Raw genomic sequence first — 72,089 nt, forward strand, 5'->3', positions numbered from 1 at the left:
TCCACATACAAATGACTTAAACATCAAAGGAGTCCTTCTTGTCACGTACAAAGGAAGTGCCGGGACTTTTACTACTACTGAGGGCTGAAAAAATCACTCATTCTCACTGCACTCCCATCACAATGACAGTCATTGTGACTGTAAATACTGAAAGTGTAAATATAGTAACTCCATGAGAAGGATGTTTATAGTTCACCATCTATAGAAGTATAACTTAAACCTTGGTTAACTTGAGCTGTGCTTTGTGATTTTGAATTGATATTGAAGCAATATGCAATGATAAAGTATCTGACTCCTGCACTGTACCCCCCCCCCCCCCCCATTACTGTGGCACAGGGGCTCTTTTGAATAGCCTGTCATTTCCTTCTCGGGGCACTGTTATTCCAGTAGCCTTTGTGAAAAAGCCAAGTGGCCCAGCTACAGACAGGAGGTGGGCTCTTCACAGGCAGCTGAGGTTGTAGAATCAGCAGGGGAGGGAGGCGCACATTACAGGGGGATACAGGCTGAAAACAAACACTGGCCCTAACAGGAAAGGAACTACAAGACCCTGCTGGGATATTAGGGGACTCGTGTGCTTATTTTCATGAATAGGGTAACATGCTACAGTGTGGCATCCTTTATCATGTTTGTTGTCGTGAAGGGTCTGAAGGCATTACTGGCATGCAGAAGTAGTTTATGTAACTCAGTGCATTTGAAGATAATTATTAACACAAACAGTATACCCACTAAACTGGTGTCTGCTTTGACGATAATAAAACCTGATCCCACATTTATGTGTACTTTACTTGAATGTTCAAAGTGATAAAATGAATGGCATAAGATTCACGAACAAGACGGGTTCTGATACACTTGCAATTGGCAGTAAATACAATCACCTTCAGTGCTTATGTGGTGAAACAATGATTCTACTTATATATATTGTGAATTGCTAATAATGTGGTGTTATTAAAACATTGGAGTGATTACAACATATTATTAACCTTAATAATCTGAATACAAATATCTTCCTCATATACATTTCCACATTAATATTAATACTTTACATGCATATTTTCACCATAACAGATGCTATATCATTTTCTTGTAAATGTACTCTTCTACAAATTGTGGTTGTGGGTAAAGACTGCCATCTGCTGGCTGTATGACTGTGGATCTTCATAAGACATTGTTTGACACGTGATTTATTTATTTTTCTATTTATTGATGGGATGTATGTATTTAACAACTTCTTGAAAAGCAATGGTTTTGACACATCTTCTGATGCTTTTATTCCAGTGATGGTAAAGCTGAATTTTCAGCATTATTTCTCCAATCTTTAAAGTCACATGATCCTTCAGAAATCATTGATTTGATGCTCAAAAAAAACCCCCCAAAAATATTTTTTATTATTTTCAATGTTGTAAAAAGTTGTGCTACTTCTTATTTTTGTAGAAACCATTATTTTTTCTTTTGTCAGGATTCTTTGGTGAATATAAAGTTTGAAAGAACAGCATTGATTTGAAATAAAAATCTTTTGTAACATTATAAATGACTATAAATTTTGCACCATTGGCACCAATACAGATCAATTTAATGCACCTTGTTAATAAAAGCATTAATTTCTTACTGACCCCAAACTTTTGAACGGCACTGCCAATATGCTAATATGTACCTGCTGGTAAATGTTTTTTATGAAAAATGGTGTGCGTTTCAGATATGTTACTTTTATATGGAAAGTTTGATTGTATATTTCTGTTTTAGAATTTGTAAAATACATTTAGAATATAAAGGAAAACCGCATTTTGCCCAATTCAAAATAGATGTTTTTAAGGACCCTATAATGGGATCATTCTATGAACACTGAACCAAAAACTGGACTATTGCAAAGATTTTCAACTGTTTTATATTTTGTTTAATATAATTATTTAAGCTGTATTTAAAATGTATATTTTAGCAAGTATGTTCAAAGTATGATTATTCAATTAAATTCAACAATTGAAGATTCAACAAAAAAGATTCAACAGAACGTGAAGCCATATTTTTGGGCCATGACTGCCATCTGCTGGTCATTTTTCTATTCCCATACTACACCAAATTGCTGCCAGTATTCCTAAAAAAACAACACAGTTCCACATTCTGGGACTGCATTTCCTGGACCCTAGTTTTTTTGTGACAGCGCCACAAGCCAATTCTACCCCAACAGCAGAGGCCTGATTTAACTAAATATAAAATAAAATAAATAAGATATTTTTGTTCAATACTGACTGACATACAATAAATTATGAATGCTGTCCCAGAATGGGGACTATGTTTGATTCCCGTTTGATTCATGCAATTATGACTGTTAAAGGGGGGGTTGACTGTTTTTTTTCTTTGCATGATTGTGGTTATCGGGTGCAATATAACATGTATTCCTGGTTTTTCTTTTTTTAAAAAGTCTTATTTTTCATAAACTTCACCTTTATTGTCAGCCGCGCTCTCCTCTGTCCTCGAACAAGCAGTTGACTTCCTGATTCTATGAAACCACTCCCTCAGAAACAGGCAGTGGGCTCAGATTGGTTAGTTTGGCCCAGTGTGTTGTGATTGGCTAAACTGTCACTCACGTTGTCCGGAAGATTAATGCCCATTACCTTTACGGGCGAAACGTGCATGTTATGAGCTCCGGTCCAGATGTAAATATATGTCGAACTACAGTATCAGTTTGAGGCAGAATCAGACCGAGAAAGCCGTGATGAAGAGAGTCAAACAGAACCTCACCACACACGGCTCTTACTAAACGTTTCACAGGGGTTTCACGCGAGATACCTGTCCTAACTGTACATGCAGTGGTGGAAAGAGTACTGAAAAAACATATTCAAGTAAAAGTACCATTACATTCCAAAAAATGTAGTGTGAGTAGAGAAAAAAGTACTTGTCCAAAAAACTACTTGAGTAAGAGTAAAAAAGTAGCTTATTTAAAAGGACTCATGAGTAGTGAGTAGCGAGTAGTGAGGTGCGGATTCTACCCCTTAAAATAAACACTGTGCACTACAATTTATAAATTAAAAAAAATTGCACATACTGTAATTCACATTATATTTTGTTCTTTGTAAGAAAGATTGAAGAATATCTATCATCCATCTTTTTAAAATGCATCAAATCAGCACACTCACATTAAATCATATTATTTGGGGGGGGGAAAGCATTTAAGATTTGGTGAAAAGCCACTGGGCCTGAGCATGCTATTGTTGTACATAAAATATCAATATTCATAACTGTGCAAAGAATTCAAAAACCTTTAGAAACTCATGTGATAGTTCAGCATCACACACCAAGAGATGGGTTAAAGATAGATTAAAAAATACCCAATTTCTCTCCAAAACGGTACCAATGTTAGTGTTTTGATAAATGAGAATCACTAATCAGATTACCTCAACTAATGCACTGAAAAAGGCTAAGATAGTGAGCTAACACTAATTACACACTTTAATTCCATGCTATTAAATATGTTACAATTTAAACGTAAATGCACATTGTTCTAGAAGGGTGGCATCATCCCTTACATTTTACACGGCTACATTTACTCACAGTGTGCTGACAATATATTTTGAAAGGAAAATTGTGCATTAAATAGGGAAGTTATATCTTTTACAAAATAAACTTTTACAAAACAAACAAACAAACAAACAAACAAACACACTTTGTCTCTTTGTCTTTGAAGTCTCGACGAAGCTGTTTTATCAGCAGCATCCACAAAAAAAAAAAAAAAAAAAAAAAGTTCAACATGAAAAATGTTTATGCCCAAGTGCACTTGCCAAATGAAGACGGATGGGTCAATCAAAAAACGCTGTTTATTAACGAGCGGTGCTAATTTCTTATTAAGAAATGCAGTTCAAGTTAACGACATGGTGCACTGATTCTGAATCTGGCGGCATGGCGAGCGCGAGACGAGGCAGTGCACAGATCGTGACGCGCGTCTCAAATGGGAGCGGGAAGTCACCGCATTATGAACTCGTCACCCTCAACCTCAGACCAAATGTTAGGCCCTGTAGACAGGCCAGCCTATATAAATATCATATTAAGCAGAAATGTGAAATGTACCTTAGCATATTAGAGGAAGACGCTGATATGAGGTGCTACTGGATGAATGCACTTCAGTTCCACAGCAGTCACGAGTAACAGCATGAATAGGCGGTTAAAGTTTTCTATGCTTAATTTGATTTGATGACAGTCACGAGACCAATTACTCGATCCAATCACGTTGGATAAAAATAAAATAAAATTAAAACAAGCATGTAACGAGTAACGACCACAAACAGAAGGAAAATAGCGGAGAAAAAATAGCTAAGCTGCCGATAGCCAACATCACTTAAAATGTACTCAAGTAAAAGTAAAATTACACAATTTTAAAATTAGACTAAAAAAAGTACAATTTCCGAAAAAAAACTACTTAATTACAGTAACGTGAGTATTCGTTACTCCCTGTGTAAATGTGCATCAGATACCTGGCTGTGTGTTTACAGGGGTTTCACGTCATACCTGTCCTAACTGTACATGTGCATCAGATACCTGTGTGTGTTTACAGGGGTTTCACGTCAGATACCTGTCCTAACTGTACATCTGCATCAGATACCTGTGTGTGTGTTTACAGGGGTTTCACGTCAGATACCTGTCCTAACTGTACATGTGCATCAGATACCTGTGTGTGTTTACAGGGGTTTCACGTCAGATACCTGTCCTAACTGTACATCTGCATCAGATACCTGTGTGTGTGTTTACAGGGGTTTCACGTCAGATACCTGTCCTAACTGTACATGTGCATCAGATACCTGTGTGTGTTTACAGGGGTTTCACGTCAGATACCTGTCCTAACTGTACATCTGCATCAGATACCTGTGTGTGTGTTTACAGGGGTTTCACGTCAGATACCTGTCCTAACTGTACATCTGCATCAGATACCTGTGTGTGTGTTTACAGGGGTTTCACGTCAGATACCTGTCCTAACTGTACATCTGCATCAGATACCTGTGTGAGTTTACAGGGGTTTCATGTCAGATACCTGTCCTAACTGTACATGTGCATCAGATACCTGTGTGTGTGTTTACAGGGGTTTCACGCAAGATACCTGTCCTAACTGTACATGTGCATCAGATACCTGTGTGAGTTTACAGGGGTTTCATGTCAGATACCTGTCCTAACTGTACATGTGCATCAGATACCTGTGTGAGTTTACAGGGGTTTCATGTCAGATACCTGTCCTAACTGTACATGTGCATCAGATACCTGTGTGTGTGTTTACAGGGGTTTCACGCAAGATACCTGTCCTAACTGTACATGTGCATCAGATACCTGTGTGAGTTTACAGGGGTTTCATGTCAGATACCTGTCCTAACTGTACATGTGCATCAGATACCTGTGTGTGTTTACAGGGGTTTCACGTCAGATACCTGTCCTAACTGTACATCTGCATCAGATACCTGTGTGTGTGTTTACAGGGGTTTCACGTCAGATACCTGTCCTAACTGTACATCTGCATCAGATACCTGTGTGTGTGTTTACAGGGGTTTCACGTCAGATACCTGTCCTAACTGTACATCTGCATCAGATACCTGTGTGAGTTTACAGGGGTTTCACGTCAGATACCTGTCCTAACTGTACATCTGCATCAGATACCTGTGTGTGTGTTTACAGGGGTTTCACGTCAGATACCTGTCCTAACTGTACATCTGCATCAGATACCTGTGTGAGTTTACAGGGGTTTCACGTCAGATACCTGTCCTAACTGTACATGTGCATCAGATACCTGTGTGAGTTTACAGGGGTTTCATGTCAGATACCTGTCCTAACTGTACATGTGCATCAGATACCTGTGTGTGTGTTTACAGGGGTTTCACGCAAGATACCTGTCCTAACTGTACATGTGCATCAGATACCTGTGTGAGTTTACAGGGGTTTCATGTCAGATACCTGTCCTAACTGTACATGTGCATCAGATACCTGTGTGAGTTTACAGGGGTTTCATGTCAGATACCTGTCCTAACTGTACATCTGCATCAGATACCTGTGTGTGTTTACAGGGGTTTCATGTCAGATACCTGTCCTAACTGTACATGTGCATCAGATACCTGTGTGTGTGTTTACAGGGGTTTCACGCAAGATACCTGTCCTAACTGTACATGTGCATCAGATACCTGTGTGAGTTTACAGGGGTTTCATGTCAGATACCTGTCCTAACTGTACATGTGCATCAGATACCTGTGTGTGTGTTTACAGGGGTTTCATGTCAGATACCTGTCCTAACTGTACATGTGCATCAGATACCTGTGTGAGTTTACAGGGGTTTCATGTCAGATACCTGTCCTAACTGTACATCTGCATCAGATACCTGTGTGTGTTTACAGGGGTTTCACGTCAGATACCTGTCCTAACTGTACATCTTTATCAGATACCTGTGTGTGTTTACAGGGGTTTCACGTCAGATACCTGTCCTAACTGTACATGTGCATCAGATACCTGTGTGTGTGTTTACAGGGGTTTCATGTCAGATACCTGTCCTAACTGTACATCTGCATCAGATACCTGTGTGTGTGTGTTTACAGGGGTTTCATGTCAGATACCTGTCCTAACTGTACATGTGCATCAGATACCTGTGTGAGTTTACAGGGGTTTCATGTCAGATACCTGTCCTAACTGTACATCTGCATCAGATACCTGTGTGTGTTTACAGGGGTTTCACGTCAGATACCTGTCCTAACTGTACATCTGCATCAGATACCTGTGTGAGTTTACAGGGGTTTCATGTCAGATACCTGTCCTAACTGTACATGTGCATCAGATACCTGTGTGTGTTTACAGGGGTTTCATGTCAGATACCTGTCCTAACTGTACATGTGCATCAGATACCTGTGTGTGTGTTTACAGGGGTTTCACGCAAGATACCTGTCCTAACTGTACATGTGCATCAGATACCTGTGTGAGTTTACAGGGGTTTCATGTCAGATACCTGTCCTAACTGTACATGTGCATCAGATACCTGTGTGAGTTTACAGGGGTTTCATGTCAGATACCTGTCCTAACTGTACATGTGCATCAGATTCCTGTGTGTGTGTTTACAGGGGTTTCATGTCAGATACCTGTCCTAACTGTACATGTGCATCAGATTCCTGTGTGAGTTTACAGGGGTTTCACGTCAGATACCCGTCCTAACTGTACATGTGCATCAGATACCTGTGTGTGTTTACAGGGGTTTCACGTCAGATACCTGTCCTAACTGTACATCTGCATCAGATACCTGTGTGAGTTTACAGGGGTTTCATGTCAGATACCTGTCCTAACTGTACATGTGCATCAGATACCTGTGTGTGTTTACAGGGGTTTCATGTCAGATACCTGTCCTAACTGTACATGTGCATCAGATACCTGTGTGTGTGTTTACAGGGGTTTCACGCAAGATACCTGTCCTAACTGTACATGTGCATCAGATACCTGTGTGAGTTTACAGGGGTTTCATGTCAGATACCTGTCCTAACTGTACATGTGCATCAGATACCTGTGTGTGTGTTTACAGGGGTTTCATGTCAGATACCTGTCCTAACTGTACATGTGCATCAGATTCCTGTGTGAGTTTACAGGGGTTTCACGTCAGATACCTGTCCTAACTGTACATGTGCATCAGATTCCTGTGTGAGTTTACAGGGGTTTCACGTCAGATACCCGTCCTAACTGTACATGTGCATCAGATACCTGTGTGTGTGTTTACAGGGGTTTCATGTCAGATACCTGTCCTAACTGTACATGTGCATCAGATACCTGTGTGAGTTTACAGGGGTTTCATGTCAGATACCTGTCCTAACTGTACATGTGCATCAGATACCTGTGTGTGTGTTTACAGGGGTTTCATGTCAGATACCTGTCCTAACTGTACATGTGCATCAGATTCCTGTGTGAGTTTACAGGGGTTTCACGTCAGATACCTGTCCTAACTGTACATGTGCATCAGATACCTGTGTGTGTGTTTACAGGGGTTTCACGTCAGATACCCGTCCTAACTGTACATGTGCATCAGATACCTGTGTGTGTTTACAGGGGTTTCACGTCAGATACCTGTCCTAACTGTACATGTGCATCAGATACCTGTGTGTGTTTACAGGGGTTTCACGTCAGATACCTGTCCTAACTGTACATGTGCATCAGATACCTGTGTGTGTTTACAGGGGTTTCACGTCAGATACCTGTCCTAACTGTACATGTGCATCAGATACCTGTGTGTGTGTTTACAGGGGTTTCACGTCAGATACCCGTCCTAACTGTACATGTGCATCAGATACCTGTGTGAGTTTACAGGGGTTTCACGTCAGATACCCGTCCTAACTGTACATGTGCATCAGATACCTGTGTGTGTGTTTACAGGGGTTTCACGTCAGATACCTGTCCTAACTGTACATGTGCATCAGATACCTGTGTGTGTGTTTACAGGGGTTTCACGTCAGATACCCGTCCTAACTGTACATGTGCATCAGATACCTGTGTGAGTTTACAGGGGTTTCACGTCAGATACCCGTCCTAACTGTACATGTGCATCAGATACCTGTGTGTGTGTTTACAGGGGTTTCACGTCAGATACCCGTCCTAACTGTACATGTGCATCAGATACCTGTGTGTGTGTTTACAGGGGTTTCACGTCAGATACCTGTCCTAACTGTACATGTGCATCAGATACCTGTGTGTGTGTTTACAGGGGTTTCACGTCAGATACCCGTCCTAACTGTACATGTGCATCAGATACCTGTGTGAGTTTACAGGGGTTTCACGTCAGATACCCGTCCTAACTGTACATGTGCATCAGATACCTGTGTGAGTTTACAGGGGTTTCACGTCAGATACCCGTCCTAACTGTACATCTGCATCAGATACCTGTGTGTGTGTTTACAGGGGTTTCATGTCAGATACCTGTCCTAACTGTACATGTGCATCAGATACCTGTGTGTGTGTTTACAGGGGTTTCATGTCAGATACCTGTCCTAACTGTACATGTGCATCAGATACCTGTGTGTGTGTTTACAGGGGTTTCATGTCAGATACCTGTCCTAACTGTACATCTGCATCAGATACCTGTGTGTGTTTACAGGGGTTTCACGTCAGATACCCGTCCTAACTGTACATGTGCATCAGATACCTGTGTGTGTGTTTACAGGGGTTTCACGTCAGATACCTGTCCTAACTGTACATCTGCATCAGATACCTTTGTGTGTTTACAGGGGTTTCACGTCAGATACCTGTCCTAACTGTACATCTGCATCAGATACCTGTGTGTGTTTACAGGGGTTTCACGTCAGATACCTGTCCTAACTGTACATGTGCATCAGATACCTGTGTGAGTTTACAGGGGTTTCACGTCAGATACCTGTCCTAACTGTACATGTGCATCAGATACCTGTGTGTGTGTTTACAGGGGTTTCACGTCAGATACCTGTCCTAACTGTACATCTGCATCAGATACCTTTGTGTGTTTACAGGGGTTTCACGTCAGATACCTGTCCTAACTGTACATCTGCATCAGATACCTGTGTGTGTTTACAGGGGTTTCACGTCAGATACCTGTCCTAACTGTACATCTGCATCAGATACCTGTGTGTGTTTACAGGGGTTTCACGTCAGATACCTGTCCTAACTGTACATGTGCATCAGATACCTGTGTGTGTGTTTACAGGGGTTTCACGTCAGATACCTGTCCTAACTGTACATGTGCATCAGATACCTGTGTGTGTGTTTACAGGGGTTTCACGTCAGATACCTGTCCTAACTGTACATGTGCATCAGATACCTGTGTGAGTTTACAGGGGTTTCACGCGAGATACCTGTCCTAACTGTACATGTGCATCAGATACCTGTGTGTGTTTACAGGGGTTTCATGTCAGATACCTGTCCTAACTGTACATCTGCATCAGATACCTGTGTGAGTTTACAGGGGTTTCACGTCAGATACCTGTCCTAACTGTACATCTGCATCAGATTCCTGTGTGTGTGTTTACAGGGGTTTCATGTCAGATACCTGTCCTAACTGTACATGTGCAGCAGATACCTGTGTGTGTGTTTACAGGGGTTTCACGTCAGATACCCGTCCTAACTGTACATGTGCATCAGATACCTGTGTGTGTTTACAGGGGTTTCACGTCAGATACCTGTCCTAACTGTACATGTGCATCAGATACCTGTGTGTGTGTTTACAGGGGTTTCATGTCAGATACCTGTCCTAACTGTACATCTGCATCAGATACCTGTGTGTGTTTACAGGGGTTTCATGTCAGATACCTGTCCTAACTGTACATGTGCATCAGATACCTGTGTGTGTGTTTACAGGGGTTTCATGTCAGATACCTGTCCTAACTGTACATCTGCATCAGATACCTGTGTGTGTGTTTACAGGGGTTTCACGTCAGATACCTGTCCTAACTGTACATCTGCATCAGATACCTGTGTGTGTGTTTACAGGGGTTTCATGTCAGATACCTGTCCTAACTGTACATCTGCATCAGATACCTGTGTGTGTGTTTACAGGGGTTTAATGTCAGATACCTGTCCTAACTGTACATGTGCAGCAGATAACTGTGTGTGTGTTTACTTTGGTTTCACAAATAGACCTCTAGCAGAGAACGTCTAATGGATTGGCACTGGCTGGTTACTTCGATGTTCTGGACTCGCTGCAGTAACGCGTCTCTGTACATGTGGGGGCGCTCGCGGTCGAGTGCAGAATAAATGGGAGTCAATGGGGTTCACCCCCAGAAATCCACTTTTCTCAGGGTGTAATTTTTTGTCAAGTAATTTGAAAGTTGCATTCAAAAGGGAGGGCTAAGAAAATACACTCAGCTGAAAATTGCATTTTTATGTTCACTTATCTGTTCTAAAAATCAGTTAAAAAATGTGATGACGTCACACAATAGCTGAATGCTAGCGTGTTCCGGCCAACAACAGCCTAACCTGTAAGAAATCAAAAGGACACAAGTCGTTCTATATTATAATCTATACTGAACTTGCGGAATCAACAATAAAATCTATTTTGATTTAAAGACAAAACCCCTGTACACTCTAAAAAATGATGGGTTGTTTTAACCCAATTTTGCGTCAAATATGGACAAACCCAGCCATTGGGTTACGTTTTTAAATCACATTTTTAACCCAATGTTTGAGTTGGTCCATATTTGACCCAAAATTGTGTTAAAACAACCCAGCATTTTTTAGAGTGTACTTTAGTGAATCCCTTTACGGGATTTAGTGAATCCCGTACAAACCGAAGGTCACTAAAGCCCTACATATATCATGCATTGCGCTGATCCTAAAAATAAGTTATAAACATGTGTGGAGAAGCACATTATAACAGAAACAGTCAGACATGACTTTTGATTTTTTTTAATTTTGGAGAAATAAGCTCAATATAATGTAATGTAATATTTAAAAAAAATCTATTTAGCACAGTGCCGGCTGACAGATGATGTAATCAACGGCACCGAGAGACGATCGATTAGTGTCCGAAAGTGGTGTTTCTATTATGCTGGTGAGCTCACTATATAGTGCTGCTATGTAGGTGGTAGGTAGTGGTTTGAGTGGAGATTTCGGACACAGCAGATATCTCTGAACTTTCAGCGCTGCAACTTTGCAGGTACTGTTCATGCACCAACAGGAACATTACACACTATTTAAAATGAAAAAAGTGAAATCGCAATCAACCCCCCCTTTAAGTATGAAAACATAGAACAAAAGAAATCTTAATGTAGTGGAGATACTGTAGTATCTGTAAATCAATGTTTGTCTTAACATATATTCTGCATACATTTACCAGCAATTTATTTATTTTTAAATTAAATAAAAATTGTGCAAAAACTTTGTCATAAAATAAATTACACAATACTAGTTTATAGACCAAATCCTAAAGAGGTCTGGTAAATATATTGAAAATGGCCTAACATAACCAGATCAAAGAAAGAGAGAGAGAGAGAGAGAGAGAGAGAGAGAGAGAGAGAGAGAGAGAGAGAGAGAGAGAGAGAGAGAGAGAGAGAGAGAGAGAGAGAGAGAGAGAGAGCGAGAGAGAGAGAGAGAGCGAGAGAGAGAGAGAGAGAGAGAGAGAGAGAGCGAGAGAGAGAGAGAGAGAGAGAGAGAGAACACTGTATATAAAAGACAACTTATTTTAAGTACTGTGGCCTATTCAACATTAAAGCTTTTTTTTAGTTTGTGCCTGAAAGTTGGTTTGTTGTAGGCCTACCAGCCCACAGTAGGAGCTGAGGAAGTACTGAATGCTGAGTATAAGCTCGTCAGTACTTATAGCACAAACGAAGCCAGCAATGTTACTAACAGTGTGACAGAGGAAATGACAGCTGAAGCTCCAGCTGTAAGGAAAGTTGCCGTGTGCTTCATCATCCAGTCATACTCCTCGTTCAGTTGCTGCCTCTGTAGCTCGGGACCCACCACGCTCCGGATGGTCTCATAGTACGAGTTCAGCCAGTGCAGCTAAAATACAACAACAAAGAATAAGACATATTCTACACTCCAGATATAATTGAAATCAACAATTTATTTTTGTTTATGAAAGTAAAAATAAGGCTTTTTTGATTTTCAGCGAACCCACAACCCCCCTCCCAAGATGTATTTCTAGTGAAGAGAGTCTGTGGGCATTTTTTCAAAGGAAACCAACACTAGAAAACAACATATCTTTAAACACACAAAGCTGTGGTTTTTAACTGGTTCACTACACTACCCAGATTTTGTATTGGAAACAAATGGAAACCAAATAGAACCCAACGCACACATCCCAAAAGTAACAAAATTGATTATGGTGTGAAAGTAAACTTATGAAAGTAAACTAAATTTATATAAAAAATAGGGTTACACTTTATTTTGGTACCGGTTCCTTTTACAGTACAGTACTTACAGTGTACTTACAGTTTACTTACAAAGTACTGGCTAATATAAGGTAAGTACATGGAACAGGGGTAGGTTTAGGGGTAGGTTCAGGGTTAGTAGTTATTACCCAGTAATTGTAGTTACTAAAATAAGTACATAGTATTTACATGGGTAACTGGACTGTAAAAGGAAGCGTTACATTGTACTCACTTAAATAAGTACTGAGTAATAATACTGGTCCCACTTTATATTAAGTGGCTTTAAGTACCATGTACTTACATTGAAATTAATCATTTGATACAATGGAATTATTGTGTACATACATGTTTTTACATTGTACTTATATTTTAAAAATACCAGCATGTAATTACAGATGTAATTAATTTATGTAATTACATCTGTAATTACACAGCTGACCCATCCCTTACACTTAAACCCACCCTTAAACCTACCCATACCACCACACCTGTCCCTAACCTTACCCGTATCACACCTCATAGCAGCAAAAGTGATTTACAATACAACATGAGCACAATAAGTACATTGTACTTATTTTTAAATGTAAGTACATCTAATTAACTGTACTAAAGAGTTTGGCTAAGGTGAGGTTTAGGATTAGATACTTGAAATTACTGTTATTATTATAGTAAGTACATATAGTAACGTCACCTTAAAATAAAGTGTTACCAAAATAGTAATATATACAGAAAGATTAATACTGGTATTATTTCAAATACCTGCTCAGGACTCAGAAGAGATGCATCTATTAATTTTCTGTCATAAGGCACCAATGAGACTGTTTCAAATGTCAGGTAATTACTGCTATGCTAGTAGGGAAAAACAGAGAAAAAAATGCACATATTATTATTATTTCACTTGGGTATAGTTGCACTGAATTTACATAGTCCTGGATTCAAATTAGTTGGATGTACCTTTGTAGTAGCTGGAACAATGACAACAATGTCTTCTATCCGTATACCAAAGTCATTCTCCTTGTAATAACCAGGTTCTAAAGGAGAGTTTACTAATGGTTACTAATGGTTTACTAACGGTTACTAATGTAACCTCGGTTCTCTCTAGAAGAGGGAACGATTACTGTGTAATATCTGACAATAGGGGAAAACCTCTTTTCCACAAGATATTGAAGCCAAAAATTACCCTCAAATTTGAATTATTGTAAAAGGCAGCATGCAGACATAGGCAAGACGGCTCGCATGCCTATTGGCTGTCCTGCAGCAACTATAGCAGCCTATTGAGAGAGGCCCTTTGTGACGTTAGATCCAATGGGGGTGCTTTGCGCCCACTACGTCACGTCCTGCCAATATGGCCTTGGCCTTGGACTATAAATACAGCTCGATGGGTTGATATAATCTGGTTTTGTTCCACAGATTTTGGTGGGACGTGACGTAGTGGGCGTGAAGTGCCCCCATTGGATTTGATGTCACCAAGGGCCTCTCGATATGCAGCTGAAGTTGCCACAAGACAGCCAGTGGGCACGCAATCCATCTTGCCTATGTCTGGATGCTTGCATAACGTGTTTTACATTACTTCAAAATTAAGGATAATTTTTAGCTTCAGTGTCTTGTGGAAAAGAGGTTTTCCCCTAGTATAAGATATTATGCAGTACGAGAGAACCTCTCGTAAGAGAAATTTAAAGGTCCCATTCTTCATGCTTATTTGAAGCTTTATTGTGTTTACAGTGTGCAATATAACATGTGTTCTTGTTTCGCGTGTAAAAAAACACTATATTTTTCACACAATTTACTATCTGTATACGGCTGTTTTCACTGTCCAAAAACGGCCCGATGACTTCCTTGTTCTATGAAGTCCCTCCTTCAGAAAAAAAGTAATGAGTTCTGATTGTGCCAGCAGTTCCTGTGTTGTGATCCGACAGAAGCTTATCGCAGTGCTTATTAGTGCTTCTTCTCCGTGGGAGCACAACAAGACCACGCCCCCTTTTTTGTGTACTCCTCTGGGCGGAGATTAGTAAAAAAAAAAAAACTGTTCTAGTTACGTCATTAAAAAAAGAAAGTAGAGGGATGTAGTCCAAACAGGCCGTTCGCTGTAGGCTTTGAAAGGGGACTTCTGTTAAATAAAATATCTTGGCATTGAACTTTGAGCATTATAATTTTACAGGTATTATTTATGCTCTAACAGCAACATTACACACTAACTAAAGTTTGAAAAATGGAATCGCGAAGAACGGGACCTTTAAGTATCAAACAAAGATCATAATGAGCTGCTTGGATCATTATTCCTCACCAATTGATGTGAACATGCCCTCTTGAAAAGGAATATTATTCGACTGAAAACCCACAGGCCCTATCAGAAAACCAGAGGGAAAAAATACCACTTTTGACCAATTTAATGCATCATTGATGAATAAAAGTATTCATTTATTTATAAAAAAACAACAACAACAACATACTGACCCCAACTTTTAAACAATAGTGCATTTTACTTTTGTTAATATCCCAAATGCATCTACAGTATATAACAAGATTACTGAGTCAAATATATAAACATGTCAGAGAATCAGACTTACATTCATGGACTCCAAAGTAGTTCCCCACACCATGACCAGTGCCATGACCATAATTTAAACCAACTTCCCACAATGCTCTTCGTCCTAGCATCTCCATGTTCACACCTATGGTGGGAATAAAAACACATGAATGGTTCGCACATGCCAGGTTTTGTGGTTGTTACTGTGTGTGAGATGTCTGCTGTGGATAGTTCGCCCTCTTGTGGAAGTATCAAGACATGGTTGCTTGAAGGGAGATTGTGATTGAAGATGAGGAGATCCTCACCTCTAGTTCCAGCAGGGAAGATGGTTCTTGAAATCTCAATATTTCCCATGAGCACCCTTGTGTAGGCCTCCTATCAGAGTAAAAAATTTAGTAGCCTAAATATAAGCATCAAATTATGCTTTGCATCATTTGCATATGCCTGTTCAGTACCTTTTGAAAGTCAGTGGGTTCACCCCAGTGCACAGTACGTGTTATATCAGTGGTACCATCACTGTAACAGAGAATGAGATAGCTGGTTTAGTGCTTGATTTGTTGGTTTAACTTAAATAGTAACTAACCTGGAAACAAAAAAAAATTAAGTTGGTTCAAAGAAAGAGATCCAACTCAAATTTTTAGTTTCAATGAACTCAACATTTTAAGGAAACCAGTTTACTTACTATTTAAGTTAAGCTCACAGTGAGATATGCATCGTGTGCACAAAAACAGAGCTATGCACTTATAGTACTATGAAACTCACAGGTACTGTCCTCCAGAGTCAACAAGATACATCTCATCAACTGTCAGCTTCCTTGCAGCTTCAGTAGATGGACTGTAATACATGAGAATGGTGCAATGATTATAGGTAAATTAATTGAATATAATTATATCAGAGGGCAGGATATGAAATATTTATTACCTATAGTGAGCAAGAGCAGCATTGGGTCCACTTGCAGAAATGGTCTCAAAACTCGGCCCTCTGCTGTTCTTTTGCTTGCTGCCGAAACACAATGAAGGGTTTGTGTTTCTCAGAAAAAAGGAAGTAATTGTTTTGTAATACACCACAAAGAGATTAACACAAGTGATAGCAACTTCTAAATTAATATCTTTTATGTAGGAACAGGTTACTTGTGCAAATGATGTTATGCCTGCAATGAATGTTTACAAAGACAGCTAATATAGAGTGTTACACTCTATTTCTGTAAGTAAATATTCATATTGTTTTCTCCATAAACTAATATTTAGTCATAATACATCTTTCAAGAAATAAGCCCCAAAAGCATTTATAGGATTATATGAAACACTTCAAAAGAGAGAATTACACGTATATCACAATATAAATGAATAAACAATTTACTGTGAAGAACTTTGCTAAAACCATGTGTATATGTAGCTGTATAAATATTTTGAAAAAAAAAAAAAAATTGAAAACACATAGTTTGGTTACACTTTAGATTAGGGTCCAATGCTCAATATTAACTAACTATTAACTATGACTTTTGCCTCAATAAACTCCTAATTATTGCTTACTAATAGTTGCTAGTTGTTAAGTTTAGGTATTGAGTAGGGTTTAAGGGATGTAGAATATAGTCATATAGAATATGGCATTAATATATGCTTTATAAGCACTAGCAAACAACCAATTTCCAAGCAATATGCATGCTAATAAGCAACATGTTAAAATGAGAATTGGACCCTAAACTTAATGTACACACTAAAAACATACTTATAATGAATGATTGCAAGTAGTTTTGTCCATCATTTTCTCCATAGTTGAACTTTTGAACTATTTTCTCAGATTTCTGGAACAACTTGAGGGTATGATGACATCATCTTAATTTTTAGGTGAACTGTTCCTTTAATACCATTTGTTTTATGTGAGAGTGGTATCAGTGATGAGGGTTTAGCTCAGCTGTTCTGTACCTGCGACACTGATCAACAAATTTTGCTGCTGTGAGCTCTGTCTCTGTGCCTTCTGGAACTTTCTTTTCGAGCCACAACAGAAGCTGCATGACTGCGACGGCGTCCCTAACCTGTGGGAAGCCAGAGAGGATGTTCACCCACCGTGGCTGAATGCAGTCACATGAGGTCTGGCTCTAGGCCATAAAACACCAGAACAAAGATGTTTGTCCATGCATGTTATCAGATGCAGTTTTTTTCGATTGAAAAACTCATTATGCTAAATATGTCAATAGACCATTGAATACAGCAAACATCATCAGTAAAAAATATCCCAATATGTTTTATGGAGGTTCTACGATAAGGAGAGATAACACATTGATTGAGTTGAATCAAGCTGCAGTGAATGGAGCCTGTATGGCCTCCGAATGTGTCTATGGCGTGATAAAGTGCCCCTCAATCTAGAAATTATGATAATACAACACAGGTATCAGTAAACAGTCTCCATCAGGATGATAGTCATTTTAGGAGAAGACTGTGTGTAAGGTTCCATTTGTTAACATTAGTTAACTACATTAGTTAACATAAACTATTAAAATACTTCTAAAGCATTTGTTATTCTTAGTTAAAGTTTGTCCATAATTCACCTGCTCATAAAACAAAGACGGGGAAAGGAAAAAGACCAATGACGATAAATAAGTGAAAAGCGAAAAAGAAAGAATTGAGACAGAACCCATTGACTCGTTGTCAAAACTATAACCGCTAACCTGTAGATAAAATGTCACGTACTGTGCATAGGAACAAATTCACTGGCTTGTCATGTTGCTGAAACAATATTGTGGCACAGGAACAGGGAGATGAGAGCGGCGCGAGGCCGGTGGCGTGAGTGATTATGAACGACACATCTCTCACGGAGGGGCGGAGTCAAGTCAAGTATATTTAAATAGCGCTTTTCACAAGATTGCATCAAAGCAGCTTCACAGTATCAATTAAAACATAATAACAATGTTCGTTTCTTAGTGGAAAAACATCCACGTTTGGTAGAGCTGATCAATGGTTTTACTGAATTGGTTAATTAATTTAAATATCCCCATATTCCCCAATATTGCTGATGTTTCATCCCTATAGTGAATATGCCATAACTGGCATCGGTGGCCCTGCTTACTAGCCTTAGTAGGGCTAGTGGGACCTGATGTGCTTTTCAGGATAAGACAACGTTACTGCAGCTTTAATGGAACTGAGCCAACATGAACTAACAATGAACAGTTGTATTTTATAACTAACACTGATACATATTGATACATACTTTAACAAATCTATTGCTCATTGTTAATGATAATTTTAGTAAATGCATGAACTAACGGGACCTTATTGTAAAGTGTTACCGTATCCTCTTACATGAGCCTCTTTGAGAATACGGCGCTCAGTCTCATCTTTCACTGCTTTGGTGGTCAGCACCGGAGAGTAGGTGCTGGTCAATAATTTGTCCTTAAAGAAATAAGAGATAAAAGATAAGTTAATCTGCGGTAAAATATTGTCTTCATCTGTACTGTGTGCGGGACACAAGCTGCATTATGAAATCATAGTTTCAGTCCATCTATCCATAGTATCATCCATCCATCCATTCATCCATTCATCCATATTATTCATTATGCATTATGAAATCATAGTTTCAGTCCATCCATCCATCCATATTATTCATTATGCATTATGAAATCATAGTTTCAGTCCATCCATCCATTGCATCATCCATCCATTCATCCATCCATCCATATTATTTATTATGCATTATGAAATCATAGTTTCAGGCCATCCATCCATAGTATCATCCATCCATCCATCCATCCACAGTATCATCCATTTATCCATCCATCCATCCATCCATCCATCCATTCATCCATCCATCCATCAATCCATCCACCCATCCACCCATCCACCCATCCATCCATCCAACAGCAAATAATGTCTATGATTTTATTTCTTAAGATCTTCGATTTTCCTTACACATCAGGAAGGAGTGACATTAGGCGAAACTGAAATTTTAAACTGTTTGTGTCCTCTGATGTAGTGGTTGGTCACAATATATATATATATATATATATATACTGTATACTGAATATATATATATATATATATATATATATATATATATATATATATAATCTGTTGATAAAAACTTTTTTTTTTTCAGTCAGACTTGGAAGGGCAAAATAATGTGGCTGAAACTGCAGCGTATCAAAAATAGAAACAGCTCCACTGGTTATAGCAATCTAATTTTGTCACACATGCCTGACGTAGATGCATAACTTAACTTTTTCAATAGATGTGAGTACATACTTACATTTATGTATGTGTTTTAGGCTTTTAAATGCCATATGGGAAAAATATACCAGACTACTGTTTAAAACTTCTTGAACAGAAGTGCAGGATAACATTAAAGGCCAAATATTCAGCTAAATATTCTCATATTCAGCCTGCAGATAGTTTGAGCATCCAAGCTGACAAGCACACACCACAGCAGTCTATAATTTGGATCTAGGTCTTACCTCAGGAGTGATGAGCTCATACAGGGCTTGGTTGGTGTACTCTGTACCCACCCACACCCTCACATTGGGTTTCTTTAGATAGGTCTGCAGATAAGTGCGCACAGAGCTGTACTCAATCAGCTGCACACAATAGGCCTGGTAGCACGAAGCATTCAGGTACAGCTTCAACTCATCTGATATACGTTCGATGTGCACAAAGAGCCTGGCAAAGGAGGTTAGTTAGAAACTGCACACCAACCAATTATAGTGCTGTTAATATGAAACAGAGGAACTTGCCATATCTCATCCAATGTCAGCAGAGTGTAAGAATAGAAGAATGGATTAAAAGGGATGTCGTTGCCTCGTAGATTAAACAGCCCTGAAAATAGAGACGCAAACTTAAATGCTTTGCCCTTAAAAGAGTTTTCCAGGAAGATTCAGAGAAAATATCCTGCATTTGGCATTGTGTTGTGCATGGGGGTTCTCACATGCGGTCTCATCCAAAGCTGAAAGCAGCACAGCGGTGGGCTTGTATGGATTGTCGCTCATTTGGGCTCGTATATGATCTACTTTCATTGGCCAGGTCCTCTCTGAACAAAAGAACAAACACAAAAAAGATCGAATGAATCATGAATTGTTTTGAAAATGAATCATTATTTTGAGTCAAATCTTTCCAATGTTTTAATTTATCCACTTCAAAGTTAATTTAGTGATACTGGGTTTAAATAATTAATTCATGAATCAGACTGATTGGGTTCTTACAGAGACCCTAAAAGATGATCTTCCTATTGGGACTAAATTGTCTGATCTGTTTCTCACGCAAAACAGCAAGCTATCATGTAAATTCATGTAAAACGTATTTTAGAATACTTTTTGAAGCTTGAAAGCCTCTTTTATGAGCAAGAGCGACAAGCACCTGTTATTTCTCCTATTATGTCCCACAGAAAAGAAAGTCATGCATGTTTTGATCTACATGAAGTCATTTTTAGGTGAACTATTCCTTCAATCAAGCTTCATTGACTTTCTCTTCGCACCGGATGAGCTAGAATATCCCCTCTGTCACTGCCATAAGTTATATCACTGGTCATTAAAGATTAAATAAGAGCTTTATTGCTGTGTTTGTCATGATCTTATGGTTCTCGGCGCTGTTCGCGTGGTACTTATCAGTCAAGTGATGCTGATAAGACATGCACACACCAATGACACTGTCAGGTAAGCACATGGGGTTGTCAAGAGGCAGAGGAGGGCGATCTGTCCATATTTTATCCACCAGGTTATCAGGAATAGACTTCAGGATCCGGCCCGCTGGAGCCAGGTTGGTGTTGTAGACGCCAAATGTGTCTGCGGTAACAAAGAACAGTGACCAAATGATTCAGGACTGAATTTAATCATCATTTTTGGTACTACATTTTTTATTATAACAAACACTTATCAACATTTTAAGATATTTTATTTAAAAACAGTAAAAACAGAAATATTGTGAAATATTATTGCATTTATATCATATTATATTATTATATATTAGAACTGTTTTTTACTTCACTATATTTTAAAATGCGTCACATGATTCTTCAGAAATCATTCTAATATGCTGATTTGGTGTTCATGTCAGGATTATTTGATGAATAGAAATGTTTTTTTTGGTAACATTATAAAAGTTTAAAGACTTTCACTTGTCACATAATACATCCTTGCTAAATAAAAATATTATTTTCTTAAAAAAATATGTTTAGACTATTTTGATACACTACTTTAAACTGTAAGTAACTTTGCAGCTACATGCTACTAGCTCTCATTAGAGTATTAGTAGGGTTAGTAGAAGAATAAGTGTATAATGTAGAATAAATTGATAACATGTACTCAAAAAGTTATGGTCAGTCAGCCCGTTCTCATCCTTTAGCGTCACATAGAACGCTATATGACAAAACGGCGCTTTACTACGCACATGGCACCCTTTATCGTTAATATTCACGCGAACCCAAGGCATCATAAATCCTTTAGCGTAATATGAGACTACCCTACCCCACACCTAAACCTAACCATCACAGCGCGTGTTATATTAACGATAACGGGTGCCATGTGCGTAGTATAGCGCCATTTTGTCATATAGCGTTCTACATGACGCTAAAGGATGAGAATGCGTTGGGTCAGTAGAATATGTGTTGAGGGACAATCAAAATAAAGTGAGCAGATATCAAGACCGTCTACAAATACTCAAATGACTGCTAGCTGACAAGTTGCAAAGTTACTTAGGATCTAAAGTGGACTACTGAACTAAAGTGTAGTCAAACTTTATTGGGCTTTGATTTAATTTTCATGTTTGTGTTTGCATCTGTGTCTTATTAATTTAGTTTACCCAGCGTATATAAGCCCCAGTGTTTGCTGATGTTTGTCAGTTGTTCCTAGCTTTGTCATTTGTTTTCCGTGGTCTCTATATTGCTCTTAGAACTTCCTCTTTGGCTGCCTTCCTTGCTCTCATTGTTACATTATTTCCATGCATTAAACCAGAATATGAAAAAAAGCAACATTCTAACAGAAAGCATTACTCAATTTAGCATTCCTTATCTTATTTTAAGAAAATGAAGCCATGTTTGCTCACCTACAGAGAAGAGGAATGGGTCAAAGCCCACGTGATCTGCCTCAGGGATCTCCAGGATTAGCCAGTTGGTGATGCTGCCAATGGAGACTGTGATACAGAAGAGTTAGACCAGGAACGTGTTAAACACTCAGGAAAAACTTGCAGTAATTAATATCATAAAATGCTTCAAAACATAGGATATTAATTGTAATATGTGCTAGAAAAGGCATTCATACTTTAACTTCTAAAACTAGTTTAAAATATTAATTTCACTCTCATAATTTGCTCTTCACCATCTCGCTCTAGCTCCCAGTTACAGTCCATTTGTCTCTCTGCTTGAATCCAATAGCGGCTGTCGGTCCACAAAACAGCCTTGTTTTGAGTAATTACTGCTGTGCCTAGAAATTAGAAACAGACTCCTGTAAGTTATAATAATAGAATACAGGAGTGAAACATTTGTTAAGGTCCAAAGTGACAAACTTAATTTGACTGAGAATGATGCATTCGTGATGCAGCAATATTATGATGCTTTGGCGGTGAAACACACCTGCAGAGCCAGTGAAGCCAGACATCCAGGCCATCCTCGCATCTCTGGGGGCGATGTACTCACTCTGCCAATACAATCACAGTCAGTTACTGACACATTGAGAATGAAGAAAATTGAGGTTTAGAAGGAGGGTCAAACATTTATCAGGGCTTAGACCAAAAATGGATATAGTGACAAAAAGAGCCCCATATATTTAAAATGTGGAGGCAAAATTTAGTTTGATATATGTTATCTATTCTGTAGACATGTAGAAGACCTGTAGCTTTCTCATTGTGTTGAATTTATAGCTCATATGTATAGTTCTTATTAGTAATATAGTTTTCGATTCAAAAATAAATTGCATTTCATTATAACTGTTAAAATATTAGAATTTATTTTGACAATGTTTTTGTTTTTAAAATGGTTAAATTCCAAGGCGGCCAACCAATACTGACCCTTAAAGGGTTAGTTCACGCAAAAATGAAAATTCTGTCAGTATTTACTCACCCTCATGTTGTTCCAAACCTCTATGTGCTTATTTGTTCTGCTGAACACAAAGGAAGATATTTGGAAGAATGTTTTAATCAAACAGATCTCATTCCCCATTGACTACCATAGTATGCATTTTTTTCCTACTATGGTAGTCAATGGGGAATGAGATCTGTTTGATTAAAACATTCTTCCAAATATCTTCCTTTGTGTTCAGCAGAACAAATAAACACATAGAGGTTTGGAACAACATGAGGGTGAGTAAATACTGACAGAATTTTAATTTTTGGGTGAATTAACCCTTTAATATGAAAGTTAATTTCTGACACAGGTTAGCAGTTTAGTACCAGATGAGCATCTGTGGCAGTGATGATGTAAGCTGAGATGTTCAAACGCATCATGGACTCTCTCAATTCACGAAGCCTCAGAGTTGTGTTTACAGCTGTTGGTGGCAAATACTGGAACAAAAGGAATGAATCATTTAAATGTATTATTTACTGCATTCATCAAGGAAATGTAAAAAAATGTTCTCCTCAAGAATATTAAACACCACAAATTGAATGCATTTACTCATACAGAGAGACACACACACACACACACACGCACGGTCGCATGCACACACACACTGAGATCAGATTTGGAATGTGCATGACCTAAAAAAAGCTCTTATCAGAGGAGAAGATCTCTCTGAGATGGCAGATTATTTTCTCTTCCCACTTCTCTCTAAACTAAAGACGAGTCCTAGCAGTGGGCTGAATCGGTTGTGCGGATATTTAGTGAAAAAAAACAGAGACCGAGTAAGGATATATGTGCAATAGTGTACCGGAGGAATTGCTGAACAGTTCCTCTCGCTGCCTGGCCCTTCTTCGGCCCGCACCGCATGTCTGCCTCCTGTGATGACACATAAGAAGAAACACATGCAGGACAACAGACTAACTGTTTTGAACTCACTGTAGGCACACATGCTGATCAAAGGGCAGCAACACTGGTTAAACTTATACCTTTATAATTCAAGATGACAATGTTTTCACATGTCAATGTAATTGAAACAGTAAAAGCACACGCAGCATTATAACTCACATAAAATCTCATAAAACAATATAGATAAATATAGAAAACACACCGTATCACCATTCTCCGAAGGAAAGAACATTTAACGCACACTGCCTTAAACAATCATGTGTAAACAGATGTGTTTTGTGGTTGAAATGAGCAAACAAATAACATTTTTTAAGGCTAATGACATGCAAATGTATGCTCATAAATAAACCAACACACATGACACAACAACAGATGGTAATGAAAGCCTTACTCATACAGTGCACGATTGTCACATTCTTGCATAGTTAAAGTCGCCATCACGTACACACATTTATTTTTTTTTACCTCCAAGAACCACAAGACACACAGCCAGTATCCAGCCTGAGGAACTCATTTTAGACCATCTGCTCCAAGCAAGTCCACACAGAGAGTGTGACAGCAAGGCACGAGTGTTTCTGTCTTGTGAGTCCATGCACGTGTGTGTATGTCCTATCTGAAACCACTGCATTATCTCGACTCAGAGCCGTCCTGACCAGAGCCATGTGCAATAGTTAAGGGGGAGGAACTTTGGATGCGACTCTAATCTTTACTACAGTAATAAAAGCATGGTGTCTCTTCTCTCTCTATGCCCTTCTATAATGTGCAGTGCATTTACCCAGGCATGGCAAAGCAATTGCAAGTCACGTATAAATTATAGCCAATGTCTCCTGAAACATTCTGTAGTCTAGAATGAACCCCGCTTCATTGCTTCTGCAATCTCACTCTAAGCTAACAACACCACTCTGACTTTCATTGCCAGGAAGTTTTGCAAGAAAGGTTTTATTGTGTGTCCACTTAAAGGGATAAGTCACCCAAACATAAAAATGATGTTACCATTTACTCACCCCTCATATGTTGTTCAATGTCTTTTTTCTTCAGTGGAACATACTGTAAAAGCAGAAGGTTGCCTGAATGTTCAGACTGCTCTCTTATACAATTAAAGTGAATGGGGATGATTTTGAGCTCAGAAATGTCCTAAACGGACTATAGAAGTAGTTCATACAATTCAAACACTATATTACAAAACTTATGAATACATATGACAGCTTTTTGGAACAGATCCAAATTTAATTATAAACTTCTGCAGTAGATTTAAAATCTCATTTGCACTGCATTCAAACTAATGAGATTCTCAACTTTTTTTTTTACTCAAAGGCCCTCATTGGCCAATACAATATGCAATAATGCTCTTATTTGGAGGGTCCCTTTTGAACATTCTGTTGACTAAGAAACTTTGCAATTCCATGTCTACTAACTCTCATTAGTGTATAGACTGGCTAACTCTTTATTGTTATGCTCCCCCAAAAGACATTCTACCGACTTTACAACTACATGTCAACTAATTCTAACCCAAGCCAACCAGTCTACTAATACTCTACTAACACTTTAATGAGAGTTAGTAGACATGTACAGTAAGTGTGACTTTATCAAAATAAAGTGAATTTCCTTTGAACTTTCTTATGTAACATAATTCTGCTTGTTTTCACTTTTAAATAATTTAACTAATTTAACCAGAGAATTTTTAATATATATAAAATTATTTGAACTAACTTTGTGGTCCCCTTGGAAGTTTGCTGAGAATCACTGTTAGACCTTGTCTTGACATATTTGAATATAGGATGCACAAGAGCTGCAGTGGAAAAGAAGATTTTCTCCAAATAACAACTGAAATTTAGGTCTGTTGCTCACACCAAAGGTATCACATGACTTCAGACAGTTTAGATAACATCCATTCCTCTTTTACTTTCAGTGTAAAGAAAAGAGCAGTGTGAGAATCTACTGATCTCCACAGAACATTCTATAGATTTAGAAGGAAAAATAACTTTCTTTTCAAATCTATTAAACAATAAACTCAGATAAATCAAATAATACTGCATGTCGCTTGATTGTTTTTTTGAAGACAATCATCTACTGTGCCACAGTCAGATCCAGTGAACAGCTGAGAAGATGCATGTCTAGTCGTTTCTCTGCCACTAAACTCATTACTGCATAGCAACAGTGTCATTTGCAGGCAAGGGGGAGATTTACCTCCTCACAGAGATGTTGCAACCTTACGAACAGATTATTAATGCAAAATGTCAACATTTATGTGTTCAGAGTTCCTCCACATGACGCCAAGGTCAACATTATGTCAAAATCGACCTTATTTACTCAAAAATTGACCTTATTCAACTAAACATTGCTGTGTAATTTCAAATGATGAATCTGTATACTTTAAATAATTTAAGTTCATAAACTTTTTACAAAAAAACTATATATATATATATATATATATATATATATATATATATATATATATTCTTTCCAGTGACATCAATAACATCCTCAAATGTTATGACAAACAATAAAACCCAAGGCAGTTACTAATTAACACACACAATCAGAGACGATAAGATAAAATCACAGACTCCACATTTCAGTGCTCCATTATCAGGGCCGTCTTGTGAGTAAATTTACACAAGATTAAAAAGACAGACTCTATTTTGTTACACAACATACACCCAGAGAGCTGTATCCTCATCAAATGTATGTGAGACAAATGAACCAGCAGAGGGCAGGATTGCACCATTAGTTTTTTTTTTTTTTTTTTTTGCTGGCTCTAGCGGTTCCAACTTGATACCTGGTAAATATTATACTGCATAAATGTCATTGCTAATTTCCAATTATGTTGAACCCTAAAACATTGGCTATTTTGAATATTCATGTGTCAAGTTATTTATCTTAAAAACAAGCTTGTTTTGGAAATCTGTATTACAGTGATATGAAAAGGCTACATGGTTGATCAAATTAATCCAAGCAGTAAAAGGCTGGAAATATTACAGAAAATAAAATAAAAAGCAAATAGAACGCTTATAACTAGAAGCTAAGGCCACATGAATTATTCTTCTCATGCTTCTTAGTACTTTTAAAATAAAATTGTGTTGATTTTATTTGCCTGGTTAATACTTTGGTATTGCGGCTTTTTTTCATAAACCCAAACATGCGATTGCACATACTTTCTGCAATATTGTATTCAATTGCACCCTTATTTACAAGCTCGTAAAGTAAACACACGGACAGACTCCTGTAAGTATGCAGATTTGCGTGCTCAAATGCCAGCAAACCTCCCCTGGAACCAGCGGCTGTCTTCATTATTTGCTCAAATGAGCACAGTGCTCAAAGTTATAGATAGATATTAATAAATGGTAGCCCTGGCAACCGCTCCCTGGTAATGTGGAGCAGTACGGGGAGCCACAAGCAATACCTCCACTGACACAAAGCAGCAGAGCTCAGACGGCCTCACACTCACATAGATAGATTACTGATCTCAGTTCAGTCATGAGAGAAGCTCAATGCAGTCACACACTGCATTTATGCACTGTAATCTGAGAGTCAGGAAATAAAGCACAGTCATATGACATGTGTGTCAGGTCCCACACATGTAGGCCTAAGTCTTTTATAATGAAAAAAAATCTATCCTGTTATATTTATAGTGGACTGTTGAGTTATGCTATTACTTTTGATCAGACATAAAATTTCTGTCTGGTGAATAATAAAATAAGCACAAAAATGCCATAGATATGACTCAGATCCCTTCTTCAATGTCAGTCTAAGGACAAGAATACGATACAATGAAAGAACATGAAAAAAACCCCCACAATGCTAACCAGCAAAGCAAAGCAAAACAAAAACAAAAAAATAAACAACACAAAACAATACACAAACATCAACATAAAACAAAAAGCAGTAAAGCAAAACAAGAGAAACAAAACACATCAAGCAGCAAAGCAAAACAAAGAAACAAAACACAAAGCAGCAAAGATAAGCAAAAGAAAGCAAAACATAAAAACAAGGTAAAAAACAAACAAAAAACAATGAAACAAAGCAGCAAAGCAAAACAAAGCCAACCCCCCCCCCCCCCCCCACAAAGCTAAGCAGCAAAACAAAGCAAAACAACGAAACAAAACAAATCAGAACAAATAAAAAACTAACAAGAAAGCAAATATAAGTAAAGCAACAAAAATGAAACAAAATAAAAAACGGTTTAAATCAGGCTGGTCTGTTGGCTGTTTAGGCCATTTTTTGGACTAGAAGATCACTTTGCTGCAAAACTAAACCAACTAAATCAGCAGCCCATTCTCACTCCCAAGGCGTCACCTAACTGACGCCTTGGGAAGCATTTGGACATGCTTCAATATCTGACGCTTTAGGCGCCCTTTAGCGTCAGTTAGATGACGCCCTAGGATCGCGTGTACCCTACCCCCACCCCACACCTAAACCTAACCGCGTCCTCTAACTGACGCTTTCCTTTAGCGTCAGTTAGATGACGCCGTAGGATCGCGTCATGTAAGTGACGCTAAAGGGCGCCTAAAACGTCAAATATTGAAGCATGGTCAAAGGTGACGCCTTGGGGTGAGAATGCGTTGAAATCAGTTAGGACCATTGAAACAATTTGAGCTGGTTTAAACCTTTTTAAAACCAGTTAGAGATCTGAAGGTGGGCTCTTTTGACTTTGTTCAGTAAACCACATAGCAACAGCTCACATCACCCCTACAATGCCCTAGTGACCATTAGAATACCATATTTCCATCAGAAAACGTAAATATCTCTTGACACTACTGCTCTTCACATCGTTTCCCATGATGCTGACCATGCTCCTCAGCTGCTCACTGTAAGGACGCACTCTCGCTCAGTCAATCATTATCTATGGCTATACCCAAATGCCCGGAGGTGCTGGTGCGTAAATCATAGACATCAACACTAGTAGAGACCAAGGACACACAGCATGTGTTTGCCACTTGAAATATGTTATGCCGTGTCAAATGAGAAAGAGAGTAAAGGAATGTGCCTACAGAAACAATGAGAAGTGTGCAGAGGAAATCCTTCAAGAGTAGCACACGTGATGCCTTAGAAGGTTGTGAGCTGGGTCACGTATGGAGTCCGCACCTCAACTTCAGTCCGCGGGGCCGAGGAAACAGAACCCATTGCACTACAGAGCCCCTTCTGTCAACACAGACGATTTTAGGTCCCACAGTCACAGACTGTGAATACAACGATTTCCCTTTAGATTAGATCGATTACTCTGTTTTTGGCACGGACAAGCAGAAATGTTTCGGTCTAAATGCTAATTGCTGCAAACTTTGCTAAGTGTGCCAGATTAAAAGCAGGTGGAAGTTTTGTGAAAGCTTGGAGCATGTTTGAAGTTAGCTTTTAACATCCAATGCCAAACATTGTGAGGAAATATTTCGTCACTGCAAATGAAATGCTTTCTGAAAGTTTTTGTATAATACAACGTAGCATGCAGTATACAGTATTCAAAGCTACAAAACGAAGTAATGACAGTTGAAATCATCATACATGGGCTGCACCAGATTGTGCTGAAAGAAGACAGGATTTTAAAGCCAACACATGGAATGGATCACGAAACCGGATGCGTGTCGTCGGACACAACCACATGGAGTGATCTCATTGACACGTCGAGCGAATGATACATGCTAAGCTATGCTTACTGACATAGAATTCAATTGAGTCACATTTCTGTCCATTAATCCAACTGATATTCCAGGGAGTTCAAGGGCCAAATAAACAAGATAACCTCAGATAGATTGTGATACTTTGAAGTGGATGTGTCGGGGTGGGGCGGGGATGGAGACGGTTCCAGCAGGCCATGGGATCTGTCAGATGCCAGTCAGAGTGACTGATGATTGGGGCTCGTGTTGGATCCCGATGCTGGTCCCTGATCTATGTAATCAGAACCTGAGAAACGGCGGGATTAGACGGGTCAGACAGGGTCAGGGGAGATGGATGCTGAACTTCCCTCTCGGCTGTGCTTAGACACTCAGAGGCGGAGGAGTTTTACATAATCAGCGGGTGGTCTCCGGGGTGCAGGAGTAGAGCTGTTGTACACACACACACACACACACACACACGCTGCTCGCACCAGAGGAAGAGACCCCACTGTGCGTCTACTCCTCAGAATTAATGAAAGTATGAGGAAGTGCTCCAGTTTTGAATAACAGAGAGCGCTGGGCTCAATGCTCCTCAAAAGAAAGATAATACGGAGTCTGTATTCTGTTTAAACAAATGTAGGCACTGTCTACGAATTGGGTATGAAGTAGGGCTTAAAACAAGTAAAACAAAAACAAGTCATCGACATGTGACATAATATGGAAAATGTCTAATTTGAATCAAAATAAATAAATAAAGTCTTTTCTCGTCTTTTTCAAATAATTTTCTATGAGATATGCAATTTTCACAACCCTGTAACCAAAACATGCCTAATACAAGAACATGAAAACATTTTGCGTTTTTTTGCAATTGGGAGAAGATTATGCATAACAGAGTTTCACATTTTGATGTATAGTTAACGGGTTTAATTACTACCTCCCTTTCAATGACCAACAACAAACTCAGAGTTTGTTGTTGGTCATTGAAAGGGAGGTAGTAATTAAACCCGTTAACTATACATCAAAATGTGTGATTTTTTGTTTGTTTGTTGAATACAGAGGAGAAAGTCACCCTATTTCAAAGGTGGACACGCACATTTATGTTTCATAGGTTAATTGTATGTTTATGTGTTTATCTAGTAGCACAAAATATGTTTAAATGTTTAATTAACTTGTTTAAGTAATTTCAACATATTATTTTGACCTGACTAAATTTTAGGTAATCTTATAACATAAAAAAGTTGAAAATAAATACTTAACTTTGACGAGTTAAAGCGATGTAAAAACATATGTTGTCATAACTTATTGATCATATAGATATTTTTTTTTCAGTGTAATGTGTTACTAATATAAGGGGTAACACCAAAGTGTTGGTAGAATGTGTCGACTGTCTTTAATGATTTCAGGTTTGGTGGTTATTTTTATTTACTTTGTAGTAGAAGAGCAATTAATTCTCTTCCTGTGATTGGTCCATCACATTAAATCACAGATGCCCTAATAAAACTTCTCTCCCTTCACTCCCTTATAAATATTTATGTGCGTGAGAGAGAGGGTGAGGGGTGCTGAAAACAAAGTCCAGCCGAGGGTCTTTTGCAGTGGGAGAGGTGAAAGTGAAGTTTCTATTTAAGTCTGTGGTGTTAAATATTTATGGGTCAAGAGTTGCATTTGGTGATACCAGGAAGCACAATGACAAAGAATATCCATCCAGATTCACATGCCAACCCTAAAAGCCCACTGTTCCTTCCACATAGAAAGAGACTAATACAAGTGTGTCAAGAAAACAAAGAACCACGCAACCTTTGTTATGCTGAAACTCTCCCTCAGAAGGCCCTCACGAAGAATGAGAAGCAGCTGGACAATCATGTCATTACACAGTGTTATTTGAAAGCGGGACAAGAGAGAAAAAAAGCAGATACTTGTCTGTACATTGATGAACAGAAATAGCTGGAATGAGAAAATTCTCCTCTCTTTACTGCAGTCATTTATTCAGTCTGGTCTAAATGGGCATAGTTCAAGTAAACAAACGTGCCTCTAGATGGCCGTTTCAAAATCTAGTGAACAGCCTACCTAGACTGTCTGGATGTTAGTCACCCATCTCTCCCCTGTTTTGGCCTAAACTAGATGCTTGGGCCACATGAAAAGTGAGTGTCTTTATGTCTCCGGCACCCAGAGTGACACATTCCGATGCTCTGAGAGAGGAATAGGCGGTGACCTGTCACAGGGTCTGAGTGTTTACCAGGAGGAAACACCACTCATTAGCTTTATGAATGTGGTCACTGTGGTTACCAGGACTTGAGGTGCATCACTGAATATTAACACTGAGGCTAAATGAAACTTTTAAGACACCTTCAAGAACATGTATTATGAGGAACAAGGTCAAGCAGAAGCTATATTTACAAGACTGTTAATGGCTGTAACCTGCTGTGCATTAAGCCAAGGCAGCCCCTCAAATTACTATATACTGTATACTACTGTTCCAAGGTTTGAGGTCAGGATTTTTGTTTTTTGTTTTTTTGTAATTTTTTTTTAGAATGATTTAAAAAGAAGTAAAGTGTCCAGGTTCAGTCACTTCGGCCTGGTTTATTAACACTTGGAAGCTTGCCCACAGTGATTGGCAGACTCTTACTTTTTATGTTCATAATATTGTTAAATTGAAACATTGGCTCCTTATTTAGACGTATAATGTAATTGTTTACACTTACAATTAGGGGCCGGTTTTTAGGAGCAGTATATTGATTTGTTTGGTGTTTATTTATTCTAATTTAAGTATTATATTTAACTTTCCTTAAAAGTTACTTATTGAAAAGTTACTTATTAATAGAACGTCTAAAGTGACTATCGAAATTATGTGTAACTGAAAAAAAAAAACTCAAGAGAAGCTTTAACGTTGACGAAAGCCAGTGCTGATTGATTATCAAGTGGAAGCTCCCAACTGTCTTGTGGTACCCCTTGTTGGTTTTATATGGATTACATAAAACGAGAACATTTTTTTCGAAACAAAATACTTAATTTAATGGTAGACACTTCAAGCTTTCAAAAGATGCGTCTCAAATCCATGTGGCAAGTATTCGCTGAAATGCGTTTCAGACAGAATTTCACAGAGACTAAAAGCACAACCTGTCTATTTTCTTCATTTTACAAAAACACAAAGTTTTACCATTATTGTGAGTGTACACAAATAAAAGTAGAACCAGTTTCAAATGATCTATTACTTGTTTGTGTACGGCAAAAAATTTTGTACTTTAAGTCGATTTAGGTACTAAGTGGAAAAAATCCACCAAAAAGTGCCGGAAAGTTTCTCGCGAAGAAAGATCACAGTGATTCCAGTAATTTTGTAAATTGTTGATTAAGGACTAAATATCTTTGCTGGAGATAGGTCGTAAACATTTGATTTCAGTTCATTTAAAGAGGTCATTTGAGAAAACGTTTGCTGTGATTTGACCAGAAAATTCTGAGAAGCACTGAGCTAGTGGGCTAAACCACATCCCTAACTATATGACAAGTCACTCTCCATAGCCAAACAGACTGGGCTGATATGAAGACTCACCACATCTAACAGATGGCATTATTGGCCAAAGACCTGTGTGACCCTGTTCAAACCACACTGCATCTGCAATCTCCTCCAGACATGGGGGTCACAAGGTCACCAGCGATAAGATGGGAGGAAAGACTAATCTAAATGATATACTCAGACTGTACGCAGCAGACAAAGAACGGACATGCCATCACTTTGAGAGGTACAAGAGCAGTGATTTTGACATCCAAACATAATTGTTCAATGCTTCACACCCTTGCTTGCACTCATTATTTCTCACTAATGACAAACATGTCTGACAGTTAAATTAAACATTTATTTGAAGGCATTGTATTAAAAGGTTTAGGTCAGTTGCAAAAAATAAATCCTTTCAGCACTTTCAAGTGGCATTAATTTCTTGACACTGGATTGGTGGAAAATCACAGCATCTAGTTACACTGAGTCAAAATGAAGGGAAGACGGGATTAATGAAGCAAGATGTGACTCTAAAATATGATACAGGCAAAATTCAAGGCATTTTCCAAACAATGTACCGCACACCAGACTCCATCAGACTTCCCGGAGTCGATATTCTGAGCCTTTTAATGACGTCCGGCAGCCAGACCGGAGCGATTAAGTCAGGTGAGTGCCCGTGCGCCACAGGAAGATATCGACTCGGGGGACTGAAGGAAAACATCCAAACAAGCATGCGAGCAGGTTGGTAAACAGGAAAATATAGGGAGGAAGGGAGGTATGGAGTGCATGCTGGTTTCAGGGACAGGGTCACACTCCAACCGCTACTGTCCTCGCTTCCTATCGGCCGGCTCAAGCTTCCCCTCTCTTTGACATCCTGTCTCTTGGCTCATTTGTGTATGTTTGTTAACTGATGATGTAATTAATTGCCTGCTAATTTGCCATTGGACATTTTCCACTTTCCAATCACAGAGGATGTTGCTATATACTCTCAGCTGGGGAAGTCTGCAATGCTTCATGGTGACCATAATCAGCTCAAACACAACATACACAAAAAATATTATACTCTGCTGCACAAACTATACTCTATTACCTAACCCTACCCTTAAACTTACCAGTCATAAAAAACATCCTGCTTTTTTACATTAAAAAAAAACAAGTTTTTCCTAATGGGGACAAAAAAATTTCACCAAAAGGACAAGGATTTTTAGATATTGCAATCTTTGTGGGAAATATTTTCCCCCATGACGTAGAATTGACCTGAACCATGCACACACATGTCTGGGCCGTATAGAGGTTCACAGCAGGCCAAATGGACTCTACAGCTTGATTAAGGCAGGATATTTTAAAATCCCTCTTCCTTTCCCTAAAGCCTAATCTTGGATAAGTGACTGGATGTTTAAGGGACTAAGCATGTTAGCATGACTAACTACTAAATAAGGTGTCCCTTTGATTCACAATTAACTGGGTTTGATTAACACCCAACACACCATGTGAGGAAGTTTTCACAGTGAAATATCTCTCTTATAGATATAATTCAAATCAATAGTCTGCATTGAACCCAGCACAGCGACAGCACAGTCTGATCCATGTATTCGGAGAACAATAATTAGTTTGAAGAGGGATTTGCTTGCAGCATAACCCGACCTTTGTAAGCTTCGTGAATAATGGCCTGAGACTTATACTAACAGACGGTACATGCAGAAAAAAAATCCACTGCTGAAAGACAAAATGATTTCCCCCCTCTTGAAATTCCATTGAGGGACTTTTGAGACTGTCCCAACGGGCCACAGACTGGACATAATAGAGGTACAAGACCCCAGGACGGCCAGTAAAGATGCAACTGTGAGACTGGCTGATTGCTATTTTATGTGTGTGTGAACTTCACAAAACCAGTAAAAAACATCCATAAAAATTTCACAATATCGTATTATTGTGACATTAAGATATTTTCACTTCTTCTGAATTCAGTTTTACTCATAATAGCTTTGTACATAGACACTAATTATTCAACATGACATCATGACTTTTGCGTAAACATACACGCCACTTTCAAGTCAAGTGGCGTGTTACATACGCATTTTGAGCTATCCGCGTGCGCTTGTATGTACACGCCGTTAAATGTCCGAGCGAAACTAAGCAAAATGTAGATCTACATCTGGAGAGCGATGTTTTTTTTCCTAGGAAGGGGGAAAACTCATAAATCGTATTAACCCCAGTGATGGGTAGGTTTAGGGATGGGGTTGGGGTAGGTCATATCTTTATATATGCAGTAATGTAACGTTAAGTCAATGGCGTTTATAAACATGCTGATAAGCGATTATGCGTGTTGATAGCATGGCAAAAATACAAATACGAATTGGCGTGTCATACATACGCCATTTTATCAGATCAGTCTGAATTATTTTAATGAGCTCAGAGACTTAAAAAATACTTGGTAACACTTTACAATTCTTTATGTTAACATTTGTTAATGCAATAGCTAACATGAAATAACAAGAATAAATGCAAATACCTTTAGATAATGGGGGGATCTTGGGGGATGTTACTTGAAAACTTAATGTAGGCTACACAACTGTTTAATGTTGAAGACTGTCTGTTTCAAAGTACAGCGTTTATTAGAATAATAAATCTTAAAAAAAAATATAAAATACATTTTACATTGTATAAATTACCTTTAAAGTATCATTAACATTAAACATTAAAATGAACCTTTAATAAATGCTTTACTTTATTGTAAAGTGCTACCAACATTTTTGTACAAATACATTACATATAAACAAATACATTTGGTTTTCATATATAAAAATTTTTTATAAAACTGGTGATCCATCATCAACTGAAGTTGAAATCATGATGCAGCTTTTATATTGGGTGATACATCAATATCAAAACACATCCACTGCACTCATTTTGTTGGAAAATTGAGGCCTGTGAGGCAATATCTTACTGACAGACAGGGACACATGGATTTTTGCTGTCCACTGGGACAGAGCGATGAGAGTAAGAAAGAAACAAACAGACAACACGGAGAGAATTCAACAGATAGATGGACACGAAGGCAGAAGGATCGACCTGACATCCTGTCAAACCCTGAGTGAGGATCCCCGTTGACCCAGAGAAAGAAGAAGCACAGCCACTGGCACGCACACACACATTTCTAACACACCACCAGACTGCTAGCTCTGACCCCTCTAACACTTTCTTTCCACTCATCTCACTTCTATTTTTAGGCCATTATATTCCTGGCACTTGTACGCTTCACCTATCAGTTTTCACTTGGTCAATTAACATTTAAAGGCATTAAAAGTGTACTCCCTTCCTCTAGCCTTTAATTCAACAATCTGATAAGCAAACATGCATATGCAATGCCGATTTCAGATTACAATCCTCAAAAACACATTTGAAGCACGTAGTAAAAGGTCATTGGCAGATTGGTAAACACATTCCGTGTGCGGCGTGTTTACTTTCAGGTTTTGTGGCCTTGAGGGCTCCTCAGAACTTGTTAGGTTAAAGTAAACTGTGGTGCAAATGGGCCGTTGCGAGATGGCTGTAGTTCTCCAACTGTGTTTCTTGGAGAGGCTGAAGCATGCTGATTAAAGTTGATTGAACCCCATACAGCTCACACACAGATGCTCATGCAGCATCCATCACATCATGTTTAAATCAGAACAAGTATGTTTATTAGTTTGCATGAGGCCGAGGTATACGTTTTGACCTGCTCTATCATCGTGAGAACATTGTGGTTACTCAGAGGGGAGCAGTTGTCCCGACGTCTCCTGCCACTGAACAAATGGGCAAAGCAGATGACCGGTCAACATACTGTAAGTGTACCTCTGATGTGTGACCATCTCTCTACTAGATGATTCATTATGTCAACCTGCAGTCTCTTAAAGACCAGCAAAACAAGAGAAAAGCAAAACTAAACAAAGCAGAGCTCTAATAAGTCATAGGGATCGTTGGGTGCCGTGTGAATGAAAAAGGAAAAGGAAAGCTCCGACGTGGGAATATAGACACCCACTGAGGGAGCTGGAGCCATCACAGAGAATTTCCTGATTGTACATCTAACCTTTCAGCACCTCCTCCTGTGGCTTGCACGCATAACCAGGGTTGCCAAGTCTGTGTGGAAAAAGCCCAATGATCAACACACAGCTTAAACCATATTTAGCTTTTCGGATCATTTATTATGTAGGCCTACTGCATATTATAGTCAGCAGGGCTTGATATTAACACCTGCCAACCGGCCAAATGAGGGTGGATTTTAGCCGTGGTGTTTAACGCAGTCATCCTAGCCACTTTGGCAGGTTGAATTTTATATATTATACAGTTTTCAATTGTAGTCATTTAAATTGGCATCTGAAGTAAATGCAATGTCACATCAAAAATAAACATTTTTTTATTCAAATTGGTACGGAAATATTGGAAATACTCTCAATAGTCATTTTCCACAGAATAAATGCACGATACCAGCTGCACTTTCTCTCTCTCATCTCTTCGATAGCGAGATACACAAACACGCCTAATTTCATTTGATCAGGATGAATATTGTTGCTGTTACAGAGCTTGAATTTCAGCGTGGGATTGTGCGTATTTTACTCATTCTGGCAGATTTTGTGCTCACACCCAAAGTGCGCACACATAAAGCCACCTCTCAATACTAAATCGAGTTATTTGTCGCTGCTTATTGTGCTTAAACAGTCAAAAACATAGAACATATTGTCAAAATGCCGGTTTTTGAAAAAACATTAAGTTATGTTTTAAGTGAACATAAACAGTATATTGTAATAACTGTATATTGGATCTGTGTGTCGGGTCTTACAGTGACAGCAGTCTAAAATAGCTGCGGCCAAATTATGAGATAATATTAAAAATATCTATATGGTATCGATGTCAAAATTGTGGGCGGTGAAAATGCTGAGTGACTAGTGACTTTGGAAAACCACGAGCAAAAAAGTATGCAAGTATGGAAAATAAGATATATAGAGCGGGTTTTAAACAAATGCATTCTTCACTTTAGCTTAAATTCTGACAGACAGTTTCTATGTAAATTGAGTGTATTGTATTCATTAAACAGTTGGGACTGTGAATCAGAATTTCACTACAGCATGACAAATGCATAAGATCACCTGTCAGTCCATTATGCAAAGCATAAGAATGACATAAGTGAAATGAAGCACAACTGGGCATCATTATTGGACACAGTCCTTCATCATTGCACAGGTTATGAAAAGCACAGCACAATTAAACTAATAATATCAAATTAATTGCAAGTCTTATATACGGTATACGGTATATACGGTATATATACGGTAATAGCAGTGGGATTCACAAGTCTAAGACCAGATTAAAAATCTAGACTGCAATTTAAACCTGAAATGTCGATTTTTCAATTTTAACTCATATTGCTATTATACTATGCTTACATATCAATATAGAAGAATTATAACGATTGTTTCAAATCTGAGCTTCCTAATAACAGAAATAAACTCTGAAACAAAAAAAAAGATGAGCGAAAATGACCTTAAAAGTTCCCATTGGTCTTTTGGCTAAAGCTTCAAGGTATAATGGCTGGGAGAGATGTCTGGTGCTTAGATTAGCAAAGACTCTTTAACTTACACTGACTCACTGACAGAAGTGGTTTACAAAGGTTGTATATCATGGACAATTACGTTTTAGGCTAAAAAAAAGTCAACCCATAAGTCCCTGAGTCTTTTTTTTTTCTCAGCCGTGCATTGACTCTAACTGCAATGACTCTGCAGTGTTTACGACATGAAATTCCTGCAGCTGAACTTATGAAGGATAATGGAGCACTTTATCAAAAAGATGAGTTTGGGAATATCACTGAACTTATCCATGTTTCATCTCTTTCTCATGGGAGCCACATTCAGCCCCTTTCTCATAATCACATCAGATTCAAAACAAAAATTATGAACAGAGAAAATAGTACTTAATAAAATGTAGAACGTTAACACAGGAATCATGAGAAAAAAAATGTGTTCCTCTGCTCTTAAAACATAAAAGTGAGGTAACAGTTCATAAAACACTTGAGCCTGAACAGAAAGACTCCCAAGAAGAACACAAGAAAAAGAATGTGTGACAAGAGTCAAAAAAATATATGTGAGAACAATTTTACAACATAGTTTACACTGCAGACATAAGTTTGCACAGACCTCATCATTCAAATCTATGAGATAACTCAAATGGAAGTATGGGACATATGCAGTAAACCCACCTAGGATTTTTAAACCGTATTAAGAGTTTTCATGCTGCCCAATTAATGGTTCATTATCTATTTTCAAAAACAAATCAATAAAATAATGATAATTAAAAATATAAACAATTACAAAAAATACTTAGTTTTATTACAAATATATTTTTAAATCTTATCTCATAACAAAACAATTCCGTAAGTATATGTTCCGTTTGTTTTGTATGAAAACCATTTCAGTCTAAAGGTCTGAATTCTTATTTTGGATGTATTGTAGTTTAGAAGGACAGTTAATACCAAAATGAAAAATTCTGTCATCATAACGTCATTCTTAGGCCGTGTGTCCACCAAAGCGTTTTTCCACGCACCTGGCGTATGTTTTCAATTGTTTTCAATGGGAGCGCCACGTTTTTTAAACGCCATGAGCGTACCGAGGCGCTGAGCGTTTTTTTCACGCTGAAGCGCCGAGCGCCCAGCGTTTTTTACTGGTCACTGGGAGTTGAAAAATTTTCAACTTTGGATAAAACGCAGCGCTCATCACTGTCACTTTTTACCTAGCCGTCCAATCACAGTGGAGGAGGGGCGGGACTAATAACTAACCACAACGACCAACTGTCACAACATTCAACTGCTGCGGATATTCTGTATCATAGCAACGAAACGTCTCAACGGAAAAAACACTGTGCTGCCAAAGCACTCTCAAGCGCCCAAAGCACGGCGTCTTCAGCAGAGCGTATAGCGTTTTCATCTGGCTAAAAACGCTTTGGTGGACAAGACACACGGCCTTAAACTTCCAAGAAGCATTCAGACTCCATAAAGGATAGACTGCCACATCATACCAGTGGTTTGTATGATTTGTGAACTGTTTCGATGAATACATAATGTATTGTATATGAATAACCGAAAACCAAGTTTCATTCAACCATGTGCTGATCAGACCTCTTTGAGATCGTAAAGCCTTTCTCTCTCCAGCCCAGGACTTCTGTCAAGTGTCCTCTTTGCTCATCGTGTCACCAATTATGCATTCTGCTGCCACTGAAGCACTCCTGGCAGAGTTATGCTACTGTCAAGGACATTCAGTCTGGCCCCTGTCACTTGTCAAGCTGCCAGTGCACCCGGTGACACTGCCCTTCACAGCACACTGTCTGCTGACCGCAGTGAATTAATACATAAACCAAAACCACCCATGACTGTTACACTCGGGTTATCATGGAAGAGAAAGACCTCTTGATCTCCTTCTCCTGCTTTGAATGTCCCGTCAAAACAAGGGGAAAACCCTCAACAAAAGGCCCGGTTAATTATATTAAGTTTACAGGTGTTTATATTAATGATTAACGGCACCGCCATTCAAACAATGCTGCGACGGAGGATATGGAAGGAATGGTTGCATTGACATTCCTGGCCATTTCCTCGACGCACGCTGTGCTACCTTAAGGGTCTTCGGCCGCCGGCATACTTTCCAGATTTTGCATCCTCTGTGTCCATACAGAGATTCCACAGGTCTGGATGGACAGCAGGTGTGCGGTCCAGGCGGACTTTCCAAGGATGTCAAGTCAACAGAAGACTCATTACTGTTCTTCCCTTACATCTAAAAACAAAGGCACTGGAATTCAGGAGGATGCATACTTACATGCCTGTGATTTTAAAGATAGGTTCCTCTGTGCTGGATCCTGACTGGTGTGCCAAGATATTGTGTATGTTCATTCAGAGGAAGTTTTTCATCTGCATCAGATAAACAGATAACTGTATTCATCTAAGAGGCCTTTTATGGTGGTGTCCTTGAGAAACAGACAGAAAAATAGAAAAGAACAATGTAGGTGAGCATGACAGAATAAACTACTGCTTTACACAGTCTCTTTCTCTCTCTGTGTGTATAAACACACACTTATATTTTTATATGCATATACAGTATTTCAATACTCAAGTTTTATGTTATATTTATGAATATATATATTTATTTATTTATGAATATATATATATATATATATATATATATACATACACTGTATATATATATATATATATGTATTCATAAAATCATTCAATTAATAAAAAATAACCACATTTAAACACTTAAATATTTGCTGAAAAAAGACATTATATTATTGCACAACAAAAAACAGAAAGCAGAGGCAGTTTTAGAACATTTTAAATGATTGATTTTGTTTAATTTATAGTTCCATATCTGATCTATCCAACGCATTCTCACCCCAAGGCGTCACCTTTGACCATGCTTCAATATTTGACGTTTTAGGCGCCACTTACATGACGCGATCCTAATGCGTCCTCTAACTGACGCTAAAGGAAAGCGTCTGTTAGAGGACGCGGTTAGGTTTAGGTGTGGGGTGGGGGTAGGGTACACGCGATCCTAGGGCGTCATTCAACTGACGCTAAAGGGCGCCTAAAGCGTCAGATATTGAAGCATGTCCAAATGCTTCCCAAGGCGTCAGCTAGGTGACGCCTTGGGAGTGAGAATGGGCTGATCTATCTGGGGTTCTGTGTGCTATGTTTTAATTGTGTGTCTCTGTACTCATCTAGATGGATGTCTTTGTCTGTTGTGTGTATATAAAGACTCCATGCTTTTGCTCTATTCTGATGTGCTCCGTCCAGCTGTATTTAAAATAAAAACAAAACAGCTCTGTTCTAGTTCTGTGAAGATGAAGGAACATTTGTGCACGGAAGTACTCCTGTGTGTTTAATCGCATTTAAAATATCACCATGGTGATTATGGGAGATGGGCTTAAAAGCAGAAATTACACATAATTGGTTCTTTCTCCGCACGAATGCTTTCTCAGAAGGCATATGACACTGGGCCACAACAAATAAGCCCACAGCATGCATAAATGGCTGTGATGACAGCAGAAAAGATTTCAGATTTACAATATTATTTCTGTAAATGTATTGCATGGGTTGATTCTGAGTGGGAAACAGCAAACTCATTCAAGTCAAAGCTTTATGCCACAGGAGGTAAACACCACATGTACACTGTTCTTTTTACTGTTAACCAAAAAAAGAATTATTAATGGAGCACCTATGTGTTTTTTTGGCCAAAAGTTTGAAAAAGTTTTGCTGGTAGACAGAGTAAACTCCAGGAAAACAGCATGGTTTCAATGTCGGACTTTGGACGTGAAGGTGCTGATTAACAATAACAAACACTCCAGCGGGCAGCCAACTTTTCACTCAGTCCAAAAGGAACTGACATTTTGGAGTTTGATGCATTGTAAAGGGAGAAAGGATTTTATTAACTGCTCGGTTTATGCTGATAAATTCACAATAGATAGTGAGATATGTCTATAAACAAAACACGTTGTCTCTATAATTTATAATAGGCTTCAAAATATTAATACAGTTATAAATGAACATAAATATTTAAATTATATACACTACTGTTCAAACGTTTGTGGTCAGTAAGATTTTTTTTTTTTAATGAAAAGTTATTTTTTAACTTTCTATTGATCAAAGAATCCTGAAAAAAACGTATTATGGTTGCCATAATAAAATTGTGGAAACCTTGATCACCAAATCAGTATATTAGAAGGATTTCTGAAGGATCATGAAAGTGTATATTCCCTCCCCTCCCCCCAAATAATCCATGTCTATGAGATTAATTAGCAATATTTGTGTCTGCTGCATTGTTACCATCATGTTATGGGAAAAGACCTGTTCCTACAAAGACCAGCTTACTTTGTTGTCCAAAATGTCAACCTTGAACGTGGTCACCGTAGTCACTGGTGAAGCCTCTGTCAAGTTGTCACAGTGTTTCATCAGACCGTGTTGACTGATGAGCCCATTACTGTAGAGCACCATGTCATCTGCAGCTGGACCAGTGCTTGTTCTGTCATAGGATGTCACCTAATTGTTTACATTAGCGGAAACAAATACATTTGCAAAACAAACAAACAGAAATACCTCACAACTTCCTGACGATAAGAAAAGAAGCTGGCCTGCTCGTCAAGTGCAGATGGCGGTGGTCAGTCCGGTTCCTGTGGGACCGGCATCTTCCTGAGGTTTTGACATGGGGATCTAACTTTGTGGGCCGGCAACTGGTGCATACATTCATACATCAAGAGGAGCAGCTGTTCATTTTTTTTAATATGCACTGTCGATGCAGCAGAGCGCTGTAGTTGAGGGATATGGTCTCAGACAAGAGCTGCAACAACAAATATAGGGCAGAAATGAAGGTTTACCATCATCATGTTATATGAGCCACATTAGTGGGGCCTCTGTAAGCACATACACATGCACTCACATACACAAAACAAACTGCTTTACAGCCAATAGAATATGCGTGGCTTCAGGGAGGAAAACTCCAAGTTGGTATGGTGGTACTTATGTTTAAAATAAGTATATACATTGGGTCAGTTAACTGCAAAGCTGAAATTGGATGTATTGTTTTATGAGGGAAGGCATACCGCATTGGTTACACACTCATGCTAATCAATGACAGGTGTGTCCAGCCCAGAGAGGTGTTAACACAGGGGCCCATGCAGTCTAGCCTTAGGGGAGGTCTACGAGTTTAGGTCAAACACACACACACATTAGGTATCCATGTTTTATGGGGACATTCCAAAGACACAATTTTTTTTAACTGTTAACCAATCACAGAAACATTTCTATTTTAGATTTTTCAAAGACAATTCTGTATGATTTACACGATTGTTTCCTCACAGGGACCAAAGAAATCTTCCACAAGGTCAAACTTTACTGGTATTTCTATACTTGTAGGCTACAAGACATGATAGAAATACCAGTATACACACACAAATAAACATTTCTTATTATCAACAATATTGAAAACATTTGTGCTGCTTAATTTCTTTTTTTCCAGGTTTTGATAAAAAGAAAGTTCAAAGCAACAGCATTTATTTGTAACCGAAATCTATTCATTTCGAAAATGCGCAGTTTAGGAACGAGTCGTAGATTCTAAAATAACTTAATGTTTAGTAGACAAAAATTATAAATAGTTTGAGATATCTATTGAGATAATAGTTTGAAATAAATAGTCCCCTACATCATGGACAGAGACAGAGACAGGAGGTCATCCAAAAGGGCGCCCAAAACAGAACAGAATACTTTCTCCTTTACAGATCATTAGTGTATGGTGTGTTTAGAACGACAAACTTCCTCTTGTCTGGTAGGGCCATTGGTTCCAGAGTAGGTTAACTCTAGACATGCAGTAAATCACAGAGGTCTGGTCCGCAGGTATTTATCAGACAGGACAGCGCTCACTCGGTGCGTGTGCGTCAGACGGCCTCACGGGACTGCTTGTGAGAATGCTAAGGGCTGGTTGCCGCCGGGTTGATACAGAACGCAGCACGCCATCAAAGGTCCACTGAAATGGAGCCATAAAAAATTTACCAACCTGCAATAAATTTTTCACTCCGAGAAAACTTGAAGTGGTCCAGTGAGTAACAGGGCAGGAAAAGAGGTTGAGACGGGGGCATTCGACATCCCAATGACTCACGGAGCACCAGACAAGTAGAGAAAAAACGCACATGAACCAAGCACTTAACCGGTGCCTTCAAGAGCATTTAGAAACTGTGCATGGAATTCTCAAACTTATGTTGCGTCAAACAAGATGTTCCCTGTCGCTAGTCATTTTTCATTTCTTAACAACAAAAGAACAAAATATGGTAAACAGGGTTTCAGCAGGTATCTTCAAATTAAATTTAAAGGGTGGGTTCGGTATTTTTAAGCCCTGTTTTAAGATCGTTTCTGATGAAATAGAACGGTTAAGATTGAAATTTGGACAAAGGCTGCTGTCCCGAGAATTTTAGGTTTCTGTGGTTCTGTGGTTGGGCTTTAAGTGGCTTTAAGAGTGTATATACAGTATATATATATATATATATATATACTGTATATATATATATATATATATATATATATATATATATATATTTTTTTTTTTTTTTCTGAAACACAGGTGTAATTTGCAGGTAGAACATTTCAATTGTGTCCCCACCATTTTTTGAACATCTCGCGGCAAATAGGATGGATCACAGGAATGGTGGTGTTTCATTAGTAATATTATTATTAGTGTTTTTGTTGTTATTAATAATTGCTCAAACTTGCAAGAGAAGATTTGACACATGGCACTGACAATTCAACCAAATACAAAGTATTTATTCTCTTCCCCTTCTACCTGCACCGTCTCCTCCTCTAATGGGCCTACACTTTTCGCCACCTTCCCTAGGTCGACATCCTCTAACCTGGCCTTTTTAGGGGGCTTTGCTCTCAGGGCGAATGAGAGGATCCATAATTGCTTTTTACCTGACATCAATGATTAATGCATCCATGGCTCGGATATAATTATAAAATATGACATGATTTTAAAAGTGACCTATAACATCGACTATGCAATACACTTTAATTTATTTAGCACTTATATATTTTTTAAGCCTACTTGGAGAGAGAGATGTTTATGATGTGACAGTATGTCAGTCCTCGTGTGATAACGAAAATATGAATAGGCCTGCCCTAAACTACTTGTTCTGAGCAGGTCTTGACAGTGAACAGGTTGTAAAACTGTTGGTTAAGTTACAGACACGCCTAAAAAACTGATGCTAATTATCTAAGAAACGTTCTCTAACAGCAGTCAAGTTGTCATTGTTTGTGTCAAACAGGATATCATGACTTATCTTGAATCTTACCCAGATACAATAGTGCCATTTTCTAATTGGTGAATGTGTAGCCCCTTTCTTTTTTTTTCTTTTTTTGATTGGCTGATAAGTGGCAGGCTCGACTACTAGCAACGTACATTCGCCTAAAGGATTATTAGGAACACCTGTTCAATTTCTCATGAATGCAATTATGTAATCAACCAATCACATGGCAGTTGCTTCAATGCAATTAGGGGTGTGGTCCTGGTCAAGACAATCTTCTGAACTCCAAACTGAATCCCAGAATGTGAAAGAAAAGGGGTTTAAGCAATTTTGAGCGTGGCATGGTTGTTGGTGCCAGACGGGCCAGTCTCAGTATTTCACAATCTGCTCAGTTACTGGGATTTTCAAGCACAACCATTTCTAGGGTTTACAAAGAATGGTGCGAAAAGGGAAAAACATCCAGTATACGGCATTCATGTGAGCGAAAATGCCTTGTTGTTGCTAGAGGTCAGAGGAGAATGGGCCGACTGATTCAAACTGATAGAAGAGCAACTTTGACTGAAATAACCCGTTACAACCGAGGTATGCAGCAAAGCATTTGTGAAGCCACAACACGCACAACCTTGAGGCGGATGGGCTACAGCAGCAGAAGACCCCACCGGGTACCACTACAAATAGGAAAAAGAGGCTATTTGCAAGAGCTCACAAAAATTGGACAGTTGAAGACTGGAAAAATGTTGCCTGGTCTGATGATTCTCGATTTCTGTTGAGACATTCAGATGGTAGAGTCAGAATTTGGCGTAAACAGAATGAGAACATCGATCCATCATGCCTTGTTACCACTGTGCACGCTGGTGGTAGTGTAATGGGGGGCGTTTTCTTGGCACACTTTAGGCTCCAAAGTGCCAATTGGGCAAATGTGCCACAGCCACGTAATGCCACGGCCTACCTTAGCACTGACCATGTCCATCTCTTTATGGCCACCATGTACTCCTCCTCTGATGGCTATTTCTAGCAGGATAATGCACCACGTCACAAAGCTCGAATCAGTTCAAATTAGTTTCTCGAACACAACAATAAGTTCACTGTACTAAAATGGCCTCCACAGACACCAGATCTCAACCCAATGGAGCATCTTTGGGATGTGGTGGAACGGGAGCTTTGTGCCCTGGATGTGCATCCCACAAATCTCCATCAACTGCAAGATGCTATCCTATCAATATGGGCCAACATTTCTAAAGAATTCTTTCAGCATCTTATTTAGTCAATGCCACATAGAATTAAGGCAGTTCTGAAGGCGAAAGGGGTCAAAAACAGTATTAGTATGGTGTTCCTAATAATCCTTTAGGTGAGTGTTTATTAATATACATTCATCTTTCCAGAGGTGAAGTATCACTTTAAGGACTTTTAATGTTTTTAATGCCCAGCGGAAACCCTGGTAAAGAGGTTAAATGCAATGTTAGACCATGATTAAACCTGCAGGAATAAAGCACTCCACAAAGTTTTAGTCATGGGAATCTTAAATTACATGGATTCTGTTCATATTTGCGTGGTTTTAACTCTTGCCTTTAGGACGAGTCGCTCACTTAAACTTAAGGGCTGAAATTTATATGGGACTTTTTTTTTTTTTTTACAGACAGTCAATTAAATTGCACTGTACACATACAGCGCCAATGTGTTGCAACATTTCCAAACACAAGATTTGGCACTAACATCATGAGAGGAGTATTCATGACAAACAAAAAGCAAGACCTTGCTGAACCTTTCTCAGTGCCTGGGCACCTGTTTTCTGTAAATAGCTCTGAACATCTGCACTTCACCCAACGCCAGTATAATCCATCTACCTCTTCCTGGTTAAATCTCTGTCTCCAGGGAACTTTGAGTCCCATCACAATCCCAAGGATCCTCTTCCATGGATTACTCCCATCCTGCGCAGTGGCTTTTGGGTGCCAGCGAGCCACGGCTGTGGTCACAGATGGGAGCATAGCCCTGTGATAGCTTCCATATGTCACAGTGCGCTTCTGAGGGCGCCTTTTTATTTTTTACTTTTCACATTTCTGTTTCTCTCTGGTTTTCTCATCAAATGTTTCGTTCAAAGTGTAATAGGTGAACATACCCACAGACAAATGTAATCTGAGCACAAAAATGGCAATTTAAAGGAACAGTTCACCCATAAACTATTAAAGTTATATGGGTTTGAAATTACATTTTTGAGTAAATTATTCCTTTAATCATCCCAGTGGAGAGATGTACCTTAGATTTGTTAGTTGAGTTATGCCCTTTATGAACCTATTACAATAAATTTTCTGGCCTTGCCATGGATGCTGAAAGCAAAGATATGATGATCTGGTTCTCCAGAAGGACCATGCTGTGCCTCGTAGGTCTTGCAAACATGAATAATCTGTTTAGCATAATTTATCTGTCATAGACGTTAGGCTGTTTAAGTCACCCCTGGGGCCAGTGACGCAGATCTGTATAGGTCTATGGTAAATAAGAACTGAGAGGAAACAAAAAAATATCCTTTTGACACCTCGAGCCTGGGAGGTTCGCTCATCTGCGCTGACACATATGGTCAGTAATATCCCCCCTCTGATTATAATCCTTGAAGTCAACCTCATTAACCAGACATCCGCATTGAACCCTGACTGGAAAGGGGCAGAAAGTTTGCCTGTCATTCAACACCAACTTGCTTGAAAAATGTATGTAGAGAAAATGATCCAGGAGCCCTAGACTTGTGACCAGCTGCAATTTCTCACCTAAAAAGTCTGGCCCTTGGTCAGACTGAGACAGACATTTGCAAAAAGTGGCATGTATATTAATCATTTCCAAAAGTAAGGCTGTCAATTTAACATGTTAAACATGAATAAATACTCACTTATTCATAAAAAAATTATAATTTATATTTTAATATTTACAAAATGTAATACAAGTAAACTAATTAAAAGAAATCACAAATGATCTACTTTAGAAAATCAAAAATAAATAAATTATAATTTCTAAAATTTACATTTAGCAAATTATCTTAAATAAATCTAAACAAAAATGTATTATCATTTATAATATAAAACGTTTTTATCAATGTTTTTTTTTTTAATTAATAGTGCTATTTTAAAAAGGTATTTTCAAATATTTTTTTAAAAACACACAAAATAATTATTATACTGTGATTGTAATTTTTCCATGATCAATTAAACATGCCCCCTCAACATACATTTTGAGAAATTTCTACCATTGGAGCAGGGTCAATGGCCAAATATTTTATCCTTTAACAATGTTTTAAATAAAGTGCTTATGGAAAAAAAACACTGAAAAACAAAAAGACATAATTCATTTGAATGAATAGGCATTTTAAGTAATTAATTAAATTACAGATAAACTGTTTAATCAATTTACAGTCCTATTCAAAAGATATTGCAATGTAGATCTCTCCAACAGCACATGATCCAAATCAAAGAACCCATCAGAGAGATGCTGACTTAAGAGTAATCTCAAATATGCATGCTCACACTTACATCATGGCTGCTGCTGTAAAGTGATGTCAACTAAATCGTCAACTACATACAGCATCTAAACCTGTGAGGCAGGTCTAATACGCTAACACATGCTCAGTCATGAAGACATAGCCACCCAGTTCATGGAAGGTTTTTGATAGTCAGCTTCCCACGCAAGATCATCTGTATGGAACATGAAATGCTTTCCGGAACACACTAGCAGTCTCCTGAAGGAAAACAGCAACATACAAAGTGATGGTGCATGGCTGAGGGGAGACCTCAGGCTAAAGACCCTGTGCCTGACAAAGTGATTTATGACAACTCCTCCCCCCCTCATCTCTACAGATCCAAGAGAAACTTTGGTGAGCTTGTATTGAGGCTGCGTTAAGGGACCCCATTGACTCTCATAATATTTTTCTGATGTTTGCAAGTTATGTGCTAATATTATATACACACTCCTGAGGAACTGACAACAGCAGAGTTCTACATAGCCAAGCAATCCTGTGTCCAATCATCAGAGAGAAAGGCATGCTGACAGGAAATTAAGAGCAGATCTAGCAAATATGACATTGCCCATCACACATCTTCACTATTTCCAAAAAATAAGAGATCCAAACTCCCAAATTTTCATGCTATGTTTTTGACATTTTTAAAGAAGTTTCTGAAGAAACCAGAGTAGTCCAACCAGTAACCAGAATAATAACCCCAATATGGAAAATCTGTTATAATTTACTCACCCTCATGTTGGTCCAAACCTGACTTTTTTTTCTTCTGTGGAACATTAACTATAATATTTTGGGTCCCACTTTATATTAGGTGCCTTTAAATACTATGTACTGACAATTAAATTAATAATTTGATACAATGCAATAATTGTGTACATACATGTTTTTACAATGTACTTAGAACTTTTAAAAATACCTACAGCTCTAATTAATCTCTGTCATTACATCTATAATTACTTGTTGACCCTTCCCTCAGCCCTCATTCCACCCTTAAACCTATACAACTAAAACGCTGTGTGTTTTCCAATACAACATTAACACAATAACTACATTGCATTTGTTGTTTTATGTAAGTACATAGTAATTAAGGACAAATTTTGAGAAATGTGTCAATGCTTCTGTTCATCTAATGAAAGTCAATGTTCACCAAAACTGTCTGGTTCCCAACATTTATCATTTGTGTTTCGGCAGAAGAAAGTCATACAGGTTTGGAATGATATAATGAGTAATTTTGATTAAAAGTGATTACAGAACATTTTTACATGGCAGGCTACATCCTGGGGATATTTTCAAATAAAGTTTTTATGTCAAAACCACAGTAGTACATTAAGGGCAGTTCCTTTTTTTCTGACATCAAACACAACAAAACCAAAGATTTGTACCAACCACAACAAAACAAACCAGCGTTCCACCATTGCTGTGAAATCCCTGTGCATGGCGAACATTGTATCCCTATTCCAAAATTTTAAGGCACTTCTGAACCAACTTGAGCTAAATAATGACACGATTGCCTTCTCTACAGAAGCTGCTTTACAGCTAAACATAAATGTTGCAACATTACCACCGTTATTTTCTTGTTTATTATAGTGAAGCTGCTTTGAAAAACTCTGTAATGTACAGAGTATGTAGATTTGCACATCCCTGCTCCAACTAGGGGGCAGTGGTGAGAATCTATAGAGAATGATGGTGCATGCAACCACATTCCCAGGTGGACGCCCTGTCGTACTGCTGGACTTCTGCCTGAGCGACAGATGGCAGGCAAATGCGGAGGAACCCGCCCCGAGCATTAACTTTGCTGGCTAGTGTTAGCCTGCGACAGTGCCTGCTATCTGTCTGTCTGTATCTCTAGCGAAATAACCCCATTATCCTCAGAGCCATCATGAGATTAAGAAGGGTATGTCAGAGAAACCGACGGGACAGCTGAGTCTCATTATCCAACATATGCTGTGATGTTTCAACAAGGCTTTGGTTTGTATCTGGATAGCTACACGAAACGTGTTAAGTGAATGAAGGTTGAAGTTGAACCGGGCCTCACCTTTAAGGCCAGGACGAGGCCGTTTCAGATGAATGGCACGCAGCATGTTCACACCAATCAGATTTAGGCAATTAGCCATCTAAGACGGACCAATGGTCAGGACTCATTTGCTCTTCCCAGCTAGATTAAACGGGGCACATACTCAAACAGATTTAAGCAGTAATCCTCTCTCGAACTAATACAACACAACATCTAAGAAGATCTGTTCTTCAATGCATCAAGTTCAGTACTAGAAGTGGCCTAAAATAGCATACAAACAGAATTTTTCCTAAAAGGAAGAAAATTCTCCAGCAAGCAAATTCTTTATTAGTTTCTTCTGAGATATTTTGCCACTGGTTAATCTTTTAAGAGTCAGTGTGTTCTTCCATTCATAGAGGGTTGTCTGAGAGGATGAAGGCATTTTAATATAAGCATGTTTCATACCCCCTGCTGACATGTCTAATCTGGTCGGGAGGAAATTATTTGATCTTTTGCAGGCATGGGGCATCTCAGAATCTAATAGACTGAATCACAAAGACCAACGCTCACCAGCCAGTTTGGTTTTTCATGTAGACATATGAGGAGATCCCCGTTGAGCTTTGGAGCTTGTGGAGCAGCGTTTTGGGCTTCTCACTCTCTGATCTTCTGAAACAGTCATCACATCTGTCTTCTCTGTGATGTCTGCCAGGGTAAAAGGACAAAATATCACATATCTTCAGGCTGTTTTGGAGGAAGGAGAAAAGAGAAGGTCAGCGAAAGAATTACATGAATCAAAGTGTACAAGGAAACATTTTTTAATTTATCTTGTATATTTATTTATTTATTTATTTATTTTTGAGTTTTAACCCATTGAAAAAAATAAATCAAGTAGTAAAATTCAATATATTAATTCTAGATACTTTTTTTGTTGCTGTTTTAAATATAGAGTTTGATAAATATGTAAAATGTAGAGTTTGATTTGGATATGTATGTATATAAAAGCCATAACGACAGTAAATAACAGTGACACATTTATACATAACATGAAATATTTAATTAGATTCCCCCGGGGGGCTAGTCCCAGACTAAAATGCATATTTGCGTGGTTATAACTCATCTTAAAATATATATCAGTGCCCTTGTTTTGTCTCAATATGCACAGTAATGTTTTTTCTAAGGCACTTTATAAAAGCTACTTAAATGCCCTAAGTAAACTAAGGCCTAATCCTGGCTCAATCTAAGACCTGTTTGTGAAACCAGGCCTATATTGCATTACTCTACACCTGAGTGACCTTAAAGAAATACCTCACTGCACGGCAATGTAACTCAGTGAGGAACAACATTTCAAAGGTGACATGAGCTTGACCTCAGTTGACTTTGATTTGCAAATCTGTCTTATACATTATGCTTATGATCTTTGACATGTTCCATAGGTTTAATCAGTGTTTTGGCATTGGGTTGTAATATTGCACACCTCTCTGCACCTGGTCACAAACGCCTGTGATTGAATGCCATGTGTTTTAAACATTCTTTAGATTCTGTTTGAAGTGATCACCCACATCACTGAGGCCTGGCCTCTTGCAGTTGGGGTGCTGATGGCTTTTGGCTCAAGTTCTAGTACCTGTGTGTTTTCACTCTCTCTACTGGCCACAGACACCAGGAAGCACATTCACTGCTTGGCAGACATCCAGCTCTCCCCGATCCAGTGAGAGAGAGACTGCTACATCTGCACCAGATGTGCGTCTCTGCAGCAATCTGATTGTGGGGTTTAGACTGACAAGTGCTTCAAAGAGGCCGGAAGTCCCAACCCGATCTCACGACCAAGTCGTACGAATTCGACGAATGATTAAAAAGTGGCTAATTCGTAACAATTCATACGAGCTCACTCGTACGAATTAATACGATTTTGCTAAATAGTACATATTTTACGAATTGGCCAATTCGTATGAATTCGTACGAATGACCTACCCCTTACCCCGCCCCTAAACCTAACCATCACGTGGGTTTACACAAATCGTACGAATTAGTACGAGTGAGGTCGTACGAATTAGACACTTTTTAATCATGCGTCAAATTTGTACGAATTGGTCGTGAGATAGTGTTGGAAGTCCTGAATCCTTGTACTGTAAGAATCTCGCATTCTCCTAGTGTAGGTAAGTAACTGCTGGCCATCAATGGGCTAACATGCCACTGCTAGTCACTACAGCATTTTACCCCAAATCCTCCCATCCATCCAGACGGAGGAGTGCTGTGGGTTCACAGAATCAGCCATGTGTAGCCGCCGCCTTCAAGTTTCCACAACTGACAGTGAAAGATGCAGTAAAAACCAATCTGCTAGGATTAAGTCAGCTAGGATTCTTGTGTGTTGTAAGAGGACATTGAAAAAGAAACACCACATATTCTGGCCTATAGTCATCTAGAGGTAAATAGTGCTCTCATGTCTCAGCATGGGCACTGGGGAAAATTAAAAACTGTGGAAGTGTTAAAAATAGAAAAACTGTATCCTGAATAGCTATGACACGTTGACTATAAATAGCTAGATGTGCTGTTTTAGTTGAGACTGCATTAAAATAAGTGGTATTCTCAAACTAGTCAGCCTTAAATGCCTATATGTAAAGTGGATGAGTCCAAATATAATCACAAAAGGATAAAACATTGAATTTTGAACAAATTTGAAAGAGATAAACCAGATTATGGAAAACTATTTGATTTGGAGTACAGGTTTTCGGCTTAATTTAAAACTAATAAAAGGTGAAACTCTTGCAAACTTATATATATATATATATATATATATATATATATATATTACCGTGATTACTCTTTGATAACAGTCTTCAGTGTCATATGATCATTCAGAAATTATATGCTGGTTTTCTACACAAGGACAATTTCGTATTATTATTACTGTTTAAATCAGTTATGCTACTTTATATATATATATATACTGTATATATACATATACATATATATATATATATATATATATATATATATATATATATATATATATATATATATATTATAACTTAAAAACAAACAAAAAAAAAACAATGAAATCTTAATGTGAACAGTACTGAACAGTAGTAAATAGTCCTTGTAAATACTTTTTTCTTCTTTACAGTTAGAATTGAACACATGAGCTTCTACATGTCTACATATCTGTGAACAAGCCCATTCTGGCCACATTGGTGCATGCAAAGTTTTGCTGTGAAGATATAATAACCTACTGCCACAATGAACCCTCCCTAATCATCTTTAAAAACCACACAATTGCACACCGATGATGAAGTGTGCTGCCCTAAATTAGAAAATATGTAGGACATTATTGTGTGCATTTTCACAGACCTGTCTCTACATAGGAAAAAGACTCAGTTGGGGACGTTTAGTCAACAGTTGATAATGTGAGTCATAAATCAGTCATACGCAGGATTATGAAATGAATCCTATGGTGCAGACGTCTGGCCTATAGCCAACAATGTGAACAAAAGGTTACCTCTCCACTTCTAACCAGAAACGTTTCACTTGGAGAAACTCTTGCGACTGGTCCCCTTTAGTATCCTGTCGTTCCTCTGTTTCCAAATTTTAAACCATCCTTCTCCAAATGATTTTTACGTTTTTCTTGCTCTCTCTCTGCCTCCCTCCACCTTTTTCTAATTTGCTGGCCACAGTTAGAAATCAGCCGACTGGGACACGCCAGTAATTGAAGTCTCCACAGTGACTGCCTTCAGCACAGCTTTTAGTGATTCACGGGGGAGGTTTCCTGGGGGAAACTCAATAAGCTGCTCAGCATTAACTATAGTCATCATCAGACTTTTTCCACCACAGGATGTAGAACAACACTTGTTGACAGCATCTCAAAATAGCACCAGGAAGCGTGACCTATGACAAACTGATAATACCAATACAGGATTCAAGGAGCATGTGGATAATTCATTCAGGAGCAGAGATGCTCACAGAACATCACTCAGATTAATAAAAGTCAGTGTTTGAATTCAGAGAAGGTGGATGAGTTGTATTATGCTGGTGGCTGGTGATATGATCTTAATATGCATGAGACGACTTGACTGGAGTATTCATCACATGAAAATAGTACTATTACTATAAGTACTATTCATTTCTTTCTGTGAAACTATTTTTATAGCGAGAATTAAATTAAATTTACCTTTCTTAATAAGAACCGGTTCCTAAATGGAGGACTATGCTGGTCAAATGTCCAGCATAACTAGTGTTGCCCAATTCCTGATTGAATGCTTGTATCTGAATATGCCTGCTTCCACAATATATACTAGGCAAAAACTAGAAAACATGAGATGAGTATATGTCAGAAATCATAGTATTCATAAAACAGTAGATGAAAACTACCTACTTTCGTAGGATGATCTACTACTACCACCAAGATTCTGAAGTGTGCATCCACTGGAGACTTTACTCTCCCATGAGGCCACAGGAGAGGATTTGTGAATGACAGTGAAGCAACACGACTGACACCATAGGTCACATGACAACATAGCCGATGTAGCTATGTTGTCTGATACTACAGACATTCATCATACTATATATTATAGAACATCATTTTTTTATGGTCGGAGGTTTCAAACTAAATTTAGGACATACTATATAGTATGTGATTTTGGACACAGCAAATAGGCCTTAAATAAACTAAAATAATAAAATGTTTACATCAAAAATGAACCATCACTGACCAAGCTGTGACGGTATTTTCTTCTAGAAACAAACTTGCACTATTTTCCTGTTATCTCTGTAAAGCTGCTTTGAAACAATCTGTATTGTAAAAAAAATGCTATATAATTAAAGGTCACTTGACCTTATTCACAGCAGTGCCATCTTAGATTTTTAAGGGGAATGAAAGAGAGGCTGTGAGGGATAGACATCTCTTCAGTGGGTTTTACTGTTATTTAATGTGTTTTTGGATTGTTCTGCTGACAAAACACTTGCAAGACATTTCAGCAGACAAAAAAACTCTAGACAACATGAGCTGAGGAAAATTATAAGCTTCATATAGCTTTTATATATTTTACATTGAAAACACGGCAAATCTGTCCCCGACAGCCTTGCTTTCATACATTTCATGAGTCTTAAATCAGCACTGGCTGTTTATATGACAATGTTTAGTAGTATAAGAAACTATGTTTTCTTCAGTTGCTTAAAAAAAAGAAAAAAAAGAAAAGAAATTTGCTCATTATTTTTATATGCATATTTATTTTTTATTTCCTTTTCCTCCTTTTCCTTACACAAGCTTTAAAATAATCATTATTGCAACTGTTAAAGGCCTAGTTCACACAAAAATATCCCATAATTTTCTCACGCACAGGCCATTCAAGGTGTATATGATATTTCTTTCAACCAAACACAAATAACCCCCTGGATCTGATTGGATTATTTTTATGATGAATGGATGCGCTTTTTGGGCTTCAAAATCTCAGTTACTGTCCACTCCCATTTTAAAGCTTAGAAGAGCCAGTATATTTTTAATATAACTCCAATTGTGTTTGGCTGAAAGTAAGTCATAAACACCTGAAGGCTTGAGGGAGAGTAAATTATGGGATAATTATTTTTTTGTGTGTGAACTAACCCTTTAAGGAACTGGGATTGTTAAGAGAAATTGAGACTAACAGTACAAATCGGTATGTGATACGCTACACTGAAGAAATTGGTTTGCACAAGACCTCTTACACAATTTGTACACTACATGCACTCACATTTGAGAGTGAACCTGAACATAGACAGATCTCTTAAGTTCTCTTCAGCTTTGACTTGAGTTCTTCTGAAGTTTTAAATTACTAAAAAAGGGGAAAATTCACAGTTCAAATTCACACTTCTCCCTTTTTAGAAAGCATTCTAGACATATATATTGGACATACTCTTGGCAGTTTTCAGATCCTAGGTGAGGTTAATGCACACAACTACAGAGCGAGCAGAAGGCAAAACAGATCTTTTCAGACATTGAGTATATTTGACCTTAAAATGGGGGGTATGATGCATATTCTTTATGACATCCAGACTGCTCTGAATCGCATTTGGTTGTGACCATTCCCTGATTTGTGTGCAGCACCAGTGCACCTGGAACTGTGTTCTGGGACTGTGAGCGGCGCACAGTGAGCGTGTGATAAATGACTCCATGATCGTGCACATTTAAAAACCTCCTGAATCAGGTAAAAAATCAAAACCCCATGAGTGGAAGCAGGTTTATAATTCAGCAAGCTTCTAGAAACATCAACATGTTGAGCCTGTGTTAGCGAGCAAGGGCTTGATTATGTCTCAATTGGGCCGCGTGTGAAAATTGTATTCCATTATTGCAGCTGTCAGAATATTGCACTTCTGAATTTATCATGTTCTGGGTTCTGTGAAATATCTTTCACTTGGAACAAAAAAAACTGTATTTCGCCTTAAAAACAGCATATCTTACCAGTGTGGTCTGTATGACGCAGTCCTCAGTTTATAATCAACGCCTGGAAGGAAGCAGATGACACGATTGCCATTTGAGGAGCTGATGTGACTAATTAAAACAGGAAAAGTGATGACTCCTCTCATCCTCCCTGAGTTATCATGCTCGCTGTTGGCTTTGGCCTTGACATAGCAACTGCTCCTTCCTTCTGATAACTGCAAGAAAGAGGCTTTAGGAGAAAAAAAGGAAGGAAGGAAGGCCAAAGACACTATCACCTAGACTGTTGCGGTTTTAACTCATGATGCAATTTTGAAGGAGCAAACAACAACAACAAAAAAAAAAAAGCAGGATGTTTTGGATTTTTTTTTTAAAGGGATAATTCACCCAAACATTTACTTACCCCATGTCATCCAAAACATGTATGACTTTTTTTTCATCTGTGAAAGACAACAGAAGATATTTTGAAGAACATTGTGGTTCACTCAACATTGGACATTTTTTAAAAATAAATAAATAAAACTTAGGCTTCAGGAACCAATTTACTTTTCCCAGAGCAGCAAGGATAACTTTACAGGCCAAAATGTGTATAACTCTTCAACTGTTTAAGAGTTTTCCCGTGGTCTATAATCTTTAATGAATCACAGTGTATTTACGCAAAAAGGTCAGGGATGTTCCTCTAAGCACTCCACAGCTCCAGAGCTGTATCAGGAGGCTTGACATTAATCCTGAGGGTAATGTGGGCCTTCCTGTGGCTAATGAAATCTGAAGCCTGAAAATGGCCGCACCTAATGACACTCCCTGACAGTTTTTGAATTAAACAGCCATGGCTGCTGGGATCAATCTAAATAGCACACAGATGGCCAACACTATTTTTCTATCCTTTTCTACCCCTAAGCACTTGCATATGGGATCTAATTTACTATCTCAGGAACATTGCTCTCAAAACAGCTATTCTGGATATAGTGCTTTTTTGCCTGTTTGTTTCGCTTGGCCGCCAAAGGTTCACAAATGATTGCTCGTCAAAATTAAAGGGATAGTTCAACCAATTATGAAACTGCTGTCATCATTTACTCACACTCATGTTATTCCAAACCTCCACGACTTTCATCTGTGGAACATAAAGATATTTTGAGAAATATTTTATTTAATGGAAGTCAATGGGTTCCAATGTTGTTTGCTTCCCAACATTCTTGAAAAAAAGTTATATATATATATATATATATATATATATTGGGTTCCGCAGAAGAAATTAAGTCAGATTTACAACAATGTGAGGGGTGAGTAAATGATGAGAGAATATTTGTTGGGTGGACTATCCCTTTAAGTTGCCATTCATATATTATGTCACATCATTGAATGTGAATCATGAATTTTCTTAAAATATGTTTTATACAATTATGTGCAAAAAATGAATAGCACAGACTCTGTCTATGCACAAACACATATATTAAGTCTTACAACACAACAGATTTAAACCGGCCTGTTTCTCATGAGTGATGGCGGCGATGATCCTCAGCTATAACTCTTGGAATATTCTGTCACTCAGTTCATCTGCACAATGGAGAAAAACATAATTAATCTTTTTCTAAATGAAGTAAGTAAAAAGAACCAGTCTGAAATTAGACTTTTTCTTCAAAGTGTTCATGGAAAGGAAAAAAAAAATCATAAGAGGTTCAGGTGAAGAGGGAAAAATATAAATATTCATAAACCTTATAATTTACAGTTTGAAATTATATGTAGGTTTATTTATCCCGTTATGTGATGGTAATATATGAGGTGCAAAAGATACAGTAGATGTGCTGATACATGTAAATAATTTATCATCACCTATAAATGGATTCTCTCTAATTCAATTTACCAACTGTTAGCAATACTGGGAGTCTCTTGTCAAGATATTTCATATATTTGTGCCATCTCTAATCAACGTCAGCTGAAAGTTTCCAAGTCCATTCTTGACATCTAAAACAAACAAGACATTCTCATGTACGACAAAATAAAAATCACCCTGTGACCTTCCACTGAAGGGTACCTGAAGCACTCATCAAGGATCCCTTTGCTCCTATAATAGCTCACTATCTTGGGACTGTTTTTCACTAGAGTTGACAATGGCTTGAGGGATTTACTCACATTCAGACCCATGACCATCAGTGACAACCAGTGATATTGGGTGATGAGGCCTGGCTCAGAGTCAGTGGTCCAATTCATCCCAGAGGTGTTCACTAGAGTTCAGGGATGTTTTTTTGTGAAAGCCAGCCAAATTCTTCCTTACCAGACCCAGAAAACCATGGACCTCACATTGTGATGTCAAGTCAAGTTACCTTTATTTATAGAGCACTTTTCGAACAGCTTTACAGTAATAAACAGGAAATAACAGAATCAATGATGTAAACTTGAATAAATATATGACTAATTCAAATGCTGCCGTCAAGCCAATAGTGTAAGTAACTAACCTCAAGTCAGCTCAATGTTGATTCAGTTTAATTCAATAACTGTGTAAAGTTTATCAATTACAAAACAAGCTCATTTTTAGCTTTAGCAATTAATCAGTTCTACATAAAACAATAGTGTCAGTCCAATGTTAATTCAATTTAGTTTAATAACAGTGTTGGCTGAAAAAAAAAAATCAATTATGAAACAAATACAATTCAGCAATAACGCAGCCCAATAGAAGACAATAGTGTCATCATCCAGCATAATTCAGGAACCCAAACTCCAATAGGTGAGAAAAAAAAAAAACACTTGTCTAATCACTGAGAAGCTTTATATGACATATTTGCCACTCATTGCCAGGCTAAGATGATGATACTCTGATAGTGCCTGCCATTGGCTCAGACTGTTTTGGCAGCTCTTAATGTGATGATCCGAGTTGGGAATGTGCTCCTATTTTTGAGCCACTCAGCACTCACTACTGTCCTGTACTGGATAGTGTTGTGTGCTATGTAACGTCATGCTTCCCTCGCTCAGATGCTTCTGGGCCAGGTCTGGCTGTCAGTAGGGTTAGTGTCCAGGTCCACAATGCCTCAGAAAAGCTTAAGGACATATAATCAATCAGCTCATGGCTGACTGCCGTAATGATTCATCCAGTGCACATCCCTTACTTAAACTTGCCTGATTTTCTGTCCCTGAGCTCAAATCTTCTACTGCATTTGGGCTGAGACAGTTAGGAACAGCTCATTGATCCAAACTAAACCGAACACCGAAGTTCATTTGCAGACTACGAGTGGACAAACTGTGTGTTATGATCCGGTGAACCCATAGCGGAGTGCCACTTCTGCAATGTGCTGAATCAGAGGAGAACGGGTAATCTTGGCCTGAGGCGAAATGAGACATGACCTTTATGTCTGAAATTCAATGCAGGGAGATTATCAGCATGAACACCAACAGAAAATGTTCACACACACATTGCATAAGAAATATTAACATATTCAGTTGGGTCACACCCTTGCATACGAGTGTCCATGTGTCTGTCATTAATCTGAAGGATTTTGGGCGTTCCCTTACATCAGTACTAAAAATCACAGTACAAAGGGCTCAGTGGGTGTGGGGGCCTGAATTCATAGTTTTGGTCCGAAATGTATAATCATGTTTAATGTGACCTCATTAAAATGGTGTCCCAAACTTTACTAAAAAAATACTGCCCTCAAGGTCAAAATTAAATATTTAATGTCTTAATAAATGTCTTATTTAATTAGTGCATTTTATTGTAGAGGAAATGTAAATTTAATTCCAAAATCTTTTATAAAAATTTAGTAACATTCTTCACATCTGAAATCACTTCTTGGTTGGGGAAATACAATACATTAACTATTTCTTGATTCCAGAGTTTATACATCAGAGTTAATAAGTTTGTGTCAGTTTAAAAGAATTTAAAACTTTTACTTAGCAAGGATGCATTAAGTTGATCAAAACTGATCCCTTTCAGAATCATCATCGGTATCCAATTCATTTTATATTTAAATGTGCAGTGACATAATTAAGCCATTCCCCTCTAAACTGCCTTCTCATCCTCATTAGTTACCTTTAACTTATAGCATTACATACTTAATCACGTAAACTGTAATGGTTTACATAATCATAATTGTGTAATTATTGTCTATTTAACATATAACTCATAAAGAGAGTTTTTTATGTCAATGAGTGTTGGCTACAATATCTATATCTATAAATAATGGTGTCTGATTTTATGTACCCACCAATGTAAAAAACAAACCTACACCCTTGATTGCTGATAATAAATAAATAAATAAATGTCTCTTGAGCATCAAATTAGCATATTACTGAAGACTGAGTAATAGCTGCTGAAAATTAATCTTCGCCATCAATAAATAAATTACATTTTAATATATTGCGACACTGAAGACTGGAGTAATAGCTGCTGAAAATTAATCTTTGCCATCATTAAATAAATTACACACATATATATATATATATATATATATATATATATAAGGTTAAATGTATGTGAAAAGCAATTTCATGCAGTTTTTTATGAGTGCACATCCTAAAAATGTTTCATATTCGATCCTTTAGGAGCCTGAAGTAACAGCTGTGAAAAGTACTCAAGATAGAAAATCACAGATAACAAAAAGTGTCTTAGCACACGACAGATGAAAGATTTCCCCATACTATTTTGAAATGCTGGTCAGTAGTCTTGAGTTGTGTGCTGACTTGTGTGAAATTGAAAAATTTGCAGGATGTGAAGCAAGCCATTATTTCTCCCCCTTCGAATCACAGGTATCACTCAAAAACAAAACAAGAACAATTCTTCAGACTATTGCATGAATTCAGCCTGAACCTGAGAAAAAAGAATACAATTAAAAGTTTGGTGGATATATACACACACACAAATGCATGTCAAAAGACAAGAGATTTAAACATATTCCTCTAGGTTTGAGCTATGCGGACTATACCGATTCCTCCACTGAAGGTCTAGTTGCTACGTAACAGAGAAGGGTCAGTGGCACTGTGAAGGGTGAATGGATTCCTGCAGAACGGTCCATTTATCAAGTGCTGCCAACATGCCATACACACAAAGGACAACACATCCACCGCTAGATCCTGTTCCTTTTCAAGATTTCTTTCGAAACCCCTTTGCTCCTTTTATTTTAACCTTTATCTTTGTCCCTTATATATGACAAAAAGTTCACAAATACAACTCAAACTATTTCAAAATTCCATATGAGTTAGCTAAACATGGGAACGGGACACCAGGAATACATTAAAATTAAGATTATTTCAAATTTCCATGTTTCGTTAAATAAAATCCACCACTTAAGGTTCCTGAATGACCTAGCTAATTAGAACCCTGTACAATAGGAAAAAGATTTAATATCATACATTCTCCATCACTATGAGAGCAGAACAAAACCCCTGCTAATGAGTCCCTGATCACATGTTGAAAAATGACCTGAACTTGCACTCCCCCTTACAGGTGGAAACCAAGGCACGACCCACAGGAACGATTTATGATATGGATTTGGCGGCCTCTGAGCTGGTCATTAAGTAGTACGGGTCATTAGCCTTTTTTTGCCCATTCCAGCTGATAACAATACACAGCTGGGGTAAAAGCACCTCAAGAACTATTGCTTTTGACTTTATGCGTGACACAAAATAAATGATATTTATGGCTCTGAGCACTAAGGCAACTTTACACGGTGAAGTGTGAATAGTGATGCTATTCTTCACAGACAGAGCAAAGAGAATTCATAACAGGGAAGGTGTCAGCGCATCAAAGGCGAATTTCACAGATATAAGAAACAAAGACGGGGTTCAAAACACTGCCACTCCACCATAGCTTTAATGGAGGCTTCTTATTTCCTATTCACTCAAAGCTAAAAGGCGGCATCCACCACATTTCCACACCTCACATTCTTCCCTTCATTTCTAAAACAGCGCGTAACCTCCAGACAAAAAAAAATAGACCAAGCTTCTGACAATGACTTTGAGGGCAGTGAGTGAAAGAGCAATCCATCAGCGTGGCCATGGCGAATGTAGGGTAAAATGTAACTGCACTTGATACATCCATTTATTTATTGACTCCTCTCCTTGTCTTTTGTTCACCTTGGCCTGATTGCATCGGAGCAAATAATGACCTCTTCATGAAAATGACTGTAATTTTCCTGCAAAAGTCCCTTGTGCTGGCAGACTGCCGCTGCAATACACAGAGGAGATAACGGCAGACGTTTAACTGATGTTAATGATGCAGGCCACTAATGAGGACATGAAAATTATCAGAAAATCTTCAACATGCTGTAACACTCTTTTTAGCATAATTAGCACTTTCCTTTGTCGTTTAACAACTGTTGCTATTTTTTGTGTCCCTTGACTGTAACCTCACATTTTAAGACACAATCCAGACTAAAGACGACGCATATAACACCTGCAATATCGGCTATTTAACATTAATGGGATTTAAGATTAGCCTGGCAGTGGAAACTGTAAACAGGAGAAGGAAGGATTGCTTGGTCATTTGCAGATCATTCATAAAGATGGAGATCATTAGAGATTGTGGAGGAGTGGGCATTGTCCGACTTCAAAGTCCCGTTCAGGAACACCAAATGCCCGCGTGGCGCTCCCGCTCTTCCTGAAAACAGTCTCTTATCTCTAGGCTTGCATCAGTCCCACAGACTCTGATCCACAGCCAGGCTGACACTCTACTTTCCAACTTCGAGAACCTACAACCAGCATCCATTCAAACCAAGCCGTCCGTTTCTAAACTGCGTGCGACGGTGTGAACTGATCGAAAATCTGATAAGCAGAATATCATCAGGGAGGAAAAGGGAACGCACTCTGCTATGGCTTTCTCTGCGATCTCTCAATTTGTTTTGACTTCTTTTCATCTTACTGCTACAATAAATGAACTCCGGATCTGGATGAACAGCGTATCTCTTCTTTTAGATCCGTTTTTTTTTACATGATAGAGACAGGAGAGAAAGCAGAGATGAAAAAACACACTGCTAAGGCTCTGGAAGGAGTGCATAAGAACAACAGCACCATTAGAAGTCCAAAGGACCATGAGAAAAGTTGGCATGTATCACCAGAGAACACAAAAGTCCACTAAGCACGCGGCTATAAAGGATCCCTGAGATGTATTCATCAGAGCCTTTGAGACAGAGACAGCCGGGTGACTTCAAAATCAGCGCTTGCATTATCTGGCACCTGTGAAACTATCCCAGAGATGCACATCTCTGATTAGATACTGGCTGCACTGTCAAAGCTGTTGTGAGTTTGTTTTTTTAGGTTTCTGGAGTAAATCTATATGACAAGGAGTATGTGGGCTTAAGACTGTATAAAGACATCTCTTTGTTTAAATGCAAGACAGCTCATTGATTATGCAAAAATACTAGTTGTTTTTTTTTCCCGTAACATGCCTCTAACTGCATTACGTACTGTCTGTACAAGAGCAATACAAAAATTAACATAAAATGGTACAGATAAACACCGCAACTCAATATGCACGCAAAGATGAAAATAAAATAAAGCAAAATAAAATATTGATCAAATGTTGATCTGTACTATTATAAAACAACACAAATGTAATTCAGAAACCATGTAAAGGTAAAAAAAAATAAAAATGAATAAGGTTTATTTATTGTTTATTTATATTATTAATAAATAAATAAGGTTTACACTTTATTTTAAGGTGTCCTTATTACAGTGTAATTATACATTTAAGAACTCTGTGATATTAGTTGTGTACTTACTATAGGGTTTTGGGAGGATTAGGATTAGGTTTGTTATATGGTTAGTTGCATGCAAAAATAAAGTGTCACCTAAAATGAAAATAAAGTCGATCTGTACTATTAAAATAGATTGACATAATGCAACTCAGTGTCTATACAAGGGTAAAACCTGAGATTTTTGAATTCCTTATATTATTTATAAAGTGAAAAGCATTTGAAATGTACCCTATTGAATTGACAGTGACCCTAAACTGTCATCCCATGTTAACCAAGTTAGCGCTCTCTCGCTGATGGGCCGGATAACCTGGATTACGGAGACAGCAGCTGCTGAGTCACGCAACACTAGAGCCAGTGTTCGCTGGAGATAATTGGCTGGTCCAGGGTAAATAATGAGCTAGAAATTAACAACTGTCTGCATAGCCACAAATCCTTTGCAATACATTTCCACGAAAGCAACTCAAGGCTCCAGGAAAAACAAAACAAAAAACAAATTGCACATTAGTAAAGCAAATTACTGGAACAATTTCAATCCGTTTCCTACAATATACGAGAGTGGTAGAGATGGCACGATTGTCTCAACTGAAAACATATGATTATGGGATGAAAGTTTAATCCTGACCTGAAGTGTGATAACGGCAATGTGTGTATTTTTTAATATTTCACTAATTAAGCCTGTTGTTGCCAAAAATATTTAAACATTACACAGGGCATAAATTACCATATGGTTTAATTAGTTCCTGGCTTTCAATGTTTACAGGCCTCGAAAACAATACTCACTATTTGATGGCGTGATTCAGTAGCCATGACTATTTTAAACCAGATCACTCGACAAAACTAACAAACATCCGCCCAACATTTATTCAGGTACAGTGTACCAAACACAGAAACAATTAAAAGACGGATAACAAACAGGAAGAACATTAATCATGAATGGAGCCAAATAATAAAGTAAACATTTTATGTGATAAGCTGCCTTTTATAGCCTCGGATGAAAAAACACCTGTTGATTTTTTTCCGTATTGATAGATATCATTAAACGTGAATGGGGGACAGCTTCTATGATCCAGGTTGAATTGAGTTTACTTGCAGTGAGGACACACATTCCTCACTATTAATAAAACGGTAAATCAGGAAGGGTTTCGGATGATGAATGGGATTGGCACGTGAAATGCATGGCATTCCTTCACTCTTAAGGTACTTCCTGTAAACATCCAAGTACTTCCTGTGAGGTCAGATATGCCAGGTGCATCAGTAATGAACATGTCTAACCACCATACGGAAAAATGTGCAGCTCTGGATTTAAAATGGAAGAAGCAGAAACTTAAATGCCCATATGCAAGGTACTTAAAACACCCAAAGAGGATTAAAGGTTATTTGGTGCAATTTTTTGGGAGACTTTTAAACCTTTCTAAGTCACAAATGCTCTTACGCATCTTTCTTGAGTGCATTACAACATGCCATTCATACTCTACTGGAAATTACGGTTTAGTTGCGTTCTGTAAATGAATATAAATTTATGTTTACTGTTGCATTAATCCTCTCATGAAAACAACTAAATCGAGTCAGGCATGTTTTAGCAGATACCAGCCATGCAACAAAAGCTGGACAGTGTTCAACAAATTATCTACAAGCTAAAATTAGGTCGGTGGAGGATAAGCACCTTCAGACTTTGCATTGGACAGTACCAGACAGAGGATTACTTCACAAAGAGTGAAGGCTTCAAGTGGACCATGCTAAAATGGAAGGGGCTCCTGTTGTAAGGTCTGAAGAGGGTGCTACGGACATGCTTGCCTGGGACGGATGACCACAGAAAACAATGGCACATGGAGCAACGGTCCCAGAAATCTGAATATAAATGAGCAAAATTCAGGTTATGAATGCTTAGTGACTCAAGCAGCCACTTCATTTGTTTTAATACTTACTGAATGGGTGTCAGTGGATTTTAGACTACTGGTTCTTTAGTCCCTTGGATTTTGAATCACTATATTTAGTCTTGAAAGACAGAATGCCGCACTGAGCTAGAGAAGTAATGAGAAGATATTGCAACAAAACCATATGGAGGGCATCTTGATTAAAACAATACTGACAACATTACAGCACATAATACGCCCATCCGTCCTCAACTGCCACAGTCTCTTGGCCTCTAGCTACACTTGTATTTAATTCTCTTAGTGACTCGATTATGGGAACGTTCATTTAGGCATTGAAAACGAAGAGGGTGGGTCATAAACAGTTTAAATTGAGCTAGATTAATGTTACCAAAGTTTGTAAATACAAATACAAATGAAAACAAATATTTAAAGCAAAAAACTAAATAAATGGAATGAAATTACAATATACATCAAATTTACATCCATATAATTCATGGAAATATATACATATATGAAAATTTTTTTTAAAGCCTTTAAAAAGGCTATTTCATATCACTCAGCATTCAGCATGAGAAATGAAACCCTTGCTGTTTATTGGACAGAAAATTCATTCAGTACCAAATGTACCTCCGCTCAGATTTTCATCAAACCTTTTGTTCATGCAAAGAATGGAAATCTATACACGGAGCAAAACAAATGACTCAGAATCAGCAAATCAACCAAAACAACAGAGGACCTGATAAGTCTTTCTCTGAGACACACAAAATGGACACACACACACAAAAGTGCCACTAAGGATATGGAAGTGAACTGTATTGGTCTGTTCAACTCATCTACCTATATATGAGGAGATGTTTGAGAGAAGAAAACCATCTTTACTTCATGTGATGTTGTTTCCGGACACGCACAACTAAAACATTTCAAAGAAGGGTATCTCTTTGACTAATATCATAGAGCCACCCTCTTCCTCTTCCTCTCTCTCTCTCTCTCTCTTAGTGGGAGGGTTAATACCGAGGGGGAGGAAGTCCCCTTTTCCATGACCCCCAGAGTCAGGGGTACATAAGCAGCACGAGGGACTTGGGCTCCTAATTCAAGGCAAACTGCCCTGACACAAACCGACTCTTTTTACACTCATTCTACTGGACTTCCAATTCACAAAAGGGAAATTTGCTCATTACGGCAGGATAACTCAGACAGAAACCTGCCCTCAATCTCAGCGGTGCTGTCACACACTTGCACACAGATATACAAACACATTCACAGCCACACACGCACGCAGCCGCGCACACACAGACACAGACACACGCGCGCACCGAAGAGCAAACAGTCTCTCTCCCTTTCTCTCTCACTCTCGCTCACCCACTCTCCTCTCCCTCCCATCCACACACACACACCACTACAGTATATCAGCTAGCGACTGGCAGGGAAACGGAGGGGAGAGCAGAAATGAATGTGAAGATCTTGACGCTGGTGATTGTGCTGGTGGTTTCTCTGCTGTGTTCAGCCAGTGCTGGTAAGTACGGAGCGTGACGGCTGTTGCCTCCTCGTGTTTATCTTTTTCTCTCTGCTGTTAGCCTTGGGGACGGGAATGGGCAGCTGTAGTTGATCAGTTACCCAGCATGGTTAGCCTTCTGGGGCTGGGGAGAGGAGGAAAACGGCACCTGGCTGCGCGCTGTACTGCACTGCAGAGGTTTGGCTTGTTATTGTGCCCATTTAATGAAGTTAATTGTGCCATTGGTGGATTACTTGCTGGCTTTACCATGACATATGTAGGAAAATAACAGCGATGATGATGGTGAGGATTCTTCCTGGTGTCATGTAACACTTGGCTTTCTAGGATTATGTACTCCTGGATGTCGTCTATGCAAGGTGCTTTTCTATACGGTATTGTGGTGCATGTAATGAGGTGTTAAAAACAGCAGATGGTTGTTTAATGTGGGTTTTAAAGGAAAACGCTGATGGCACTTACGGTTCCTGTAGATGTTAAGGTGGATTTGATCCATGTCTTTTGGGCTGTGCCACATCGTAGATGGATTCTCAGTCTCTCTGGGCTGAAGCTACAGTACATAGATCAGAGTTATTGTGCTTAACCTCCATTTGATTTATTCCAAAAACAACAATCTGCTATTGTGCTCTTATGTAATTCTTGCTCAAACACCATGCTATTTTTCATCTACCTCCACAAAATCAAAGATGACATGCAAGTCTTAAAGCTGTGAGCTCGAGTCAGGTGACTGGTGGCCACCCTGCAGATGTGATGCAGGTAACAGGGTTGTGTTAAAAAAAACAACTGTGGCCCTTGTGTAAACGCTCACATCTCTCTAAAGTCCAACTGCTGGGAAGCATGTGTGTTTGAGATTGTGTGCGTGTTGAAGGGTGCTGGGTAGTATCGAACGGCCCTTAACGCCCTGCGTTTCCACGCACGTTTCTTACAGAGATGCTGCTATTTTGGTCTCTGCACGAGTAAATGGGAAGCAATTACCTTGCATTACGGTCAGTGTTGTTTTTCACTCTTCCTGTGTGTGTGTGTGTGTGTGTGGAGCCTGAGCCTGATCTTTAGAAGGACAGGCTACTAACGTGTGATCCAGGTCAGACTGCCTTGTTTGCGCTATTAGTATAGTTTTATCTTCATCATGAGATGGGGGTGAGGGAGCCGCGGGGAGCCGGAGCTGGGCGCTTTCGCGGGAAGGTGTTGGAAGCGACTCGGTGTGTAGGCAGCGGGTGTGAAGTCTTTCATCTTCAGACAAACGCTTTTCCAGTACACTGGGAGTTTGCTGGAAATCGCCATCCGTCTCAACTGTACAATCTGCGCACTGCTTTCCCTGGGGTTGAAAGAGGGTGGGGACGCAGAGAAGTCATGGTGCAACAGGCGACAGCGGCTTCGCCATCCGCAGGCATTGAACGTCACCCAGCAGAACGGCTGCGGCCCTGCTAATCTCGTTTGCGCATACCTCAATCTGCTCTTCTTGTAATGTGCTTCGCCTCAATAATGGCCAAATCTTGAGCGCATTGAGCCACTCATAATTCATCCTGAAAGCAATCTGTCTTCCACTCTCAAGTCTGGTATGTAAACACTTCATATTGTGGAAACAGTTCAGCCACTCTGGGTTGTCAGTCCGAGTCCGGTATCGACGCCTCATCTTTCAAAGTCACGGAAGCGCGGGATAAATCCTTTCAAAAATACAGTCTCAAGAGCAAACACGCACAGAAGTCCTGAGTTGGGGTAATTTTAGCTGCTTGGTTTGTCCTCTTGGTCCAGGTGATGGTGTGGAGATCAGATCTTGGCATTATCTGTTTGAAATCAGCTCTTTGGAAAAAGCGAGCTTTCAACAACGCTATTAAACTTTGAAGTAGCATTGAAGATCGTGCGCGCGCTTGTCCTGGGTCAGCGTAAGACCCCTGCAAAAAAAACATAAAGCTCATTAGGAAGTCCTCAGCCACACCATGTTTCTTTTTAGAAGAAATGGGGAACAGATCCGGATATTTTGTGAAATAACACCAGTGGCCAATGCCATGTGTTAAAAGCATGCAGGAAGCATTAAATCATAATTCCATGAGTTCACTTAATGTGAAGGAGGTGTTTGCGGTTACACACTTGATTATATTGGTCATGGAGAGAACACAAAAAGACTAACTTTTCCAGATGTCCAGCGATAACATGATAATAGTGTCAAAGCAGCAGGAAGGAGATGAGCACTACTGAAAGGTCATCACAGGATTATGAAGAATCACTCAGCGGTGCTTTGAGGCATGATGGATTTTTGTCCCTATCTCTTTCACAAGCATGCATATGCACACACATACGTGCACATGCTCAAACACATACAGAGACTCTATGGCAACCTGCAGTGTGATTTGTCAGATATATGCAAATAAACTATAAAGAAGAGTTCAATGTGATGTACCAGTTTGAAAATATAAATTAATAACATCATTTACTCACACCCCTGTCCTTCCTAACTCATTTGATTTTCTTCCGATTCTGACTTCAAATGAAAATGTTAGGTAGTGTTTTTCCCCATGCAAATGAAACGACAATGCTGTCAAACTACACAAAACTCCACAAAATGATCATAATAGTAATCCATATGACTTGCAAGCTGAATTTCAAGTGTTCTGAGACTTTTATACACTTCACTATGAAAAAAGACAAAATGTTCTGTCATTCACACAAATTCTTTTGTGCAATTGGAATATGTTCATATGTTCAATATGTGCAAATGCACCATGTCTACATATGCACAAACATGAATGAGCTGTGGTGAAATTATCAGTAAATATAAAATTTACATGTAGGTTCATTTCATATGGCATTATAGACAAGTCATATGCATCCTTTTTACAGTATATCTCTACAGTGCCTGTTGTTTTTGGAGATTAGAGCAAAGAAAAAAGAAGTGTGAACACTTCATGTAGGAATGGCATGAAGTTGATCTATTCCCTGAACAATTACTACTTTATA

At 38.5% G+C, this 72,089-nt stretch overlaps 2 protein-coding genes across 4 annotated transcripts in view; one reads left to right on the forward strand and one right to left on the reverse strand.

Moving 5' to 3' along the window:
- Nucleotides 1-11,968: 11,968 nt before the first annotated feature.
- xpnpep2 (X-prolyl aminopeptidase (aminopeptidase P) 2, membrane-bound) lies at nucleotides 11,969-58,273 on the reverse strand. Of its 3 annotated transcripts, XM_089134893.1 has the most exons (24): nucleotides 58,096-58,273; nucleotides 52,239-52,370; nucleotides 43,487-43,727; nucleotides 41,208-41,355; nucleotides 24,200-24,267; nucleotides 23,724-23,834; nucleotides 22,909-22,972; nucleotides 22,655-22,759; nucleotides 22,383-22,469; nucleotides 20,981-21,124; nucleotides 20,272-20,373; nucleotides 20,081-20,162; nucleotides 19,805-20,006; nucleotides 18,657-18,746; nucleotides 17,283-17,392; nucleotides 16,279-16,356; nucleotides 16,120-16,191; nucleotides 15,813-15,873; nucleotides 15,663-15,732; nucleotides 15,398-15,502; nucleotides 15,115-15,174; nucleotides 13,785-13,861; nucleotides 13,590-13,679; nucleotides 11,969-12,459 (listed from the first exon to the last, which is right to left on the reverse strand). In XM_089134893.1, exons 6-24 carry the CDS (start codon nucleotides 23,775-23,777, stop codon nucleotides 12,271-12,273), a joined length of 1,842 nt encoding a protein of 613 aa, XP_088991019.1. In that variant the 5' UTR covers nucleotides 23,778-23,834; nucleotides 24,200-24,267; nucleotides 41,208-41,355; nucleotides 43,487-43,727; nucleotides 52,239-52,370; nucleotides 58,096-58,273; the 3' UTR covers nucleotides 11,969-12,270. The 3 variants fall into 3 exon arrangements, with proteins under 3 accessions (XP_088991019.1, XP_088991020.1, XP_088991018.1); XM_089134894.1 differs by lacking the exon at nucleotides 58,096-58,273 and having other exon boundaries at nucleotides 52,239-52,385; XM_089134892.1 differs by lacking the exons at nucleotides 41,208-41,355; nucleotides 43,487-43,727; nucleotides 52,239-52,370; nucleotides 58,096-58,273 and adding an exon at nucleotides 24,763-24,933.
- Nucleotides 58,274-68,738: 10,465 nt separating this feature from the next.
- apln (apelin) overlaps nucleotides 68,739-72,089 on the forward strand; it is a 21,722-nt gene continuing 18,371 nt past the window's right edge. Inside the window, exon 1 of the mRNA XM_039664610.2 lies at nucleotides 68,739-69,140. Within this exon, the coding sequence (XP_039520544.1) occupies nucleotides 69,074-69,140 (67 nt within the window). The 5' untranslated portion in view covers nucleotides 68,739-69,073. The remainder of the gene's footprint in view (nucleotides 69,141-72,089) is intronic.

Source organism: Pimephales promelas, chromosome 9 (assembly GCF_988280905.1).
Source record: "Pimephales promelas chromosome 9, fPimPro1.hap1.1, whole genome shotgun sequence".
NCBI lineage: Eukaryota > Metazoa > Chordata > Actinopteri > Cypriniformes > Leuciscidae > Pimephales > Pimephales promelas.

Excerpts from the sequence above, each read along its gene's own strand:
- xpnpep2 (XM_089134892.1), bottom strand. The coding sequence starts at position 24,925 with ATGCAGTGGTTTCAGATAGGACATACACACACGTGCATGGACTCACAA. Across the intron at positions 21,125-22,382 it reads CCCATTCCTCTTCTCTGTAG|ACACATTTGGCGTCTACAAC; the intron begins GTGAGCAAACAT and ends TTGTTACCGCAG. Across the intron at positions 13,680-13,784 it reads TTGTTCCAGCTACTACAAAG|CATAGCAGTAATTACCTGAC; the intron begins GTACATCCAACT and ends TTTCCCTACTAG.